The following is a 72089-nucleotide window of genomic DNA, read 5'->3' as shown; positions in this document are numbered from 1 at the left end:
GTCTCAAAGGTGTATTTTGATACACTAGGTCTGAATGAATTCTTAAATCACATTATTTTTGTATATTAAGTTATACTCCCGAAAGTATAGTTTGATATGCTCTCATATGGGATATTGTACAAAAACCAACATATATTTTGTTAATCATTAAAACATAGTTTGATATGTTATCTTCATAATCCAAAACATAGTTGTAATATGTTATTTTAAAACCAAAACATAGTTTAATATGTTATTTATAAATCCAAATTATACTTTTGATATACTACTGAAAACTTATTTATGTTACCAACTAAAGTATGGTTAATATACTATTTACATAATGACTGGTTTTTGGTTAGTGTTTAGATAACGGGACGGGTGTAATATGATGAAAACATAGTAGATACGCCGCTGGTACTTCTTATATATAAGTGTTTTCATCGCATTACATACCGTGGCGTTATTTAGTACACTTGGGTTAATGGTTTTGGAACTAAAATATATTTTAATATATAACTTATTCAACTTTCTTAAAAACCGAAGTATATTTTTATATATACTATGAAACTTTTTATCAAAATATTGTTTTTCAAAACAATATATTTTTATACAAACTTATTCTATTTACTCATTTAATTTCCTATGTATTATTATTCTATATCATCTGATTTCTTATAAATGATTTATAAAAGAAAACCTTTTTCAAGGATTATGACTATTTTTATTAAAACCTTTTCTTTAAACTTATAAGTCATGAATCCTAAATCAATAAAACCTATGTATCTCACAGGCATTTTTATGCTGACGTACCTATTTTTACACATATTTCAGGTGCTGCTTTGTGATGACTGATGATATATGCTACACTTAGGATGGACTCGTGCCTTAGCGACTTTAAACTTGAAAGATAATAGTTGTACTTATTTGATTGTATTTAAACAATGAGTTCATTTATTCAATAAAACAAAATTATTTATTCCATGGTTGTGAAACAATGATTCTGTTACAACACTCCCCGACGTTTCCGCCACGTTTTGTTGTTTTACGTGGTCGGGGTGTGACAGGAATGTCTTTTAATTCTTTTCCTTTAGTGTTAGTGATTATAGAAATCAAATACACTATAGATCCTTTTCTTATATGACTTGCAGTTTTCATCACAGAGATGAATTTAGTGGATCTAGATGGCTTATCTCCTTTAATTGTGATCTGTTCACCCCTTGGTGAATTTACTTGAATTGACTTTTGATCACATAAAATACTGGCTTTATTGGCTATTAACCAATCCATTCCTAACACAACATTGAATCCTGCCAGATTTATTGGGTAAGGTTTGCAATAAATTTTTGATTAAAAATTTCTATTCTCGCTCCCTGCAAGATTTCAGAAATCCTAATGGTTTCTCCATTTGCTGTCTCTACTAGACATTCTTGTGGTAATTTAGTTAATGATTGGTTTAGAAGTTTGCAAAACGAAGTATTAATAAAACTTTGGTTTGCACCAGAGTCAAATAATACTTTAGCAAAAATATCATTAACTAAAAACGTACCAGCTATGACGTCCGGGATCATTTTAGCTTCATCTGCAGTTAGAGCAAATGCTCTAGCATTTCTAGTGTTCTTGTTGTTTGCAGGTGGAGCTAACTTCGGACAGTTCGGCTTGATGTGACCTTTTTCTCCATAATTGAAGCACAATCCATTGGTTGGTTTCCTTCTGCAGGTTTCTTCCTTGTGTCCTGGTACTTTGCAGAAATTGCAGTAAGTGGAGCATCTTCCAAAATGCTTCTTTCTGCAGGTTTTGCAATACGGTGCAGAGGTAGAACCTATATTCCTACGGTTGGAATTCACAGAACGGAATTCTTGAGTAAGCCTTTGGGTTAGGTTGCTCCTCTGGTCTTCTTCTCTAGTACGGATTAACTCATCTGTCAAGGTATTGGCTAGTTCTATAGCTCTTCTATGGTTTGAGGTCTAGCTGCCTTGACTACATGCCTAATCTCCCCAATTAATCCCCAGATGTATCGAGAGATTAATACCGGTTCAGGTGATGCAAGGGTTGGCACTATCCTAGTATATTCAAAGAATGTAGTAGTATAACCCTTACTATCTACTCCGGTCATTCTAAGGTTCAGAAACTTATTAGCTATCTGTTCCTTTTCATTGGGAGGGCAGAATTTCCTTTCTACCATTTTTTTGAACTCCTCCCATTCCATGTTGTATATTCTATCACTTCCTCTTGATTGGAGGATAGTGTTCCACCATTCTAGGGCTGAGTTCTTAAACAGATTAGAAGCAAACATTATCTTATCTTCTTCAACACACTTGCTTATTTTTAGTACAGCCTCAGTCTTTTCTATCCAGCGTAGAGCTGCAATGGGTCCTTCATTGCCCGAGTATTCTATTGGTTTGCAAGACCAGAATTCTTTATAAGAACAACCATATGGCATGGTTCTTCTTCTTTTGGGAATGGGCGCTTGAAGTACGGGTCCATTGTTCACGCTGTGTTCAGGTTCAGTAGGTCGCTTACTGCTATGCGTACTTTTATTTTCAGCTTCTTTAACAGTTTGGATAATAAATGGCATTGCATCTATGATTCCTTATGCCACTATGTGTTGGATGGCACTATTATCCACTTGGTTTCCATTGTTATTGTTGTTTGGATTCTCGTTGTTCAGATTATCATTATTCGAGTGGTTGTCGTTCTGAATATTATCATTCTGGTTTTCTTGATTCACTTCGTTGTCCATCTGAATTTTAATCATTTATCACGTATTAATATCACAATAATATTTGAATATAGCCAATCACATGACACGCACTTTGGTCAAAAACGTCGAGCATTGCGACTTTTACTCTATTCATATACTATGCGTTTATTACACACCAGTACTGAAATTAAAATTACAATACCAACTGAAATTTAAAAACTACACTATTAGTAATAGGCATCCGTAGTTTTTTTTTTCTAACACATACACACATATATTATTATATTATTATTATTTCTACTGTTTCCACCATCGATTCAAGGATATGGATTTATCCAAAAATCCATATTGCATTCATCGTATTTCCATACGAGACGCTCTCCCACCTGTCTCATTCGTTCACTACTTTCCAAAATTTCCTCACCGAATGTCCTAAGTTCTTGTATGTTTTCTACATTCATTGGGGGTGCAGGTTCGAGGACTAGGTTCGGAATCTGTGGTGCGGGTTCCTAGTATGGGGGTAGAGGGGCCTGGTATAGGTAAGGATTCTCTAAAATATCCCTAATGTATGCATCATTATTGAAATAGGGATCTAGAGGATCTAACCCTGGGTAAGCTCCTAGATTAGACATTGGCAAATCTTCGTGTATCGGGTAGCGTTGCACATAATCCCTAATGTCATCCCACCATGGGTCATAATTTGGGTCTAGGGGATTTGGTGTTGGCACCCTAGGTATTTCCTCCGGGTTAAAATCATGCATTTCTATTTGGTTTTCAGGGTTTTCTATCTCCATCGGTTGGTCAGGAATTGGTGGTTATGGTTTGGGTTCTAACAGTTGTTCCAGGTTAGGGTCAGCTGCACTGGTTGCTAAGATATGAAAATTAGCTAGGCTTCTATTAAGTATATCTTGAGCATGAGCATCGGTTTCTCTTTTGGTTGCGGCTAACACTCGCTAATCCTGTAACTTTTTCATACGCTTTCTGCGCTCGTGTGCTCCCCTACTGAACCATCCCCTCTTTTTCTGAGGAAATGGCTCTTCAGATTGAGCCTTAAACACGAATATTCCTTCTTCCGTATCAGCGGAGTACCCTGAGAGGGCAGGCTGAGAAGAGGCACCTTCGCTTCTAGAACCAGACAATTGACGGTACGCGTCAGATGGTCCTTGGTCGCTCATACTGTAAACTAACAAATAGTCAGATAACACATAACAAGAATATAAAATTATGCACGTATTTCCGTAATTGATTTCCTAACACTTTGAATTTTGATGTCAACAGAACTCTTCTGTGGCTGAATCAGTGGCATAGCTCTGATACCACCTTCTGTCACAGCCCTTGATCCCAAATCCCCGGGAGCGGGCGGTCGTGAGCCAATTTCGGTGGTATCACGTTATTGTCTAATTTGGCAGTGGAAATTACATCAGGACCGTAGCTAGGAAATATTTTATCAGAGTGAAGTACCACATTTTCATAACATTAAACACATGGGTGAAACCCAAGTTTTCAGTACACATATCTTCATAGGGATACACCCTATTTTATTTAAGAAAAACATCTATTTCTTTTTAGGTAACTTTATTGCCACTTTTCCAAGCCTTCGGTGCTGTCTAGCTGGCTTCTATTTAGCTTTCACATTTTGTTACCTGAAACGCGTTTTAAAAACATTTTGTCAGTGGAAAATACTGGTGAGTGAATCCCAGTTTAATCAAGTTTAAATAAAAAGTCACACTGTACAGTATTGAGGGCGCATCCACAATTACATTTGTTTCCAAGTTATATCAATTACAACCACATGGTAATGTCGTTCCGACTTATGGTCATGTTACTCCTTTACCAGATGGTAACAAATTTTGTATACAAAACCCCAAATTTACCGACTGTAATTGTATTCTTACAAATACTCAATAACTGCTATTTGCATGGAAAGATATTTAAAGTTTTGTAAAAACAATTCACAAAATAGGTTTATAAAAAAAGGATTACTCACATTGCTGTTTTAGGTTTTTCAGTAAGGATTTCCTGGGAATAATATATAAATTACACAAATGCACGTGTGTTAGTATAATAACCCATTTTAACATTAGTAATACCCTCCCCGAGACGGCATTCCAACGACTACGTTGGGCAGAACCACGACAGCCGTTACGGAACCCTAGATCAATCGGGCAGAGTATCTAATACGTCTCCAGGGGTTATGATACTTACATCGTAGCAGAACCTCGCTATTTAGGGGGGGTATAATACCCGCGTATTATCTCTACTATTCAGAAATTTGAGATTTGAGAACGATTGTGAGCGAATTCGACTGAGATCCGATGCGTTCTATTTATAGTTGCTGAACCTGGGTCTCTCACGGCCCGCGTAACATAAGCCGAGGGCTTACGCGGCCCGCGTCAAAGCTAGTCAACGGACTAGCTTGTCCGGGTCATCAGGTAGGCCCGCCACGATGAGGACAGATGTCGGCCCGGGGTGTTGTCGTGTTCTTGGTCTCACGCGGCCCGCATAAGTGTAAGATAAGGCTTACGCGGCCTGCCTAAACTTAAGAAATCAACGAAATCAGGTTCTAACCCTTATACCGCCCGTGTTAGGATTGAGGTGGGTTCTACGCGGCCCGCCTCAGCTTAATTAAACTTGTTTTTAATTTATTTTTAATGCTATATTGTATTTCGGGCTCGGTTTTCACATACGGGGTGTATTTAAAGACATATTGAGACATTTTAAAATATAATAGGGTGTCAGAAATATTCAAGAGTGTCGGTTTACGTTGGGGTTGTTATAAAACTCACTATAAATAGCCAAGAGTTTGGCCATTTTCACTTGTTCATTTCGTTTTTTCTTTCTCCCGTCTCCTTGGAGCTTGTTTCCAATCATTTGGAAGCCTCCGACTGAGCTCTTATAGTGTTCTTCAACACAAGTAAGTGCTCTCTCCTAGTCTCTTTCATTTATTTTGGAATTTTGAGCCAAAATTCAAACAGTTTGACTTTATGTTTGACTTTCAGTTCTAACCATTTCTTGTCAAGTCAATGTTCAATTGAACTTTGCAACTTGATCGTAATCACGAAGGTATTAGTCCCTTGCGATTACAGCTTCTGCTTACCACGTTTAGTAGGCAAAGTGACGAGTCAAAGTTTTATGAATTAAAAGTCAAAAATTGCCAAAAGTGCATTTTATGACGAAATTGTTATTGGGTTTTAAAACTTAAAGTTTTGATAGCAAATCAGTTTTATGTGTGCTCAAGTAGTCGGGACAGAAGTTGAATGTCACACCCCAACCGATGGCGGAATCATCGGGGCGCGGCATTAAGCGAATCAGATTGTTCAAGAGAATCCATAACAACTATTCAGTGACAATATTTAACAAGTTTATTATCCCATACTAATAAACAAATATTTCAACAAACAGTCATAACGGATAACAAGTCTCTCAAACAAATCAAAATCCGATAACTTAGATTTAATTAGGTGGGTTTCTAGCATTCCTATCCTGTTTGCAACAAACAATCCATCAACCTGTCACATACGTTAAAATATAGTCAATACAATAATGTAAAGATGAGTACACAAGTTTGCATAAATATAGTATAAAAACGTTTACGCATAGCCAGCATGTAACACGTAATAGGCGAATCAAGTAACTATCAACAATGATACAAGCTAACCACATGACTGCGAGTAGAGTATGTGCGACACATGTTTACCAAAGCGAACAAGTGAAGTAAAGTATGTGATCCTTAACTACCCCTGAATAAACAGGTGCTGAGTCCAAACTATAGTACTACCGTTGCTAAGGGCGGTAGGGCAATTCATCGCTGTGTAACATAGCAACAATTATTCATCTAAACACGTATATCATGCGAGTGCGGTTAGCGTTTATAAAGCATTTAAGTGTTTTGTATTTGATAGAGAACGTATGTAACACCCAAAAGTGTGTTAAGCGTAAAAGGGTTCAAGTATACTCACAGTGGGTGTCTAGTAAGTAAACACGATCTGAAATGGATTGAAGGGAGCGCTGGATCAGCCTGCGTACGGGAACAGAAGCGTAAGTCCTCCAAAGTGCTGAAACGGTCGAAATCGGAGTGTCGAGTGGGAAACAGAGGCTCCGTACGAAGCTAGTGCCTTCGTACGAAGGCGTACCTTCATGCGAAGGTGGGGTCTTCATACATGTGTAGCTTCCATTGTCCAAAATCGAGTGTTCTTCACGTCTTGCTTAGAGAAATCGAGTGTTCATCCCTCCAACCTTAAGCTACTGATTAAACTTAGAGCCGGAGAGGTCTTGGTTCAAGTCACGGGTGAGAATTGGGTTGTGTTGTGCGAAGTTAGTGCCTTTGTACGAAGGCAGTGCCTTCAAACGAAGCCATGAGTGCCTTCGTACTAAGGCAGTGCCTTCGTACGAAGCCGGGCTTCACACAGAACAGTCCAGCTCGCATTCGTGGTTGTTCTTGGCGTTTGGAGCTGTGTTTTCGTCTAAATCAGATGTATTTTCGAGTCCTTTTCATGACGGTTCGACACCACCTCGTCCCACTATCCAGTGAACGAAATATGTGTCGGTTTTAGTCTGTTTTTGTGTAAAAATCGAATTTTAAAGGGTTTTAAAGGGTTTTTATCAAGATCTAACACCTTGTGAGTGTGAAATCTGTAGATTTCTAACTTGGGAAGCCGAAACTAGGCCCAACACACTTGGTTAAGTGTAGATCCGTTTTAAAATGAGAAGATTTAATGAAAAAGATGAAGGTTTTCATGAAAAAGATGAAGTTTAGATGGAAAAGATGAAGATCTACATAAAAGATGTAAGTTTTTGTAAAAAGAAAGAAGTTTGGATGAAATCGGAGTGAATCTTGTGGAAAATCAAAGTGGAAATCGTTGTGTAACACGTAAAATCAGTAAATCTAACTTGAAAACAGTTGGACAGTAATTCGGCAGCGTTTTGGAGTGAATGGTAGCAAGTTAGAATGGATGAGGAGGGCTAGGTATTTATAGGAGAGGGCTGGAAGTCTGGTTCGAACCAGCTACCTTCGTACGAAGCTGTTGGCTTCGCATGAAAGGTGTTGTTTTGTATAATTAACTCTCGTTTCGCGTGTAGGGTGCTCGTTTGGTGCGCTTTGTTGTGTTAGTTGGTATGAGTACCTTAAGTATTTTAACGAGATATTAAGTGTCGTGTTGCGTGTCGTTTTAGCGAGTGAAATCGAGTTGTGCGAGTAAGCGTTTGAGCGTTTTAAGCAAATGCGTTGATAATCACATAACATACTTAACAAGTAAACACACAAATAACACAAATAATATAAATAAATCCGCGTTTCGAGTTTGCGTTGAGTCTGCGTTGCGATAAGCATTCAAGTAATAAGTGTTTAACTGTGATAACTGCAATAAATAAGTGATATAATGTGTTTGAAATATAGATAAACCCATTAGCATTAATCGAATCTCAAAGAACAAGCGTTTACGAGTAAAATAACGGTAACAAAAGAACAATCGCAAGTTCGGGTTGTTACAGTCTCCCCTACTTTAGGGAATTTCATCCCGAAATTAAGTAGTAGACGTAACAAAGAGTTGCGGATATTTGGCTTTCATATAACTTTCGAGTTCCCAAGTGAATTCGGCGCCGCGTTTGCCTTCACATCTAACCTTGACTATGGGAATGCGAGAGCGTCGAAGTTTCTTGGTTTCTCGATCCATGATCTCTACTGGCTTTTCCACAAAGTGAAGAGTCTCTTTTATTTGCAAATCTTCAAGAGGTACATGGAGATTTTCTTCAGCTAAACACTTCTTGAGGTTTGAGACGTGGAAAGTCAAGTGTACGTTGCTGAGTTCAACTGGTAATTCGAGTCGGTAGGCCACCTTGCCAATTCTTTCCTAAATCATAAATGGGCCCACGTAATGTGACACCTCGGATCTTTCCGGATAACCTTTCGATGTAACAAACGTGTACGTAATCGACTAACAGTAAAAATATATGAAAAACTATTTGTTATTATGTGTTATGTGCCGATTTACTTATGTGTACGTATATATATATATAAGTGTTATATATATGTGAACCAAACCCGAGACCCGACTCGAGACCACGGTCTCGAGTGAACAGTGAAGCACTTGGGCCGGTTAAGGCCTTGTAACCGAGAAACCCAACCCGGAAACCCCCTAGCCCAACTCGGTGCACTATATAAACCCAACCCCACCTCCCTTAATCATTTTACACACTCTCTTCTCACACTCTCCTCTCATCTTCTTCACTAAACCCTAAAACCCTAAATTTCTAGCAACCAAAATCATCTCCCCATTCCTTCATATCTCTCGGATCAAGTGAGCTATCAACAAGGAAGATCGGACAAACCAAGAGACCACCCGAACACCCCTTTTCTCTCAACCCCGAGTAACCGGTTAGTGTTTTTATGTTCATGGTTATTGATGATTGCTATGGTTTTATGCTTGTTGATGTGATTAGAGGTTTTAGTATGAATATTAGGCTTGTATGTTCATAATTATGCTAAGGAAGGTGATGTTTTGTTGATCATAGTTTTGGGTTATCCAATATATGTTAAGGGGTTGGTTAGAATTGCATGTTCTTAGGATTTGATTGTTAACAAGTATGATTTCTATGTTAGGATAGGTGTTATAATCCTTGTCAAGAAATGATACACGGTTTTATAAGCTTCCTGTTTGGATTCGGGTTTATTTATAGTTCATGATTTCTTGATTAAAGGTTTGGAGTTTTATTGAATGAATGAAGAACAGTTTGAATGTGTATAATAGTTTGAAAATGCTGATTTTGATCCAAATTGGTGCACAAATCGACCAACAAACATGTTTTAGTGGAAATAGTACAACATTTACATAGAAATGCAATTTCATTGGATAGTACAAGTCTGCAGGTTCTAGAAGGGATTGCCATGCACGTTATCACGGTTGCGAGTCGCAACCTTTGGTTGCTACTCGAAACCACGCATAACCAGTCGAAACCTCCCAGTTGCGAGTCGCAATCAGCCCGCATCAAACCTGGTTGCGAGTCGCAACCACACCTGCTAAGTCGCAATCTCCAGTTACGAGTCGTAACCAAAGCGTGACGGACCGAGACCGCAGTTGCGAGTCGCAACCTCGGTTGCGAGTCGCAACCACCTTAGTTTCGACTGGGCCGTTTTATGTTATTGGGCCTTGACTGTTTGTCTTGTTGTTTTGGGCTTCGACTGTTGGGCCTCCTGTTGACTGGATTTCATGTATACATGTTACTGTTTGTATTGCTGCCTGTTAACTGCTTGTATACGTGTATGCTAAACGTGTTTACTTGTACCCGACTTGACCCATACTTGGTAACCATGCTAGGACGTGGTGACCAACATACTTAACCAAGTAACGTATCATTCCGAGCAACCCAAGGTGAGTTCACAACTTAAAAGCATGCGTCCCGGTGGTTTGGGACACGAGACTAAAACAACCCTATCCCCTTGTAAAGGGGATACCGTCTACACTCCTTCCCTAGTTATTGGGAAACAACTTACTTTATCTTCCCTTGTATTGGGAAACCTTTTTAGTTAATTACTGTTTATACGGATTGCAACTAACGGCACTAAACGCAACTCTATCACTCAAGTCCCTACTACATAATACCGATTAGTCGCCGGTGCCAGGCGAACGGGTTATTAGTTGATAGCGCTATTTAGGTCTTACCAGCCTCACACCGTGCCATGGTATGGGATCGGTCGTGAACTAATGTACTCAGGCATCCGTCAATGATGATAGAACATTGACATCGGGGCATCCTGCGGAAACGCATTCGGTTACCTAGTGTTCGGTATTGGAAAAACAGTTTAGTCGCTAACTTTTGGGGTAGCTCCCCGTGGCATGTATAAACGGATAAATTAACTGGTGAAACAAGTTTTTGGTAATTAAAACTGGACAACTAGTGAACTCACTCAGCATTATTGTTGACCCTTTACTGCATGCTTTGCAGGTGGCCAGTGACTGGAGCAGCTACTTGGGATGTGTAGTGGTCGTCTGCCCGTGTGTTGGGCATTTATTACGCTTACCTTATGAACACTGTTAAAAACTATCTAATTATGCTTCCGCTACTTGTTACTGTTTTAAACTTGAAATCTTAAACTCTGAACTTGACATTTGCTAATCTTATGGTTTGTAAGTATTACTTTAATATTAACCAATGCTTAGTATAATTGGTGGCTGGATCCTGGTCAGTCACGCCCTCGAAGCGGGTGTTATCCGCAGGTGGATTTTGGGGGTGTGACAGATTGGTATCAGAGCCATTGGTTATAGTGAACTTGGTTTTAAAAAGGGGAAAATCTTTTTGAGAAAAACCAGACTATAACCCGTGACTCGCGACGACACTACACTCCAAGTGCAAGGCTCAACACTTTCGACCTCATAGCTCAGACCAGTGTTTACTTATTTGCTTACCTTATGTTTCCTGATATGCTATACATACTAGTGTGCCTAATTAGATAGATACACCTCTCTCTTCTATCTCATTCTCGCTACATTACGACATCACACTCATACTGTGTTTTCTGTGAAATTATCGTTTTGATAACCTCTGTTTGGCACTCGAGTTTGGGGAACCATTTGACACGAGTTAGGAGGAACTGAGATGAGCATGCAAATCACAATATTATTGTGGGTGCACACATAATAATGAAGTGGGGTGCATGCGAGTCCCAGTGAGGCTTAACAAGTGAAAAAGGGGTTCCGTTTCGTTATTTGTACGATGAGAGACACAACAGTCCATAGGAGTCGTAGCAATGATTGTCTCCTACTCGAACACGATCTTTTCACTTCTCACTGCACCCTTTCGAAGCTCGAGGCTATCGAGTATCACCTGAATACCCATATGCACGCCTAGCGAACTGTGTAGAACATTAGGTGCTTGTACGAACATCCTCGGGTTGGATGTTGAAACGACAATGATTGGTCCATATCCTTCTCACCTTTCTTCGTTTGCTGGAACTTAACATGTTGACGTCTTAAATCCCGAAGTGCGATCACTTCTGCAACACTATCTCAACATACCATGTATTACTCAGTCAACTTGCAAGAACGGTGGACAAGAGGGTAAACGTAGTACCTTACTGGCTTCAGCATTTGAACGACCCTAGTCACCGACAACGAACATCAGCGAATTGACTCCAATCAAATCCTTGACCCTAGTCAGCGGCTCATGGGAGCCAGCCCTTACGAATCAATCGGGACATAAGCGATGACAATTGATCATGGTGCGGAAATGCGTAACGGCCAGCTCAATAAGTACACCTTGGGACGAAACGACGCGGGGAACGGCTACTCGATATACTTACTTAAGAGAGGCCTGCTACGAAACACATAGAGAAGTTACCAGAACGAATCGACAGAGGGGAGCCACCCCTACATCATGGGATGTTAGAACGGGAAACAGCGTCATTCGCATCCCTTTTACTTGCTTATTTCTTTTCCCGCCTTAAGTAGTGGGACTTGTCCTCTCACCCGACTGCTCACTTGGATTCTTGAAACTTGCTAGTAAGTCTGCACCTTTCGAGTTCATGTTTACACGTCTCCAACACGTAAAACCTGGGTGGTGCGTGCTTCTCATTGTGGTGCCAGCAATCGCATTACCTCTCCATCGACCACGAAGTTATTTCCTCCTAATTCCTCGTTACATGGTTAATCCTTGCTCATATCTTAGCACGCCCCAAGACCCAGCAAGTTGATATCCTTCTTACGAACCGGTGTATTTGTAGACGTGGCTAGACAAGGATACGAGCCAGTCAACCCACCGACGAGTACGGTGACCTTGATGCTTACCTTATCCTTCATTTGCCATAACCATTATTCTTTGACGACTTTTCTAATCCTACGAATCCCTTCACTAGCTTCCGTACGAATCAATGTTTATTGCCTAAGACGGTATCCTCACTTCCATCGTTTCTTAATCACGGCATCCACGTTTCTTCATATGGAAACCTTGACCTGATTTCCCTCCAGATTTATGAATTCAGCAAGATAGACCGTTAGTCGACAAACCTCATAAACTCTGAAATATGGCAACATCTACCTCAATCATGCCTTTTCGAAGGTCTGTTTCCGCAGTCTCACATCAACCCCCCCCCCCCCCGACTATGCAAGCACTACTTCAGGCTCAATTGCATGACTTAGACTAATCCGCTCGAACTTGATTCCCTACCGATCTGAGAAATCATATCCTGCTAGACGTCTTTGTAGACGTTAAAACCTACAGACCCGCGTGATGGTCATTCCTCTCTAGCCGCTTCATATTGTGCTAATCACATCGACGTAACGCCCCATATCGGCAAGCGACATTCTCTAACTATATACAACTTGTATACGACCAGCTACCTCATTGACGTTAGATAAATCCCTATTGCCGATCCCAAAGCCTTCATGTTTTGTCTCAAGTTGAAAGCAGCAGTTATGACTACCCCTCTTGCATTATCTCCCTACTCGTGTTATTATTCCCAGATTCCATGATCCTTATCCTACTCTCCTCTGCACAAATCCTCGTTTGGACGAACTATTTCCCACGAATGTTACTCGTTGGAGAGACAAGCCAAGGATACCCCGGGGGTAACGGGTATCGCAAGCACTGTTCTTTGAACTCGATACGATCAACACCTAGTTACGACGCTCGAATTTATTCCATCCTACGATTGTTCCTTTCGGCGACGACTGAACCTATTCCGAAAACTAGTGGGAATCCGGATGACTCCTACGCTCTACCCTGGGATTCTACGACAAAAACCGTATGTGTTAAGTTTTCAACGCGCAACGTTTTAACGTCACAAAAGCCCGCTTTTCTCGACCATACGCGAAACCCCTCACGATTTTGACCCGAAAGGGTATCACCTAACATTAGGAAGGCGCACAATGATCCACAACTCCAGCAATTGAAAGATGTTCTATGAGGTGCTTCTATCTTACCTTATCCTATCCAAGGCATTGGTGAAATGTCTGCTTGTATCGTCGCGCAACCAAAGAAACCGATAATTTTTCGAACCTACAACCACCTACTTAATAGAAGTAGCTGTGGGGGCATGGAGTGCCAACTTCTCTCACTTTTGATTGAAACCTACGTTCTATATCCGATTCGTCTCAGACTGAATACAAAAACCTTTGGCTTACAGTTAGGCATGAGCACCGTGTATCGCCCACAAACTGATGGTCGGGCCGAACGCCCCGTCCAAACATTCAAAAGCATGTTGAGAACATGTGTATTGACCATGGATACGAGTGACACCTCCTTTATGTGGAAATCTCTTCCAACAACTGTTACGGCACTAGCATTCAGGCAAAACGATTTGAGGCATTGCACGGACGCAGATGCCGGTCACCCCTACGTTGGGCGGAAGCCGAATTACCGGCCCAGAGCTTGCACTTGACACAACGTGTAGGATTGTCCAGAATAGACAACGCATGGCGGCAGCTCTAGACCGTCAGAAAAGCTACGCGGATGAGCGTAGGAAACCTCTAGAACTTCGAGTCGGAGACTGAGTTCTACTTAAAGTTTCACCCTGGAAGGGTGTGGTACGTTTTGACGAGCAGGGCAAACTTAATCCGCGATATGTTGGACCGTTTGAAATTACCGAGAGGATCGGTAAGGTTGTGATAGACTAAAACCTGCCTGAAGAGCCGAGTGCGGTACACAACGTCTTTCACGTGTCTAATCTGAAGTAGTGTCTGTCAGATGAAACATTCGTTATTCTTTAGGAACTCGTGATCAGCAACAAACTACGCTGAAATCAGGGGTTCAAGAAATCGAAACCCTCGAGCGTAGTGTAACCAACAGACCGAGTTCGTTGGATCTCGTGCAGTAGCCTAGAGTGTACCTGGGGATGGGAAAACCAGCTGATGCGCATGTATCCCCAGTTGTTTACAAACATAACTTCCAGCACTGAAGCTACAACTGAATTTCGAGAAGAAATTTCAAGCCAACATGGGGATGATGTGACACCCCACGAAAACGTTTAATCACACTAGCTTGTCAGTGGCTGCACGCTAAATTTCGGGACGAAATTTCTTGAACTGGGGGATAATGTGACACTTCGGGTCTTCCTGTACATTACTTGGATGTTACAATTAAATTGAGAGATTCTATGCTATGTGAAATAAGTACGAACTCTGTAAATACTATGCTACGTAATGTGGTCTTATGTGCTATGTGACTTCCATGTTCGCTTAGTAGACTTTCGTGAAACTGCTTGTAAATTGCGTGTGGAAATGGAGTTTAGGTATTCGTATAGAGCGAATAGTATGGCTTTTGTTTAAATTTCAAGGACGAAATTCCTGTAACATGGGGAGAATGTGACAACCCGTACTCTCGTTGCGGTTTATTATTTTGCAATTAATAATATTAATTATACTAATATCCACAAATTACAAATATGATGTGACACCCCGTTGAAACGTTTTCACTTACACTAGCTTGACAGTGGCTGCCTTAACTTTCGGGACGAAAGTTCCTAAAACGTGGGGATAATGTGACACCTCGGATCTTTCCGGATAACCTTTCGATGTAACAAACGTGTACGTAATCGACTAACAGTAAAAATATATGAAAAACTATTTGTTATTATGTGTTATGTGCCGATTTACTTATGTGTACGTATATATATATATAAGTGTTATATATATGTGAACCAAACCCGAGACCCGACTCGAGACCACGGTCTCGAGTGAACAGTGAAGCACTTGGGCCGGTTAAGGCCTTGTAACCGAGAAACCCAACCCGGAAACCCCCTAGCCCAACTCGGTGCACTATATAAACCCAACCCCACCTCCCTTAATCATTTTACACACTCTCTTCTCACACTCTCCTCTCATCTTCTTCACTAAACCCTAAAACCCTAAATTTCTAGCAACCAAAATCATCTCCCCATTCCTTCATATCTCTCGGATCAAGTGAGCTATCAACAAGGAAGATCGGACAAACCAAGAGACCACCCGAACACCCCTTTTCTCTCAACCCCGAGTAACCGGTTAGTGTTTTTATGTTCATGGTTATTGATGATTGCTATGGTTTTATGCTTGTTGATGTGATTAGAGGTTTTAGTATGAATATTAGGCTTGTATGTTCATAATTATGCTAAGGAAGGTGATGTTTTGTTGATCATAGTTTTGGGTTATCCAATATATGTTAAGGGGTTGGTTAGAATTGCATGTTCTTAGGATTTGATTGTTAACAAGTATGATTTCTATGTTAGGATAGGTGTTATAATCCTTGTCAAGAAATGATACACGGTTTTATAAGCTTCCTGTTTGGATTCGGGTTTATTTATAGTTCATGATTTCTTGATTAAAGGTTTGGAGTTTTATTGAATGAATGAAGAACAGTTTGAATGTGTATAATAGTTTGAAAATGCTGATTTTGATCCAAATTGGTGCACAAATCGACCAACAAACATGTTTTAGTGGAAATAGTACAACATTTACATAGAAATGCAATTTCATTGGATAGTACAAGTCTGCAGGTTCTAGAAGGGATTGCCATGCACGTTATCACGGTTGCGAGTCGCAACCTTTGGTTGCTACTCGAAACCACGCATAACCAGTCGAAACCTCCCAGTTGCGAGTCGCAATCAGCCCGCATCAAACCTGGTTGCGAGTCGCAACCACACCTGCTAAGTCGCAATCTCCAGTTACGAGTCGTAACCAAAGCGTGACGGACCGAGACCGCAGTTGCGAGTCGCAACCTCGGTTGCGAGTCGCAACCACCTTAGTTTCGACTGGGCCGTTTTATGTTATTGGGCCTTGACTGTTTGTCTTGTTGTTTTGGGCTTCGACTGTTGGGCCTCCTGTTGACTGGATTTCATGTATACATGTTACTGTTTGTATTGCTGCCTGTTAACTGCTTGTATACGTGTATGCTAAACGTGTTTACTTGTACCCGACTTGACCCATACTTGGTAACCATGCTAGGACGTGGTGACCAACATACTTAACCAAGTAACGTATCATTCCGAGCAACCCAAGGTGAGTTCACAACTTAAAAGCATGCGTCCCGGTGGTTTGGGACACGAGACTAAAACAACCCTATCCCCTTGTAAAGGGGATACCGTCTACACTCCTTCCCTAGTTATTGGGAAACAACTTACTTTATCTTCCCTTGTATTGGGAAACCTTTTTAGTTAATTACTGTTTATACGGATTGCAACTAACGGCACTAAACGCAACTCTATCACTCAAGTCCCTACTACATAATACCGATTAGTCGCCGGTGCCAGGCGAACGGGTTATTAGTTGATAGCGCTATTTAGGTCTTACCAGCCTCACACCGTGCCATGGTATGGGATCGGTCGTGAACTAATGTACTCAGGCATCCGTCAATGATGATAGAACATTGACATCGGGGCATCCTGCGGAAACGCATTCGGTTACCTAGTGTTCGGTATTGGAAAAACAGTTTAGTCGCTAACTTTTGGGGTAGCTCCCCGTGGCATGTATAAACGGATAAATTAACTGGTGAAACAAGTTTTTGGTAATTAAAACTGGACAACTAGTGAACTCACTCAGCATTATTGTTGACCCTTTACTGCATGCTTTGCAGGTGGCCAGTGACTGGAGCAGCTACTTGGGATGTGTAGTGGTCGTCTGCCCGTGTGTTGGGCATTTATTACGCTTACCTTATGAACACTGTTAAAAACTATCTAATTATGCTTCCGCTACTTGTTACTGTTTTAAACTTGAAATCTTAAACTCTGAACTTGACATTTGCTAATCTTATGGTTTGTAAGTATTACTTTAATATTAACCAATGCTTAGTATAATTGGTGGCTGGATCCTGGTCAGTCACGCCCTCGAAGCGGGTGTTATCCGCAGGTGGATTTTGGGGGTGTGACACGTAACGTGGCGCTAGTTTCCCTTTCTTGCCGAATCGGATCACCCCTTTCCAAGGTGAAACCTTTAAGAGGACGTGATCTCCAACTTCGAACTCTAAGGGCTTGCGGCATTTATCAGCGTAGCTCTTTTGACAACTCCGAGCTTTCATGAGATTGTCTCCTAATTGGAGAATCTTTTCTGACGTTTCTTGTATTAACTCGGGACCGGTGATTTGTGTGTCTCCGATCTCGTGCCATACAATAGGCGATCGACATTTTCTACCATACAATGCCTCAAAGGGTGCCATTTGAATACTAGCATGATAACTGTTGTTGTACGAAAATTCTACTAAAGGTAAATGTGAATCCCAATTACCACCAAAATCTATAACGCACGAATGAAGCATGTCTTCGAGGGTGCGGATCGTGCGCTCAATCTGACCGTCGGTCTGGGGATGGAATGCGGTATAGATATTGAGAGTCATACCGAGAGCGGGTCGGAATGTCTCCCAGAGACGTGAGGTGAAACGACCATCATGGTCAAAGATGATGTCACGAGGCGTCCCGTGTCGACAAATGACTTCGTGGGTATAGATTCGTGCTAATCGTTCAACCTTAAAGTCTTCTCGTATCGGAATGAAATGAGCAGATTTCGTAAGATGATCAATGATAACCCAAATGCTATCGTGATCAGAGGGTGTGCGGGGGAGTTTTGTAATAAAATCCATGGTTATACTCTCCCATTTCCACACCGGGATTTCGAGTTGTTCGAGTAAACCAGAGGGTCGTTGATGTTTGGCCTTAACTTTCGAGCAAGTTAGGCATTTCGAAACATACAGAGCGATATCCTTTTTCATGCCCGGTCACCAATATCTAGAACGAAGGTCCTGGTACATCTTGTCGGCACCGGGGTGAATGGAGTATCGAGATTTGTAGGCTTTAGTCAGCAATTTCTCCCGGAGGTTATTGCGACTAGGAATCCAAATACGGTCGAGATAGTGATAAATACCGTTCGATTTAGTCACTAAGTGAGTTTCGGCACCACACTTCATTTCCTCTTTCAAGGTATTCTCAATGAAGCATGCGTGTTAGGCGTCGCAAATTAGGGTTCCGAGGTCATTCTGGGCTTGAACGTTACGAATACTATACACATAGCTTCGTCGACTGAGGGCATCGGCTACGATGTTTGCTGTGACACCTGTGTCACTTCAACCATCAAAAAAATACCAAGCCAATGAAATATTGTATTTCATACTTGGGATCTGTATAAATATGTGTATCTTTTGCACGTATCAATTCTTGTTCGATTTCGGGCTTTAAATCGCTTTCTGGAAGGTTATACGCGATCTGATGCGTAAATATAACCAGTTTAATGCAACAAACACTCCGGAACAGTGAAATAGGCTTAACATACCTTAAATAACCATTACATAACTTAGAAATAAGTTTTGGATGGTTTGGTATGCCGAAATCAAGTTTATTCGCTTACAGGGACTAAATTCGACAAACTGCGAAAGTATGTCAATTTGTACTGTAACAGACCTTCCGGAACTTGATCATAAGTTAAGTATGCCCTAAATATTCTTTACATAGCTTAGAAATAGGCTTTGAGGTGTTTGGTGCGCAAAAATAAACTTTATGCTCATTCAGGGACTAAAAGCGTCAAAAAGTGCATAAGTTTGCATTTCCGCGCATATTTTACGTTCTGAATACTTCCGGACTTCCAAAAATTTATGTAAGCATTAAAATATTTTATTTTAGTGTTCGGTATGATAAATTCCATTCGTCACTTAATTTGGATCGTTTTTGCGTTCATTACGACTCCCGTCGTAATTAAGCGAATAACGCAACCGTACGACCAAACGAACCAACATCCGTGATGTCTTTGAGCATATTTTAAGTTCCCTATACTTTAATATCATTTTAGAGCCTTGAAATGAGGTTAAAGGGGTTTAAAAGTGCCAAAAAAAATCAAGTTTTACAAGTGTAGGGACCATTTTTGAAATTTCTGGCAGATTCAATGAACCTAGTCCATTTTGAAGTGTTAATGGTTTTCACCCATGGTTTTGCAAAACCATGGGATGGTATTCAATGAACATAGTCCACATTATGGGCTCCCATGGTTTTTGAAAACCATGTGCCCACATGTAAGGTCTAGATCAAATCACGTTTTTCGACGAACGATCTTAACGGTTCAAGGAAATCTATAAATACCCCTCACCCATTTCATTCTTCCTCACAATTGAATCTGATTCTACACTCTCTAAGTGGAAGTATATGCTTCCTACCTGAGAGTGAATCGGGTTCGAATCTTGCGGGGACCTTCTGTAAGTATTCTTTCGCGTTTTTCATTCGTTTTAGCGTTAAAGTCAAACTGCGTTTGACTTTCTGCATTAACCAGTTTATGGTCAATGCGAAGTTCGTTTGAACTTCATAACGTGAGCATAATCACTATGGTTATAGTCCCTAGTAACTATACCTACTGATTACCACGTAATCTAGGCTCAGTGACGAGTCGTAGTTTCGGCCAAAATACGTTTTCTCGCGTATTTTGTAACCAAACTACTCTAGGGTATTAAAACCGTTTGTTTTAATACCAAACCTGTTTTCTAACTTTACTAAACATGTTCTAGCATGTTTAGCTCGTCGCTTTTAGATTTGTGCTTGTTTAGGGTCGTAAAGGTAAGCGATCTAATCAATCGCTTATGCTTACGAACCCGACCCATTGGTCGATCTTTAGGATCCGACCAAACACATTAGGTGACCATAGTTGTATAGGGAATAACCTTCCGAGGTTATACCTTATGGTCACGACGTTTAGTTAGTTATATGATAGGTAGTTTATATGCCTTAGGTAAATTACCAAAATGCCCTTTTTACGCATAAATTCATTTTAAGTCTATGTAACGAAATTTTTGACATCTAAACTGATTTAACAACAATATTAAACATGTTAAGACATATCTTGCTTCTCATAGGACTAGGTAGGCATTCCAAACGCGTTTTACGCAAACGATGCGTTAAAGTGGCGTAAGGTACCTAAACGGGTCGTAATGGGTCAAAAGCACTTAGGATAGGTTTCGTTTTAGTACGTAGGCTTTGTTAAACCATATTACATAAGTTCCCATACTTATTTGGTTTACGAACCCTTGTACTACCCGATCCTCCGATAGGTCCATTTATTAATGTAGATACCTATATAGGTGCCGTTTGATTCCGTGATCTTCTAGCTTTGCTTGGTGGTTATCCTAAGACTTCTAAGCACCCTCAAGTGAGTACATAGACCCCTCTTTTACTGTTTTTCAAACATTTTGGGGTGAAACACATGTGCCTACTTGTTACTTTCATGATTTCATGCATTTATATCATATACTTGCTATGTTCATTAGTACACTATTAGTACATGATTTCATTATGTTTTTGCTATGTATGCCCATTGTGTGCATACTTAGTACATCGTTTTACATAACATTTCATGCTATGTATGTTCATCATACTTAGTACATTTTACATCACATGCTATGTATGCCCATTGTGTGCATACTTAGTACATCGTTTTACATAACATTTCATGCTATGTATGTTCATCATACTTAGTACATCGTTTTACAAGACATCTTATACTGGGTATCATGCTATGTATGTCCATCCGTCGCATACTTAGTACATTGTTTGTGCATTCTTACTTATGGTTTGGTTATTACATATTTCACTTGCCATACATGACATTTTGTTTACACAATACTTGATTGACATTTGACAACGGTTTAGACATGGGCAATTTACATTGGTGGTTTATGTGGGTAAGTGATTTGAGTAACGAGACGTGTGTAATGTGATACAAGCATGGTGGATACGCCGCTGGTACTTCCTATATATAAGTGCTTGTATTATATTACATGACGTAGCGTTATTTAAATCATTCATTTGGATTTATACATTTTTACACAAATAACATATTTTTCACAAGACATTGTTTTACAAAACAGTTTGTTTTATACAAACTCATTTTTACTTGGTTATTCATTTAACCTTACATCATTCTTTTAACTATACATATCTATCATCGATTTTCAAACGTTTTATAAAAGCAAACACTTAAACTGGATTCATGACAAGTTTTTGGTTAAACATTTTCTTAAACCTAAGTCATGGATCCTATTTTTCATAAAACCTATGTACTCGCCGGCATTTTTATGCTGACGTATTTTCACATGTGTTTCAGGTACAATAGTTGATGATATTTGATGATGATATTGATGCATGCTCGCATAGGATTGGACGAGACCTTAGTGACATTAAAAGACGCAAGACTAGTTAATTTTGTTATGTTTCTTTATTGTTAAGACATTGTAACTCATTTAATTCAATAAAACGAAATTTGTTAAATCCATGGTTGTGAAACAATGATTCTGTTACAACACTCCCCGACGTTTCCGCCACGTTTTGTTGTTTTACGTGGTCGGGGTGTGACATTTGCCTTGCCAGGATGGTAGCGTATCTCTCAATCATAGTCGTTGAGGAGTTCAACCCATCTGCGTTGGCGCATGTTCAGTTCTCTCTGGTTCAAGATATGTTGTAAACTCTTATGGTCGGTGAAGATCGTACGTACCATAAAGGTAGTGTCGCCATATCTTTAACGCAAAAACAACTGCACCGAGCTCGAGATCATGGGTAGTGTAGTTCTTCTCGTGGAATTTGAGTTGTCGAGATGCATATGTGATAACCTTGTCTCGATGCATAAGAACACAGCCAAGACCCAGGTTAGAGGCATCGCAATAAACTACGAAATCGTCGTTTCCGTCGGGAAGTACGAGAATTGGAGCATTGCAAAGCATATGCTTGAGAGTTTGAAAGGCATCCTCTTGGTCAGAGCCCCAAATAAAAGGTTTGTCCTTATGAGTTAGGGCGGTAAGAGGTACAACGATTTTAGAAAAGTCGGCGATGAATCGACGGTAATAACCCACCAATCCGAGGAATGAACGGATTTCGGATGGAGTTTTCGACGTAATCCAACTCTTTACAGCTTCGATCTTCGGGGGTCGACGTGAATTCCTTGACTGTTAATGATGTGACCAAGAAATTGAACTTCCTCGAGCCAAAATTCACACTTGGAGAACTTGGCGTAGAGGCGATTTCCTTGAAGAAGTTCGAGAAATAAACGAAGATGTTGCGTGTGTTTGGCTCTCGACTTCGAGTAGATAAGGATATCATCGATAAACACAATGATGAAACGATACAAAACGGGTTTGCACATATGGTTCATCAAATCCATGAAGACCACAGGTGCGTTTGTGAGACCAAAAGGCATGACCACGAATTCGTAATGGCCATAACGAATACGAAAAGTGATAGCCAGAACGTAAATGAATCTTCGAGAAACATGTAGCGCCTTGAAGTTGATCAAATAAATCGTCGATTCGGGGTAGCGGGTAGTGGTTCTTAATGGTAAGCGTGTTAAGTTCCCTATAATCGATGCGCATTCAAAACGATCCATCCTTCTTTTTCACAAAAAGGACAGGTACGCCCCATGGGGATGTGCTCGGGCGTACAAATCCTTTATCAAGCAATTCCTGAAGTTAGCTAGGAGACTCGCACATTTCGGATGGTGCAAGGCGATAGGGAGCCTTTGCAACAGAAGTAGCACCGGGAATAAGATCAATACGAAAGTCAATATCACGAGTAGAGGGTAAGCCAGGTAAGTCGTCAGGAAAAACGGTAGGGAAATCACAAACAAAGGGAACGTCTTTCACAGTCTTCTTCTCGTTCTTCGCCTCCACAATATGAGCTAAGAAAGCGAAGTATTCCTTGCGTAAATACTTGCTTGCTTGGATACACGACACAAGCTTCAACTCCTTTGAGAGTACTTCACTGTAGACACATAACTGATCAACGTTTAAAAGGAAAAACGAATCATCTTCTCGAAACAAACAACTTCGGCATGATTCTCACGAAGAAAATCCATGCCTACTATGACATCAAAACTACCTAACTGCATAGGTATAAGATCGATCAGGAAAACATGATTGTTGAGTTCAAGAGTACAATCATGCAGAATGGAGCTGACGGTAACGGTTCTTCCGGTGGCAACTTCTATGTCGAAGGTGGTTGGGAGGTTGGCGCGTTTACATTTTAGAAGCTTTTCGAATTCAAACGATACAAAGCAGTTATCGGCTTTAGTATCAAATAAGCATGAAGCATAATTACCATTTACATGAAACGTACCATTGACAACATTGTTGTCAGTCTGAGCCTGGCGGATATTGATGTTGAAAGTTTTTCCGTGGGCTGCTTGAGGTTGCTGTTGCTGCTGCTGTGGTTGTTGTTATTGTGGCTACTGTTGTGGTGGCGGTTGCTGTTGCGGCTCTTGTTTCACAACACTCTGTGGGCAGACATTTGCAAAGTGGTTCGGGTCACCGCACGTGCATGAACAGTGGGTGCAGGAACTGCTGGGTTAACCTGAGGAGCGAGTGGTTGAGCGGGCAGTGCTGTGAGAGCTTGAGGGGCTTGCTGACGAGGGCATGAGCGGCAGTGAGCTGTGTAGTGCCCATAGAGGTTGTAGTTAACACAGAAACAGCAGTTTGTTCCCACTGGATGATGATAAGTGCAAGTAGGGCACAGTGGGTGATTACTAGTATACGCACGCTTAACAGGCGGTGTGTTGGGAGTAGTAACCTAACGAGACTGGGTGTTGGGCGGAGCGACTACCACGTAGTTCTTGTTACAGTTCCTTCGCTTGCGACTAGACTTGGGGGCTTGAGATGGAGCAGAGTCGGTGCTTGGTGATGCAGTAGCTTGGTTGAGACTCTTGGTCGAGGTTTTGAAAACTCCGGCCAAGACTCGCTTGTCGTGATCTCTGCTGCGAGCTGATAAGTTTCCTCAATAGTGGTTAGATTTGCTGCCTGAACAAAATCAGCGACACAGTCGGGGAGAGCACGGATGTACTTCTTGATAGCTTTCTCAGGAGTATCCACTTAACTTGGACAGATGATGCTCAAGTACTTGAATCGGGTGATGAGACAAGAGTTATCACCTCCATCATGCTAGATGTTCCAAAATTCATTCTCCAGCTTCTGGACTTCGTGGGGAGGACAGAATTCTTTCACCATGAGCTCTTTCAGCTCCTCCATGTGAGACCATAGGCTGCATCATTCCCGCGCCTGTTGCGCTCAGCGGTCCACCAATCAAGTGCCCTTAAATGAAAGACTCTAGTAGCGTTCACAGTACGGAGACTCTCAGGACATCCGCTTTGTCGAAAGGTAACTTCGATTGCATCAAACCATTGAAACATCATACTGGGTCCATCTTCACCAGTAAAGTTCATAGGACCACATGCTTTGAATTGTTTGAAACTGAATGGTGCTTTCGGCGCGTCATTCTTGGAATCAACCAAAGAAGTGCTGCTGAGAGCGTGGATTTCGCTGACAATTTGAGGGATCACCTTGGCCATGAGAGAGGCGATGTGTTTGTCAACATTGTTCCTCTAAACAGTTCGGCGAGTGTAGGATCCAAAAGAAGACATCTGTGAACAGATTCGGATGAGATTCGATTATGTTGGGTTTTGTTGAAAAGTTTAGCATTTCATACCACATATTTTATTATTATTATTATTATTATTATTATTATTATTATTATTATTATTATTATTCACATAAAGCTCAGGAACACGTAAGCACATAAGCACATAATCACAAAGGCACGTATTCACCTTCTCCTAAATGGCATAAAGAATTCGAGAGTTGCGAGAGATGGCATAACATAAGCGAGGAGTTTAGCGTATGAGGCTCCTTAGTTTGTTCGTGATTAGTTAGCATTTTAGATTGCGAGAGCTGCGTTATCCTGTGCCTTATATTACAAGCGGGAAGCGAAAAGCGATAAAACGAATCCATAAAAGCATAAAGTTAAAACACATAAACACAATAAATTCGATGACGCGTAAAATCGGCGATTGCAGGCTAGAAAATAAATAGAGTGCCTTGGGTGTTAAACATCGACTACCCAAAGTGATTTAACTATTCCCAATGAGTTCGAGCACACGCTTTGGCCTAATAGACTATGCTCTCACCATGATACGTCTACCGACATTCATCCTTCCAGTTACTACATGACTCAAGTCATTAAGATGCGGGTTTCACCACCTAACTTAACAACTTTGATCCTTACGGTGGTTATAATAACCATGAGATAGAAAGGGAGATTCTCGTTGAGGTATGGATATCACTCCTAAATCAACGGAAGATTCTTGTGCTGAGAGTAAAATACGCGGAGGGAGTGATTTTATCGAGAGTTCTTGGTTTTCACACCTAATCCCAACACAGTCGCTCGTTTGAGTTATACGAGCGTTTTTAAACGTGTACATTGTGTTAGCCTTAGGAAAGGCAAAAATAAAATTTTCATCCCTAGGAAAGGTTGCCTGAGTACGAAGCTGGTGAATTCGTACGAAGGTGTAACACATGGGTTCGTTCGAAGGTATGTCAAGTGGGTTCGTATGAAGCCCCAAGTGGGTTCGTACGAAGGGTCTGTTTTGGTACATAGACTATAGACTAGGTCTATTTTGTATTACTCGACCTAATTCCCTATAGTTATGGCTCTGATACCAATCTGTCAAACCCCAACCGATGGCGGAATCATCGGGGCGCGGCACTAAGCGAATCAGATTGTTCAAGAGAATCCATAAAAACTATTTAGTCACAATATTTAACAAGTTCATTATCCTAAACTAATAAACAAATATTTCAACAAACAGTCATAACGGATAACAAGTCTCTCAAAAAAATCAAAATCCGACAACTTAGATTTAATTAGGTGGATTTCTAGCATTCCTATCTTGTTTGCAGCAAACAATCCATCAACCTGTCACACACGCTAAAATAAAGTTAATACAATAATGTAAAGGTGAGTACACAAGTTTGCATAAATAAAGTATAAAAACATTTACGCATAGCCAGCATGTAACACGTAATAGGCGAATCAAGTAACTGTAACACCTCGAAAATTTATGTCCAATAAATAAGCGACACGTGTCACTTACGACAAAAGTATGGTAAACCCGGATTTAATTAAAGATGTACGGTAGGATTTTTGAACATGTCGACATGTTAATTTAAACCTCTGAACGACTTCATTATAAATCCCAAGACCCTAACATGATTAATAAACATCTAATATACCTTAATCCGGTGATTACTAAAAGTGATGGATGCCAAATTTGTAAGTATGGGTCCTATGGAAATAATGTACATTAAATCTTCATTCATGAATCTTTACCATTATTCAAACAAATGATACATGATGGAGTAGACATAACTGGTACAAGCATGGGTTAAAGGCATTGTGCTGAAAATTAAACCAGAAATCATGCGTTGCAAGTTGTCCATTCAAATCATGAAAGGTTTTTTTTTTTTTTTTGCCTCTGACAAGGGCTTACGGACCGCAAGGGTCCTGCCTTACGGTCCGTAAGGTGCGAAAGGGTAAAACATTTTTCTGTCAAAGGCTTACGGACCGCAAGGGTCCTGCCTTACGGTCCGTAAGGGGTGCCCAGCGACAGCAGCTTGGCAGTTGGCTGTTACAAACGTTAAACCGACTTACCAAGATATTTTCAGCAACATGGGCGACCCCTAACAGTTAGTAGGCACTAGTAAACACTTGTAAATGATCTGGACACAATCATAGACCTAGTTGTCATGATCTAATTCATCCAAGAGTGCTATAAAAGGCCATTCATGTTGTAAAAATTGTCCACACCTCATTTCTTCACTCCTGGAGCTTTCTGGATCACAAAAGCCCTCTCTAAGCATCCCTGGTCATTCACTAATACTTCAGTAAGTGTGCTTGATCTTTCTTGGTTAAGTTTTGCTTAGTTTTAGCTTAAAAGTCAATCCGTCGTAATTAACGATTGACTTTACGATATATCACGAATGGTCCAGTGGTTTGTCGAATCAAAAGTAGTTATATGTTGGTAATCATGTGGGCTTTAAACCCCTAAAAGGGCACCCTCTGATTCCCAGTCTAACTAGTCCGAATGTCGAGTTAAACTTGCTTAGAAAAAGTCAACAGAATGCTATTTTGCGATTTTATGCATGATCAGAAATGTAGATAGCGTGTAACCTGTTTTAACACTTATATAACATGATAATAAGTATATTAACTAGTCTAAGCTTGTTTGATCCGACCGTTTTCTGTTTTGACCCGGTTCGGAACCGAAAGTCGCAAAACTTTGACTTTTGCTTTGACTTCAGTTCTGACCCGTTATGGCATGATTTAGATATGCCTTAGGACTCTCTTAGGACCAGGTTACATGATGGTATAACCCTCTGTGACCGGTTCGTTGTTTGCCCAAGTCTTTAGCACATTTCCGTTAAATGCTTAAAAGTTGACCGTAACGCCCTTGTTACTTTAAAACGAGAATTTTGAATATGTGAAAGGACAATAACCTTAGTTACTGATTTCTAAGCATGTCCCTAAAAATTCACGTCAATCCGAGGTCTAGAATAGGAGTTATACTAAATAGCGCAATTACGAAAACTTTAGTAATTAAACGGCGCATTTAGCATAAAGCCTATCTAAACCCAAATTTCGGCACCAAACCTTTTACACACTGATGTAAAATAATATTTTGGAATTTTTAAAGATTTTTAATTATTTTTAACCTGCTCATAACCTACGGTTATGGCATCAGTTCAGTAAATACCGAATATACCCTTTTCGAGCATAACTTGAGTTCTACATGGTATTTTTACCCGATTCCAGTTGCTACTGATTTTAAATAATAAATAGAGTATTTTGGACTTTATAAACTGTTCGGAAAACTCAGATTTCCTGTAGAACTCAGAAACCTCTTTTATAATCTTTAAAATGACCGAAATACCCCTACGGGGCATATAATGGATTTAAACTCGTTACGGGCATCATGGAAGGTATCCTACTGATACCACAACCTCTTTAAAGCATATTGACTTAGGAAACTTGTGTAGGACTCTTACGGTTACCCGTTACGCCTTTTGCGCGCACGGTCCGGTTTATGTAACTAGTTTACATAAACTAGCCGAAACGGGTCAAACCTTATTGTTTTGACCTCAAAATCCAGAGTGTGGTTATATTACCCATATAAAACAAGTCTTCAAACTTGTTGGGTCCGAATCACATTCCATTCTCAGTTTTCGCCTTTCACGCGATTAAACCGTAAATATCCTTTGAAACGGACCGGTCTAAGTTAAGGCTACATTAAAGACCCGCTAGGATTCTAATAGGTTGTTTAAACCTTCGTTCCAGAATAGGAGACCAGTAAAAGAAACTTGCATTTGTTTATTAAGGATATTACTTGCTCAGGTAAATACTTTTAACTTATTTTCCGCTATGCGGGCTTGGGTTACGGTATTTAAAACACCGCTTGGTCGGGAAATTGACCCCAACTCATTAGTAGTCGGGTGATTTCAATGCGACCCGTTTAAAAATTGGTTTTGTTGGCTTTACGCCTTTGGGAGCTTAATGACCATGTCCCGGATATCCTTGGCATCATTTTACGAAATGGCCACGACCCCGACACGCGGGTGTAGGCGTACACCCGCAATGTATCTATATTAATTAAAGGTGTAACCATTGGTTTTCCCGCCACTGCTTTATGCTTTTTGGCGTGTCTATTAATCTTAAACCCGGCACGACCCGGGCGACCAAACGCATAGTAAACATGTAATTCTTTTACAAGATTTGATTGTAAATTATCCCATGTTATAAAGAGTTTGTGCCATGTGCATTCAAATCAATTTTATTAAACATTTTACAAAAGTGTCGGTTGAATGTATTTACCAGTGTAAACTGACGTATTTTCCCCAAAAAGATTAATGCAGGTTCTACTCGTAATAGGCTGGCCACTCCTTAGCATCGTTAAAGTTTCGCAAGCTCGGGATGCCAATATCTGTTGAACAATTATTTTTCTATCTTATTTTGATCCCCTGTGGATTATATTTCGACGATTGTGATACTTGGATATTACATTCAATAGTTGAAATATATTTATCTTTATGCTTCCGCTGTGCATTTATATATTGTGTGGTTTGACTATATTGTTGCCAACTACGTCACGGTAATCCCCCACCGGGCCCACCGGTGATACACGTGGAAATCGGGGTGTGACAGGTTGGTATTAGAGCCAACGTTGAGTGAATTAAACACTATCCTTATGTGTTTAATCTCAATGACACAATTGCACATACTTGAGTCTAGACAAGAACATAGGACAAATTCGAATTGTTATTCCAGTTTGTCTTTTATCGATTATTATGATTTAAAGAATTGTTAAGCAGGAATTATGCCACCAGCAATTAGAAGAGGAGGAAGAGGCAAAGGGCTGATCACTACTCACAATGATCACGAGGCCGGACCTTCAAACATGCGAGCTCCTTCCAGCACGAGGAGCGAAGAACCTCAGAGACGTAGAAGAAACCTCTTTGAGCCAGCAAGACGGTCTACCTCACACAGTTCGACACCTTCATACCGTCACTCTTTTGGAACAGATTCGAAGAACAATCCCAGTAACCCTCAACCTTCGTTTATACCCCTCCAACGATCTGCTTCGCACCGTTCCTATGGCGATCCTACTCCTTTCTTTCAAGGCTGATTTAACCCGGCTGATTATGTCCAAGAACCAATAGGTTATAACCCTTTAGGACCTGAAGACCATTTCTCCGAAGATAATGCGGTAGATATGGATGAAGACACGGATCCCATAGAACCTGCAAGGGGTACTCCCAACCATCCTATCGAGATCTCTGATGGGTCATCCTTTCATGGAACACCCTATCAAGGTCCCGACAGTTACCAGGCGAGGTTTAACCAGTGTGATTGGTACTTCACACCTTCTCACCACTTCTCGCCTCATGAGCAGCAGCAGCAGCAACAGGATCCTTCTGAGGATTCGCGTTTCGTGGCAGTTACGCCACCGCCTCCTCCGCCACCAGTTCAGCAAGCACCTCCTGATCCGCCAAGGCATAGGAGATCAGGCGCGCGGATGTCCACCCGAGGAGGGGAATTCCACTTTAGCACCCCTCGCCACTCGAGTGCAAGTCACTTTCCGCCAGTGCCTGAAGAACCACAGTTAGGGGAACCTTCTGGTCACCCTGCAGAGGTGAATTCTGCACCAGTTGCACCACCTCCGCCACCATTCGGATATGACAATCCTATACCAGCGTACGCCGGTTCCACCACGTACAACCCGTTTGAACAGCCGACTCACACGCACTACAACTATAATTATGATGCCGACCCATACGTGGTAGCAGCTAATTACAATGCCCTCCATCCCGACAGACCTCATGCAAACCTTTGGGGACCAGATTACTCAGCTCATGGATATCCAGTACCTCCTAGACCTCCGGTTCAACAACCGTCGCAGCAGCCACGTTTTTCTCCACCGGAGCAGGAAGAAATCCTCCACCGTCTAAACCGAGTGGAACGAGACTTTGAGCAAGAACGTAAAAGTAATCGTGGATTCCTCAAAGGCCTAGCAAACCTACTAAAAGGGAGGAAGAAACGAGAACATTAGTCTCTTTATGTACCATAGTATTTACTATTACAATCAAGTCCCTGCGAGGACATTTGTTTTGAGTATTTTGTCCCTGTGTGGACATTTATCGTGTTTAGTCCCTGCGTGGACAATTGCATTTCAGTCCCTGCGTGGACTTATCTTTTAGTCCCTGTGAGGACATCTATCTATGTATTTGGTCCCTGCGTGGACTTGTTTTCTGTAAACCTCTGCGTAGGTATTTATTTATTTAAAAGTCCCGTTTAGGGCAGTGTGTAATCATTATTATGATTAGTGGAATGTTAAACTTATAAATTTCATTTTTTTATTATATACAAGAAATCAAAAATCATTCCTTTTTAAATTAATCTGCCTACCAAAGAATCTTAATTGCGAAACCTAGCCTAGTGTCATTATAAGACCCGGCCAAGATGGTAAGACCTGATTAAAAGATTCAGATTTCTGTTAACCACTGTAAACATGTTAACATCCTTGGCAGATGTGATTCGTTAAAATCACACGCGCCATTCTTATATACGAATCCATTAAGGGATTCCAAAACCCAAATTAATGATTTATAAATCATGGGCTAAATCGTCAATAAAGATGATCATTTATCAAACATCCATTGGTGATGTAGTGCCCACGGGCCATACTTATTGTCATATAAGACAAAAGGCAGTTGTAGTCTATGACTCCCTATCAGAAAAGGTAAAAGGACTACGGTTCAAACCTCCATGCCTTGATTCTCTGTAATCCCGGCTTATATTATAAAAAAAACGTCCTTGTGACTAGGCTTTTGTGCCACTAACTACCTTAATTTGTAAATAGGATAAGTTATATTCAATCCTAAATAACAGTGAGTAACAAATTAACCAAATATGGTCTATGTTTACCATGGTTAATGAATTGCCGTAACAGACAATTCCATAATAAACTCCTAAATAAAACTTTGTCATTATCTTCTGTAGCAGATTCGAGTTACAATGGCTAAACCAAGTGGAGTTAATAGTCATTCGAAGGAGGATGACAATGATAATGCTCAGATTCATTTAACGGGCGCTGAATTGAAAGCTCTAGTAAACGGCGCTGTTAAGGCAGCCTTGGATCGGCAGTATGAAGAATACACCGAGTCCCGAAGCAGAACCCTATCTACACCACACTCAAAGCCAAAAACCCACTCTAAATCTCACAGCAAACCACCCTCGACTCCGTCTAAGCCTAAGAAGGACGACGATAGACACTCATCCAATGAGAATAGCGTCCACCCTAAGAAGAAAGTGGTCGATGATACACCTCGCGCCAGGGGTTGCACATATAAGTATTTCGTTTCCTACAAACCCCAAGATTTTACTGGGGAAAAGGGTGCGGTGGATTGTATGACCTGGCAAGACGAGATGGACACTGTTGTGGACATCAGTGGTTGTGCTGAGAGAGACTTGGTGAAGTTTGTTTCACAGTCGTTCAAGGGTGAAGCCCTAGCGTGGTGGAGATCTCTGGTTCAAGCCTTTGGGAAGGCTGCTTTGTATAGCATGACATGGGAGGAATTTATGGCTCTCATCAAGGAAAATTACTGCCCTCAGCACGAGGTTGAGAAGATAGAGTTTGACTTCCTATCGTTGGTCATGAAGAACTTGGATTGCCAGGCATATCTCACGACTTTCAACACTCTGTCGAGATTGGTTCCGTACCTTGTTACACCGGAACCCAAACGGATTGCGTACTTCATTGGGGGTTTGGCCCCAGAAATAAAAGCTAGTGTAAAGGCTTCTAGGTCTGCGACCTTCAGGTCCGTGGCAGATATATCTCTGTCTCTCACGCTAGATGCAGTGAGGCAGAGATCGTTGAGAAATGCCGATAGCGAAACGAGGAAACGTGAGGATGATGATTCACGTAGATCTAGCAAGAAGCATCGGGGCAATCGTGACCACAAGAGGGGGTCAGAGAACAAGAAAAATGACCGACAGTCGGGCGACAAGCCCTTGTGCAAGGTTTGTCAGAAGCACCACTTTGGAAGGTGCATGTTCGAAAAGAAATCCCCACCGAAGGCGTGTGGGATATGTAAGTCCTCTGAGCATAGGACTCTTGAGTGCAAGAAACTCAAGGATGCAACTTGTTACACTTGCAATGAGAAGGGGCATATCAAGACGAACTACCCAAAGATAGCAAAGAAGGCTGAAGAAGGTAAAAAGACCAATGTGAGGGTCTTTCAGATGGATGTTAAAGAGGCTATCCAGAACGACAACGTCATAACCGGTACGTTTCTCATCAATGATGTATTCGCAAGAGTATTGTTTGATTCTGGAGCAGATAAATCCTTTGTGGATGATAAGTTCTACGAGTTGTTAAAATTGCCTGTTAAAACCTTGAATGTAAAATATGAAGTAGAACTAGCTGATGGGACTATGGGGACAGTTTCAACTGTTTTAGATGGATGTGTTATATCCATTAGGAATCACTTATTTCCTTTATCTCTATTACCCTTTAAATTAGCTGGTTTCGACGTAGTATTGGGTATGGATTGGTTATCGCATAACCAAGCCCAAATCGTGTGCAACTAGAAACAAGTGGTAATCAAGACTCCGTCTGGAGAACCACTTACCATCCAAGGAGATACTCGACATGGATTGCCTGCACATGTATCTATGCTAAAGGCATCCATATGTTTGAAGAAAGGATGTGTCATATATATGGCATAGGTAACCATCGGTGAGGAGAAACCCAGAATTGAAGACATTTCAGTCATCTCCGACTATCCTGAAGTTTTCCCAGAAGAACTGCCTGGTTTGCCACCAGGCAGACAAGTGGAATTCAGTATAGACATCATCCCAGGAGCCGCGCCTATCGCAAGAGCACCTTATAGATTAGCACCCACGGAAATGAAAGAATTGAGGACGCAGCTAGACGATCTACTAGCCAAAGGTTTTTTTAGACCGAGTTCATCTCCTTGGGGAGCGCCAATCCTGTTCGTCAAGAAGAAAGATGGTTCGATGCGTCTATGCATCGATTACCATGAGCTGAATAAAGTTACAATCAAGAATAGGTATCCTTTGCCCAGGATCGACGATCTGTTCGATCAGTTGCAAGGAGCAAGCTATTTTTCCAAGATTGACCTGAGGTCAGGGTACCATCAATTGAAGGTCAAGGACGAAGACGTGCATAAAACTGCATTTAGGACTCGATATGGTCATTTCGAGTTCCTAGTGATGCCTTTTGGGCTCACAAATGCACCTGCCGCATTCATGGATCTCATGAATCTCGTATGTAAACCTTATTTGGATAAATTTGTCATTGTCTTCATCGATGACATCCTTATCTACTCGAAGAGTCAAGCTGACCACGAAAAGCATCTTCGATGTATTCTTAAACTGCTTCATCAAGAGAAGCTTTATGCCAAGTTCTCTAAATGTGACTTTTGGCTACGAGAAGTCCAGTTCCTTAGGCATGTAGTCAGCGAACGTGGTATCCAGGTGGATCCCGCTAAAGTTGAAGCCGTCATGAACTGGCAGGAGCCGAAGACACCTACGGAAATTCGCAGTTTCCTAGGTCTAGCAGGATACTACAGACGCTTCATCGAAAACTTTTCAAGAATTGCTGCACCCCTAACTTCTTTAACTAGAAAGAAAATAAAGTTCAATTGGGGCCCTAAGCAGCAAGAAGCTTTTGATATCCTCAAACAAAAGCTGAGCAATGCTCCAGTGTTGACATTGCCAGACGGAATGGAAGAATTTGTCGTATATTGTGATGCATCGCACACCGGTATGGGTTGTGTGCTTATGCAGAGGGGCAAGGTGATTGCCTATGCTTCGCGACAATTGAAAGTGCATGAAAAGAACGACACCACCCATGACTTGGAGTTGGGTGCCGTTGTATTTGCACTAAAACTTTGGAGGCATTACCTTTATGGCATAAAATTTGTGATCTATTCTGATCACAAAAGCCTTCAGCATCTGTTCAATCAGAAAGATCTGAATATGAGGCAACGACGTTGGATGGAAACTCTGAACGACTATGACTGTGAAATAAGATACCATCCAGGCAAGGCCAGTGTAGTCACAGATGCCTTCAGCAGGAAAGAAAGAGTGAAGCCGATAAGGATCAATGCCAAGAACATTGAAATCAAGAACAGTCTGAATGAACGATTGTTAGCTGCACAGAAAGAAGCTGTGTTAGAAGCTAACTATCCAAACGAAAAGCTAGGGGTAACTGAGGAGCAGTTATCCTATGGCAAAGACGGAATTCTAAGATTGAATGGGAGGATATGGGTTCCTGTTTATGGAGGTCTTCGTGATGTTATCCTTCAGGAAGCCCATAGTTCCTGATATTCTGTTCATCCTGGTGCTGATAAGATGTACCAGGACTTGAAGGCAAATTTTTGGTGGATAGGCTTGAAGAAATCTATAGCCACCTACGTAGCAAAGTGTTTGACTTGTGCACAAGTGAAAGCTGAACACCAAAAGCCGTTGGGCTTGCTACAACAGCCTGAACTTCCCGAGTGGAAATGGGAAATGGTGACGATGGATTTCATCACCAAATTACCGAAGACAAAGGAGGGAAACGATACAATATGGGTAATAGTTGATAGACTGACTAAGTCAGCACATTTCCTACCCATAAAGGAGACTCATAGCTCCGATATATTAGCCCAGTTGTTTGTAGACAAGATTGTAGCCCTTCATGGAGTGCCTGTGTCTATCATCTCTGATAGAGATACCAGATACACATCACACTTCTGGAGAAGCTTCCAACAATCTTTGGGTTCACGTTTGAATTTCAGTACGGCTTACCACCCTCAGACAGATGGACAGAGTGAGCGTACAATCCAAACGTTAGAAGACATGCTTCGTGCATGTGCAATCGACTTAGGTGGTAGTTGGGATAACCACCTACCATTGGTCGAATTCTCCTATAACAACAGCTACCATATGGTAGAAAGTGTAGAACGCCCGTTTGTTGGGCAGAAGTTGGAGATGTCCAGATGACAGGACTTGATATAATATTTGAAACAACGGACAAGATTGTCCAAATTCGCGATCGATTGAAAGCTGCCCGGGACAGGCAGAAGAGCTACGCGGATTTGAAGCGTAAGCCTTTCAATTTCGAAGTAGGCGACAAGGTTTTGCTTAAGGTATCACCCTGGAAGGGGGTGATGCGATTCGGTAAGAAAGGCAAGTTAAGCCCGAGATATATTGGACCTTTCGAGGTAATCGAACGTGTCGGATCGGTTGCCTACAAATTAAACTTACCGGAGGAGCTTAGTGGTATCCACAATGTGTTTCACATCTGTAACTTAAAGAAGTGTTTCGCAGATGAATCACTTGTTATACCGCATACAGATGTACACATCGACGAGAGCTTAAAGTTCATTGAAAAACCTGTGTCGATCGAGGATCGACAAGTTAAGAAACTTCGCAGGAAGTATATATCTATAGTGAAGGTAAAATGGGATGCCCGTAGAGGTCCCGAGTACACGTGGGAGGTAGAGTCCACGATGAAAGAAAAGTACCCTTATTTATTTCAATGAATCTCGAGGTCGAGATTTCTTTTAAGGGGGTGAGGATGTAACACCTCGAAAATTTATGTCCAATAAATAAGCGACACGTGTCACTTACGACAAAAGTATGGTAAACCCGGATTTAATTAAAGATGTACGGTAGGATTTTTGAACATGTCGACATGTTAATTTAAACCTCTGAACGACTTCATTATAAATCCCAAGACCCTAACATGATTAATAAACATCTAATATACCTTAATCCGGTGATTACTAAAAGTGATGGATGCCAAATTTGTAAGTATGGGTCCTATGAAAATAATGTACATTAAATCTTCATTCATGAATCTTTACCATTATTCAAACAAATGATACATGATGGAGTAGACATAACTGGTACAAGCATGGGCTACTGATTTTAAATAATAAATAGAGTATTTTGGACTTTATAAACTGTTCGGAAAACTCAGATTTCCTGTAGAACTCAGAAACCTCTTTTATAATCTTTAAAATGACCGAAATACCCCTACGGGGCATATAATGGATTTAAACTCGTTACGGGCATCATGGAAGGTATCCTACTGATACCACAACCTCTTTAAAGCATATTGACTTAGGAAACTTGTGTAGGACTCTTACGGTTACCCGTTAGCCTTTTGCGCGCACGGTCCGGTTTATGTAACTAGTTTACATAAACTAGCCGAAACGGGTCAAACCTTATTGTTTTGACCTCAAAATCCAGAGTGTGGTTATATTACCCATATAAAACAAGTCTTCAAACTTGTTGGGCCCGAATCACATTCCATTCCCGGTTTTCGCCTTTCACGTGATTAAACCGTAAATATCCTTTGAAACGGACCGGTCTAAGCTAAGGCTACATTAAAGACCCGTTAGGATTCTAATAGGTTGTTTAAACCTTCGTTCCAGAATAGGAGACCAGTAAAAGAAACTTGCATTTGTTTATTAAGGATATTACTTGCTCAGGTAAATACTTTTAACTTATTTTCCGCTATACGGGCTTGGGTTACGGTATTTAAAACACCGCTTGGTCGGGCAATTGACCCCAACTCATTAGTAGTCGGGTGATTTCAATGTGACCCGTTTAAAAATTGGTTTTGTTGGCTTTACGCCTTTGGGAGCTTAATGACCATGTCCCGGATATCCTTGGCATCATTTTACGAAATGGCCACGACCCCGACACGCGGGTGTAGGCGTACACCTGCAATGTGTCTATATTAATTAAAGGTGTAACCGTTGGTTTTCCCGCCACGGCTTTATGCTTTGTGGCCTGTCTATTAATCTTAAACCCGGCATGACCCGGGCGACTGAACGCATAGTAAACATGTAATTCTTTTACAAGATTTGATTGTAAATTATCCCAAGTTATAATGAGTTTGTGCCACGTGCATTCAAATCAATTTTATTAAACATTTTACAAAAGTGTCGGTTGAATGTATTTACTAGTGTAAACTGACGTATTTTCCCCAAAAAGATTAATGCAGGTTCTACTCATAATAGGTTGGCCACTCCTTAGCATCGTTAGAGTCTCGCAAGCTCGGGATGCCAATATCTGTTGAACAATTATTTTTCTATCTTATTTTGATCCCCTGTGGATTATATTTCGACGATTGTGATACTTGGATATTACATTCAATAGTTGAAATATATTTATCTTTATGCTTCCGCTGTGCATTTATATGTTGTGTGGTTTGACTATATTGTTGCCAACTACGTCACGGTAATCCCCACCGGGCCCACCGGTGATACACTTGGAAATCGGGGTGTGACAGTAACTATCAACAATGATACAAGCTAACCACATGACTGCAAGTAGAGTATACGCGACACATGTTCACCGAAGCGAACAAGTGAAGTAAAGTATGCGATCCTTAACAACCCTTGAATAAACAGGTGCTGAGTCCAAACTATAGTACTATCATTGCTAAGGGTGGTAGGGCAAGTCATAACTGTGTAACATAGCAACAAGTATTCATCTAATCACGTATATCATGCGACTGCGGTTAGCGTTTATAAAGCGTTTAAGTGTTGTGGATTTGATAGAGAACGTATGTAACACCCAAAAGTGCGTTAAGCGAAAAGGGTTCAAGTATACTCACAGTGCATGTCTAGTAAGTAAACACGATCTGAAATGGATTGGAGGGAGCGCCGGATCAGCCTGCGTACGGGAACAGAAGCGTAAGTCCTCCAAAGTGCCGAAACGGTCGAAATCGGAGTGTCGGATGAGAAACAGAGGCTTCGTACGAAGCCAGTGCCTTCGTACGAAGGCGTACCTTCGTGCGAGGGTGGGGTCTTCGTACATGTTTGGCTTCCGTTGTCCAAAATCGAGTGTTCTTCGCGTCTTGCTTCGCACAGAACAGTCCAGCTCGCATTTGTGGCTATTCTTGGCGTTCGGAGCTGTGTTTTCATCTGAATCGGATGTGTTTTCGAGTCCTTTTCATGACAGTTCGACACCACCTCGTCCTAGTATCCAGTGAACAAAATATGTGTCGGTTTTGGTCCGTTTTTGTGTAAAAATCAAGTTTAAAATGGTTTTAAAGGGTTTTTATCTAGATCTAACACTTGGTGAGTGTGAAATCTGTAGATTTCTAACTTGGGAAGCCGAATCTAGGCCCAATACACTCGGTTAATTGTAGATTCGTTGTAAAACAAGAAGAGTTGATGAAAAAGATGAAGGTTTTCATGAAAAAGATGAAATTTAGATGAAAAGATGAAGATCTACATAAAAGATGGAAGTTTCTGTAAAAAGAAAGAAGTTTGGATGAAATCGGAGTGAATCTTGTGGATAATCGAAGTGGAAATCGTTGTGTAACACGTAAAATCAATAAATCTTACTTGAAAACAGTTGGACAGCAATTCGGCAGCGTTTTAGAGTGAATGGCAGCAAGTTAGAATGGATGAGCAGGACTAGGTAAATATAGGAGAGGGCTGGAAGTCTGGTTCGAACCGGCTGCCTTCGTACGAAGCTGCTGGCTTCACATGAAAGGTGTTGTTTTGTGTAATTAACTCTCGTTTCGCGTGTAGGGTGCTCGTTTGGTGCGCTTTGTTGCGTTAGTTGGTATGAGTACCTTAAGTATTTTAACGAGATATTAAGTGTCGTGTTGCTTGGCGTTTTAGCAAGTGAAATCGAGTTGTGCGAGTAAGCGTTTGAGCGTTTTAAGCGAATGCGTTGATAATTACATAACATACAAACAAGTAAACACACAAATAACACAAATAATATAAATAAATCTGCGTTTTGAGTTTGCGTTGAGTCTGCGTTGCGATAAGCGTTCACGTAATAAGCGTTTAACTGTGATAACTGCGATAAATAAGCGATATAAAATGTGTTAAAAATATAGTTCAACTCATTAGCATTAACCGAATCTCGGAGTACAAGCGTTTACGAGTAAAATAATGGTAACAAAAGAACAATCGAAAGTTCGGGTTGTTACATTGAAAAGGAGCAAATGAGCCAGATACCTTACGCATCAGTAGTCGGGAGCCTGATGTATGCTCAAGTCTGTACTCGCCCAGATATCGTTTATATTGTTGGAATGCTAGGCCGTTATCAGACTAATCCTGGCCTAAATCACTGGAAAACAGCTAAGAAGGTACTTTGATATCTGCAAGGGACGAAAGACTATAAACTGACTTATAGAAGAACTGATCATTTAGAATTGGTAGGCTATTCTGATTCTGACTTTGCCAAATGCAAAGATAACAAGAAATCTACTTCGGGCTATATCTTTGTGTTAGCAGGCAGACCCATTTCATGGAAGAGTCGTAAACAACAGTTGACCACAACTTCCACAATGATGGCAGAATACATTGTTGTTTGTAACGCAACCTGTCATGGAATGTTGCTTACGAATCTGATCACTGGACTCAAAATCGTTAATTCCATTTCTAGACCATTGAAGCTTTACTGCGATAACTCAGCTGCCATCAGTTTCTCGAACAGTAACAGTTCGATTGGAGCTGGTTTATATCTCGATACAAAGTATTTGTTCATACGTGAATGAGTTGAGGAAAGTAATCTTTGTATTGAGTATACTAGCACTAAAGATATGCTTGCGGATCTAGGGCTGAGCAAAAGGTAAAACCCGACCCGACCCGACCATTACCCGACCCGACCCGAGAACCGATCAAACATAAAATACAGAACCGATTCACTACCCTAAATATAGGGTCGGTTCCGGTAATAGGTCCAAGTCGGGTTTCACCATGAAAAGAACCGACCCGACCCGACCCTATTTTATATGAAAAATTGGAACCGATCTAAATACCTAGGTACTTGGGTTCGGGTTGGGTTAGGTATATTTTCGGTTCGGTTCTCGGTTATTTTCGGGCCGGACCTAAACTTGCTCACCCCTATGCGGATCCGATGACTAAAGGTCTCCCACCAAAAGTTTTCGAAGAACATGTTTCGAATATGGATTTACTAAAGAACTTATTTAATAGCATATTGTACTAGCTTATGTCTTAATTAATAAAATTTCCTCAGTTTGATTTTGTATGTCTCTAACATATGTTCTGCCGGTATAATGACATATAGACAAATATAAATACATAGCGAACACTAAAGGGCTTATGTATATTTTTATCATAATTGTTAGGTTTTAAATTGAGGATGTAGTATGACTAATGGGGGTCCTGAGTCGCATAATGATTCAACTATTGTATTTCTCTACTACGGTTCTTAGTAGGGGTGTTCATGAGCCAAATCGAACCGAACAGAGGTCTGCTCGTGCTCGGTTCGGTTTGAAACCGAGCTGCTCGGTTCAGTTCAGATTTAGGAAATCGTGCGGAAATCTTATGCTCGTGCTCGGTTCGGTTTAGAACCGAGCCGCTCGGTTCGGTTCGCTTTTGCTCAGTTTTATTTAGCATTCCTACATAGCCATTCATTCACCAAAATTTACCAACTTGTATGTCTCACACACACTTAACAATTTAACAAGATACAAACATAAAAAGTCCCACAAAAAGAAACATAAAATGTCATCCAAATGTTTAATGTATAAGAACATCTAAAATGCCTAATAACTTCAAAGACCTCCAATTTTGTACCCGCATCTAACAACCCTCCAAAATTATTTCTGACACCCCTAATATGTTTAGAGTGCCCATATGCGTCTTAACATACACCCGTATATGAAAACCGAGCCCAAAATACCTTTAATCAGGTATTTTCGTCGCTCCTATAAATTGGGAGCTTCGACAGTCATTTTCGTCGCTCATTCTCTCGATCTCTCTCTCAATTTCTGCATAGTATACACTATAATCAGGTATTATACCCACTAAAATAGCGAAGCCCTGCCTCGTTGTAAGTATTTTAACCCCCGGTTACGTATTAGATACACTACCCGATTGATCTAGGGTTCCGTAACGGCTGTCGAGGCTCTCCCCGACGTAGTCGTTGGAATTCTGTCTCGGGGAGGGTATTACTAATGTAAATATTGGGTTATCATACTAACGCGTGTGCATTGTGTAATTAATAGATTATAACCAGGAAAATCACAGGAAGAAAACCCTAAAGTTGCAATGTGAGTAATCTCCTTTTTGTAAACCTTTTTACAAACTATTTTTACAAAACCTTAAATATTTTACAATGTAATTAGCAGTGATTGAGTCTTTGTAATTCTTCAATTACTGCCGGTATGTTGGGGTTTTGTATACAAAATGTGGAACACGTTACAATTGGACAAAGAGTTAGCCAATGTGTAATATGACCCACCAGTCAGGATTGACAGTACTGAATGAGTAATTGTGTAGATGTAAACATTGTAATCGCTCTCAATACTGTGAAATGATAAAACTCTTCTTGATTAAACTGGGATTCACTCACCAGTATTTCCCACTGACAAAATGTTTTTAAACGCGTTTCAGGTAACAAAATGTGAAAGACAAATAGAAGCCAGCTGGACAACACTGAAGGCTTGGAAAAGTGGCTATAAAGGTTACCTAATTAAAGAAGATGTTTTATTTAAATAAAATAGGGTTTATCCCTATAAATCAGTTTGTAATGAAAACTTGGGTTTTATCCCAATATCCTTATTTATATAAAATGTGGTGTTTTACTCTCATAAAATATTTCCTAACTACGGTCCTGATGAAATTTTCGCTACCAAAATGATAAACACCAATACCACTAAATATGATCTTGCGGCCGCCTGTTCCCGGGTAGACAGGGGATGGGGGTTGCGACACCGCAACAGCTGCAAAACCAAACATAAAGAGAGCACACGAATTAATTATTAGAAATTAATCTGTTGGATGTATTTCATAATTTTGTTTCTAACGGATCAAAGCTCAAATATGTATTCAAGAGAACAAATGGCAAAACAAAAAATAATACCTTCCATTATTAATTAGTGAGAAGACTTATCGGGAATCAAGACAACAATATCCAAGTTTTCTTCGTCTTTTGCAGATTGCTACACATTAAAAAGTATAAAGGTTAATTTGTTGGATGTATTTCATAATTTTGTTTCTAACGGCTGTGTGTTTTGATTGACCGGCGGACGGTTGATGGCCGGTGGACGGTGAATGGTCGGTGGAACTGGATGGCTGGCGGACAGTGATGCTTGCGGACGAGGGATCTGGATGGATGTCGGCTGATGACTTGAGAGTTGAGAGAGATTATGGTTTTTTTTTTGTGAACTAAAGATATGAGGATTCTAGGGGCTAGATATGTTACATGTTTATTATATTTAATAAATATAATAACCCTATATGTAGGGTGTATATATATATATATATAATGATTGTTTATTAGGAGTTCTGAAAGTTCTGTAATTATTTAGAGTTCTGAAATGAACCTAACCCTATATGTATATATATATATATATATATATATATATATATATATGTGTGTGTGTGTGTGTGTATGTATGTATATAGGGAGCCGCTAAAATGAAAACCACCTCCAGTTGTAAGAACCGCGAGAACCAGTCTCAACCAATCAGGTGATGCCAACATAAAGGGTATGTTGGTCATTTACCCCAAATGTCAAATTTTCCTTCTCTCCTCAATTAAAGCCCCTGGCTCTTTATATACTCTCTCCTCTAACCTCTCTCCTCTCTCATTTACCACCATTTTCATCTACCTCAACAAATCCTCTTCACACTAATATACTTAAGAAACCCAAATCATAACTCAAACCAAACCAAATCAAAGGGTACTGTAAAAGAAACAATCTTCCAAAGGCCTCGGATCTTCACGATGACATGAATTCAAATGGTGTTCTTCAACGGTTGCCCCCACCACTGTCGTGAATCTTGATTCTCCGTCACCGTGAGCTTAGCACCGTCGATCTGAAACGACGACGTGTTGAGGCTGGTCAACAGGGTTTGACGGTTGGCGACCCAGACGTAGGTGGGTGTGGGGACTGTAGCGTACCAAATCCCTAAATATCATTTCGATTCGTCGTTTGTGTGGAAGAAACCGAGAACAAATGTTTTGTTTTCGCTGAGGATAGTGGAGTTGCCGGAGATTGTGGGTTTTGAAGAGGTGGGGGTTTGTGCAGGATTTGGATTGGGTTGAGGCTAATAAGTGTATTGATGTTGAAATTAGAAGGAATATGATGAATTTTGTAAGAAATGGGGTGTGAAGAAGAAGAAAAATCCATGATTTAAGTGTGAATAACATCTACATTAATGGAAGCTTAGAGGTGCAAAAATGGCAGAATGAGAATATGAGATGGTCTGTGTTTGTGTGCTGGAGAAAGAGGGAGGGTGAGGGGTTGTTTGGGGAATGGATGTTTTTAAAGGGTGTGTTGGTAATTAAGCAAAATGTTTGGTTTTTTTATTTTCATATTGGTCCCTTAGCTTACGAGAGTGTTTATTTTGCTAGAATGAAGTTAAAAGTTACAACTCCATATAATTCATGAGTTGAGTAAATGAAGGTTCAGTTATAATTCATGAGTTGAGTAAATCAAGGTTCAGTTTCATATTGGTTCCTTTTTCATATTGGTCCCACTTTGCAGCCTTTTGATTATCGAAAAATCTAAGCCAAGCCTCGTTTTTTTCGAGATACACTTTGTTTTGATGTTGTTGGTTTTTTATTTTTTTCCCAGTCGATCATGATAACAATCTATCTGAGACACCTACCGAGTTTGTGATTTCTGGGTGGGTTCATTTTGCACAAAAAAGTTTTTGTAAAAAAAAAAGTTAAACCGTAAACTTTTTAACGTAAAACGTAAACTTTTTAATGTAAAATGTAAAAAGTTAACGTAAAACGTAAAAAGTTTTACGTAAAATGTTAAAAGGTTTACGTAACACGTAAAAAGTTATACGTAAGACGGTGTTTGCAGCGGTGGTGTTGAAGGTGGTGGCTGTGTAAGTGGTGGTGTCGTCGGTGTCGGAGGTGGTGGCTGTGTGAGGATTGACGGTGGTGGTGGGTTTTGACGGCAATTATGTGGGTTTGGGGTTGTTTGATATTTGATAATTGTGATTGGTTTATTGTTGTATTTTAAAAAATGTTTATTTTTTACAACCGTAAAACGTTTTACGTAAACTTTAGACGTAAAACGTACAACTTCTATGTAAAACGTAAAACTTTTGTGTCAATTGTAAAACGTAAACTTTTTTATGTAAATTGTAAAACGTAAAACATTGTGTTATATAAATTGTAAAACGTAAAACGTCAAAAAAGTTTTCGTAAAAAAAAATTTACGGCGCGTAAATAAGGGGCGTGAATAAGGGGCGTAAAAACGGCGCGTAAAAACGGGACGTAAAAAATGGCGCGGTATAAAACGGTGCGTAAAACCGGGCATAAAAACAGCGCGTAAAAACATGGTCGCAAAAACGGCGTGAAAAAACGGGGCGTAAAACGGGTCGTAAAAAAACGCACGTAAAAAACGGCGTGTAAAACGGGTCGTAAAAACGGCGCGTAAAAACAGGACGTAAAAAACGGGGCAAAAACAAGGCGCGTAAAAACAGGACGTAAAACACGGCGCGCTAAAAAACGGTGCGTAAAACCGGGAATAAAAAAGCGCACGTAAAAACCCGATCGCAAAAACGGCGTGAAAAAAACGGGGCGTAAAAACCGGCACGTAAGACGGGCCGTATAAACGGCGCGTAAAAACGGGACATAAAACCGGGACGATAAAACGGCGCGTAAAAACGGGACTTAAAAAATGGAGCGTAAAAACGGCTTGTAAAAACGTGACGTAAAAAATGGCGCGGCAAAAAACGGTGCGTAAAACCGGGTATAAAAACGGCACTTAAAAACCCGGTCGCAAAAACAGGGGGGGCGTAAAAAACGGCGCGAAAAAACTAGACTTAAAAAACGAGGAATAAAAACGGCGCGTAAAAACGGGACGTAAAACACGGCGCGCTAAAAAACGGTGCGTAAAACCGGGAATAAAAAACCGCACGTAATAACCCGGTCACAAAAACGGCGTGAAAAAAACGGGGTGTAAAAACGGGACGTAAAAAATGGTGCGTAAAAACGGCTTGTAAAAACGTGACGTAAAAAACGGCGCGGCCAAAAACGGTGCGTAAAAAACGAGGAATAAAAACGGCGCGTAAAAAGGGACATAAAACACGGCGCGCTAAAAAACGGTGCGTAAAACCGGGAATAAAAAACCGCACGTAATAACCCGGTCGCAAAAACTGCGTGAAGAAAACCGGGCGTAAAAACGGCTTGTAAAAACGTGACGTAAAAACGGCGCGGCAAAAAACGGTGCGTAAAACCGGGCATAAAAAACGGCACTTAAAAACCCGGTCGCAAAAACGACGTGAAAAAACGGAGCGTAAAACTGGTTGTAAAAAACGCGCGTAAAAAACGGGTCGTAAAAAAACGCGCGAAATTTTTTTTTATCAAAAAATCCGATTTTAAAAATGTTTTTTAATAAAAAAATCTGATTTAGAAAAAAAAATTAATGCAATAGGACAAAAAATGTAATAAAAAAACAATAAACTTAATAAGATAAAAAAACCAAAATTATTTAAATACTCTTTTAGATTAAAATATTGAAGACATAATAAGACAAAAAGACTTAAATATTACGTTTAGCTAGTTTTAATCTAATCCATCCATTTTGAAGATTTAATGGCCAGAAAGTGGTTCTCGCGGTTCTTAAAACTGGAAGTGGTTTTCATTTTAGCGGTCCCCTATATATATATATATATATATATATATATATATATATATATATATATATATATATATATATATAGGGAGCCGCTAAAATGAAAACCACCCCCAGTTGTAAGAACCATGAGAACCAGTCTCCACCAATCAGGTTTTGCCAACAATAAGGGTATATCAGTCATTTACCCCAAATGTCATATCCTCCTCTCTCATCTCTCCTCTCTCTTTCTTTGCCATTTATTAGTTGCAGATCATCATTTTTAAAATATCTCTTCTCTCTCTCTTTTGAAAAAGCCAACCCCCACACCCATTTCTTGAAACTTGAAGATTGAAACCCACCCATGTTTCTCTCTCTTTCAACACCATTACCGCTGCCATCGCCGGTGTCGGTTCGTCGCCGGCTGTCCCACGGCGCTGCTGCCGCCGCCCAAACCCTCCGCCACCCCTCTCTCTCTCTCTCTCTCTCTCTCTCTCTCATCGAGTTTCTCTCTCCCCCGCCCCTTCTCTCTGTCTGGTCGCTGCAGGCCGCCTCTTACCACCACCGGATGGTGGTGGTCGTTCTTTTAGCCGACGAAGGGTGGGTGTGTGGTGTGGTGTGTGTGAGTGGTGTTTGGCAGTTCAAAAGACGGTGGTGGGGTACAAACCCCACCTGCAACTTCGACGCGACTGTGGCAGTGGTAGAGAGAAAGGGGGCGGCGACGGTGGTGGTATGGAGGATTGACGGAGACGGTGGTGGGTTTTTGACGGTTCGAGGGCTGGGTGGTGGTCGGTGGTGGTTGGTCGGCGGCGGTGGTTCTACGGTTACGGTGGTGGTTGGTCGGCAGCGGTGGTTCTAAAACTTGGTTAGTGGGTTAGTGGTTGGGTGATTCTTGGCCTGTGTTCTTTGATATGTGTTCTTGAATGATGATGATGATGATACCGATGGTGGTTTTGGTATGTGTTCTTGATTTTTCTGGGTTTACTTGATTTTTCTGGGTTTTCTTGATTTTTCTTGTGATTCTCGGCCTGTGTTCTTGATATGCATTCTTGAATGATGATGATTATACCGATGGTATTTTGGTATGTTGGTATTTTGATATCTGTTTTGATTTGTTTGGAATTTGTATGTTGGGGATTTTGATCTGTGGTTTTGATACGGTCATTTTTTGGGTGGCGATGATGATAAAAAAAATAATGTAGATTTAGATGACGATGGCACGGCAAGGACGGCGGAGGGTAGGTTTTTTGAACCTGCAACCCCATTTTTGCAGCCTTTTGATTATCGGATAATCTGAGCCAAACCCCGTTTTATTTTCGAGATACACTTTGTTTTGATGTTGTTTTTTTATTTTTTTCACCAGAGTCGATGATGATAACATATCTGAGACTCCTCCCCGAGTGTATAAAAGTTTTTGTAAAAAATAAAAGTTAAACCGTAAACTTTTTAACGTAAAACGTAAAAAGTTTTATGTAAAACGTAAAAAGTTTTACGTAAAACGTAAAAAGTTTTAGGTAAAACGTTAAACGTAAATTTTTTTACGTATAACGTAAAACGTAAAAACGACGATTGAATTTAAAACCGGCGCGTAAAACGTAAAAAACGCTAACGTAAAAAACCTGAATTTAAAATTGTTTACGTAAAGAACGTTAACGTAAAAAAACGGCGCGTAAAACGTAAAAAACCGTCGCGTAAAACGTAAAAAAACGTTAACGTAAAAAACCGGCGCGTAAAACGTAAAAAACGTTAACGTAAAAACGGCGCGTTGAAAAAACGAGGCGTGAAAATGTAAAAAACGTTAACGTAAAAAACCGGCGCGTAAAACGTAAAAAAACGTTAACGTAAAAAACCGGGGCGTTAAACGCAAAAAACCGGCGCGTAAAACGTAAAAAAACGGTAACGTAAAAAACCGGGGCGTTAAACGCAAAAAACCGGCGCGTAAAACGTAAATAACGTTAACGTAAGAAACCGGCGCGTAAAACGTAAGAAAACGTTAACGTAAAAAACCGGCGCGTACAACGTAAAAAAACGTTGACGTAAAAAACCGGGACGTAAAACGCAAAAAACCGGCGCGTAAAACGTAAATAACGTTAACGTAAAAAACCGGCGCGTAAAACGTAAATAACGTTAACGTTAAAAAAAATTGTTTTACAAAAAAATCTGTTTATAAATAAAAAATAATTAAGTCAAAAAACTAATTAATGAATAGGACAAAAAAGGTATTTTAAAATTAATATATATAAAAAGACAAAATAGAGTGATTTTACTTAAATACCCTTTTGGATTATAATATTAAAGAAATAATAAGACAAAAAGCTTTTAATATTAATATTTACTACTTTTAATCACATCCATCCATCTAGTTGATCTAAGGGCCAGAAAGTGGTTCTCATGGTTCTTACAACTAGAGGTGGTTTTCATTTTAGCGATCCCCTATATATATATATATATATATATATATATATATATATATATATATATATATATGATTAGGTTCAAGAGTGAACACTAGTGTATTTTACGATTTGATGATAAGATCTTGGCCATACTTGTATGTAGATCAATGGTCAGGATTTGTTCACTCAGTTCGTAAATATCTCACCCTATATATATATATATATATATATATATATATATAGAAACGAGATCGGGAGAAAACGATCAAAAATGTGAGAACGGTGAGAACGCTTCCTGACCCAACACCTATCACGCCGCCTAGAAAAGGGCGGAGAGGCTTTTTTGTCCTTTCGTCTTCTTCTTTTCCTGTTCCGCTTTTTCCCAATGTTGTTTTAATTTTTGGTTTTTGAGATTTTTGGCGTTAACCAAATTCAATAATTAATGGCGTTTTAATGGTTCCATTGTATCACAACTTTGGCGTTTATGGCGCTATTCACATCGTATGCCATTCGTCTTCTTCTATGGCGTGTGAGTGGGTTTTTCGCTTTTTCTTTATCTGGATCTTCATCTTTATAGTGAACCCACTCTTCAGTGTCATTGACCTATTCTCCTCATCCAAGCCTTCTTCAAGAACAAAAAATACAAAATGCCATATGGCTGGCAACAGTTTTTTTTTCCTGAAATTTGATCCATCTCATGCAGCAAAATCTTTCTGGGGTACTCCCCTCTGATAACAATTCATTCAGTTTATTTGTTGGCGTTTTAGAGTGGGTGGTATTTAGTAGTATTGGCATTTGTTTTTTTGGTTTGATCAAATGGAAGTTGCTGAGATGTATCATTTTATAGGATGTGTTTTTGGCGCCTAAATTAGGCGACGATTTATTATAATAAAGTATTTGTCTTTTCAGTTACTGTTTTGTAATTAATGTTTTTTATGAGCTTTATCTCTAAAGTCTGTAACACGTCCCATCTTTCAAGTTTGGCGTTTTAGATTCTTCAGTATTTACTGATTTTGTATTTACTGTTTCTAGTTACATTTTCAAGTTTGCTTTTTATTTTTATTTTTTAATTTTTTTTTTTTTTTTGGGTTTTTTATAATAATTTTTCAATGTAATTTTATTATAGTTTGGCAGTTTTTTGGTGGCGTTCAACTGGATGATATCGTTTAAACAAACATTTTGCCTGTTTTGGCGTTTTTATTATATATGGCGTTTTTATTATATAACAATTAACTGAATAGAAAAAAAAAAGAATACATAAACAATTGATCTTCCAAATCTTCTCTGTCTCCAGTCTCTTTCTTCTCTTTTTTGAATCATGTTAACTGGCTGGTTCGACTTTCGTATGATTCATTTTGTTTTTTTTTTTTTTTTCAAGTAGTTTTTTTGTGTTGCTGTTTGGAAGCACACAGTCTGACATCAGCATCTTTTTCTTGAATATTTGTCCATCTCATGTAGCAAAATGTTATTGAGTTTATATCCTTCAGCCAACAATCTTGAATTTTTACAATTAACGATGTTTGATTTTTTAACTTTTTTGGCGTTTTACCGATAAAAAGAACGCCACGAAATAAGATCACCTTAAACCTCAAATTTTGATCATGCTAAAATCAATAATGTTTTGTTGTATGAGATGGACAACATTGTTAATCCTCGGTTAAGAAAGATAACTGACAATGTTGTCTACCCCATACAGCTAAACTTTATTGACAACAAACCTCAATAATGTTTTTGTATGTTTTGGCGTTATAAATTTGATGGAAGTTTAGGATAAGTCAATGAGATTTTACTCAATGAAATGGACTATATCCTCACTTGAGGATTTTGTATATTTCATTGAGTGAAATCTTACTGACAGCCAAACTGAATTTCAAAAAAACGTTTTTGGGGTTGAAGATATTTGATGTTTGGGTTTTCTGGCGTTTCTAAGGCGAATGGGTTATATGAAATATGGCGTTTAGGTTTTTGTGTGTGTTTTTAACTGAAGGTCTGATACGTTGTATATATAGGATTTTTTTGGCCATTTTTAGGCGGGATTTTACTATAATTAAGTTTGGCGTTTTATATTTAATGGAGTTTTACTTAGAATGATCTGTGATTTTTGTTTTTGGCGTTTTATTTCATGATTTGGCGTTTTGTGTGGAGTAGTAAAAGACCCTTTTACCCTTAATGAAGCGCGTCCACGTAATAAAATTGATGTTATTTACGAAAACGCCACCGCGCCAATCTAGTCCATAGATTGTTTTGATCGGACGATCGTTAAACGTTCTCACCATTCTCACACTTTCTATCGTTTTCTCTAAATCCCGACCCTATATATATATATATATATATATATATAATAAAAATAAATTCGACTGAAACTGTACGAGCGACGAGCGAGCATACCTATGCTCATGCTCGGATTGTTTTTAAACCGAACCGAGCTGCTCAGCTCGGTTTTAACCGAGCAAGGAATCGAACGAGCAAATTTCCGAGCTTTTTCGAATGATCTTCGAGCGCCGAGCAGTTTGGACACCCCTAGTTCTTGGTTTACGGCTAAAATGAGTGTTAACTCCTGATCAGACTCAGACTTATCTAATACTCATGATAAATGATTAATCGGCTAAGTGGGAGAATGTAAGATTAAATATATTATTGTTTTAATATTTAATCTTATAGCCATAATATAATAATTTATCATTTATATTATATAGATCAAAATATATTAAACTTATTATATAATTAGTTAGTAATTATTGATGGACCATATTATCCTTATTAACTAATTGGGTTTCCTCTTTGGTGTATATATAAGGAGATAACTAGAGAGCTAAACGATTAGACAATTATCATAACATCATTATCATCAAAATCGTCCCTACCATCTCTCTCCACAACCGAATTCAAACACCTAGAGTTCGGTTTTCACCATCATAATCATACACCCTAAGGAGGAACCTGATCATCCTGACAAGTATGTCAAACTTACAAGTTTACTAAAGAAACGCCTAGTTTCGTTTTTCACAATATTACAGTTAACCAGAAAATTTCCGTTTAAATAAAAATTTTTGGATCCGTCATCTTAAAGAAAATTGTATACGATATGGGGTTAAATCTTGGAAAGCAAAATACTTGAAATGTTTGCTATTTTTATTTTGCCTAATATATGTATATTATTAACATAGAAGTTAGAACCAATATTTGCTTATACATACCATTCATAATCTTAGCAAAATTATAGGAATGTTGACCGAAAATTCATGTATGGGAAGAATTAGAAACCAACAATTACCTTTATTTTAGCTTGGTCCTATCTGGGTCAGGTCGGCTTACATAGTTACATGAAACTTTGAATTAAAAGACATGACACCATTTACCCTCTATTTTCCTACATCCCAATCTCTCTCTTTCCAATATATACACATATACAAAGCTGTAACTATTATCAAAATTGTGATCAAAATAATATAAATTTCTCATCATTTGGATCTCCATTTTCCTGCATGTCCTCCATCATCTCCATGAACCAAGTTGGAATCTATATGTAACACTAGGAGAGAAAGATATGGGGGGCTATGGCGGAGACGATGACTACGATTACTTGTTCAAGGTGGTATTGATCGGGGACTCAGGCGTCGGTAAAACCAATCTTTTGTCACGGTTCTCAAAAAACGAATTCAGCCTCGAATCTAAATCCACCATCGGGGTCGAATTCGCCACCCGTAGCATCAATGTTGATGACAAGATTATTAAAGCCCAAATTTGGGACACCGCGGGTCAAGAAAGGTATAATAAATAAATATTTAATAAAATTGTAAAATCAGAAAAGGAATATCATCTAATAAATATGACCGTCTGTGATACTCATTTATTTTGTAGTGTTTTTCTATCAACTTTTTAACAATGTCACATGCATGATATGTGACAGGTATCGCGCTATAACTAGTGCATACTATCGTGGAGCCGTAGGTGCATTGATCGTATACGATATCACACGTAACGTAACGTTTGAAAACGTTGAAAGATGGCTAAAAGAGCTTCGAGATCACACGGATCAAAACATCGTGATCATGCTTGTGGGGAACAAAGCCGATCTACGGCACTTACGAGCGGTTCAAGTTGAGGATGCAAAGACATTTGCCGAGAGAGAGAACAACTTCTTCATGGAAACATCGGCTCTCGAATCGTTAAACGTCGAGAACGCTTTCACAGAAGTATTGACTCAGATTTATCATGTCGTAAGCAAGAAGGCGCTCGATATCGGTAATGATCCGATGGTTCCACTTAGAGGACAAACCATTAATGTTGGAGGTAAAGATGAAGTATCGGAAGTTAAGAAATCAGGGTGTTGCTCTAGCTAAGGTTTTAAGTTGAAAAAATATAGATAGATAAATGTTTTGTGTTAACTATTTCTTGGTGAAGAATTTGTAAGGTATTCAAGGCTTAATTCCTTTTATGATTTTTTTTTTTTTTTGATATATGCCTTCTCTGATTCTTGTTTACATCTTCATTTCTCATCATATGTCCTAAAATGGCCAATATAATGTCTACTAGAGTTAGGCGAAAAGCTTGGTAAAAGAAGCCGATTAGGTATTTGCTTGTGTCGACCGGTATATTAACAAATGCATGGTCACACGCGTATATATAGGCCTGAAGCTACAATGGATCTTCCGGACTAGGATATCCCACAGCTCTCTATGACCAAGCTCGGGTGTGAGAGTAAGACAGTATTTCTTTTCTTTTTTTGTGATTAATGCTCCGTGAGTGGATCGTGTTAGCTTGAGATCATTAAATAGTAAGGTGGCGCTAGGGGGTGGTTGTCACATCCAAGTTAAGGTTAGCCGAGAATCCAATGGTCAAAGCCTTTATCCTTCGGCCTTTGGCCGACCTTGCTATAGTTCCCATGCATTGACTTGACGGTCTTTTAATGCATGTCGATTCACTAGATTGTCATAGCCTAAATTGTGCCCGGACTCAGTACACAACTTTCCATGCCAAGTACCTCCGTCTTTCTGTTAACCTAGACTTTGTCCGGGCTTGGATTTTTCCATAGCCCGGACTTTTGTAGCTTAGCTTGGCATGACCCGATTGGCCATGTTGATGGTTTTCTTTTTCTAAGCAGCTGCCAGTCTTGTTGCGTCCCATCATGACACCGGTATGGTTATTAAGCGTGACACATGGTGCGATCCTAAGTTAGTTCTGATGTTTTTTTGTCTTATAACTAACTTTTTATGTGGCTTGTTTGTTATGCAGATACATATACAGATACAGATACAGATACAGATACAGACACGGATATAGATCCTGACGATGCCTTGCAAGAAAAAGACCATGCTGACTCGACATTTGTTGAAGTTCCCTTACAGGTCAAGGAGAAATCGATATCTGAATCGTTGGTTGCCATTACTCCTAATCCGACCCTCGAGACAAGTCCATCTAAAAGGAAAAACACGGATGTCGAAAACATGGAGAAAACTGTTCATAACACTCCTACTCATGACTTCTTTGACATTGATCCATTTACCAAGGCTATTGCCGAATCGTCCTCCAATATATCGGGCAATGATTCTACAAACTTTGATTTTGCAAATTTCGACTTTCTAATTCAAAGAGAACCAAACTCTCATAAAGCCGAGATTGATGGTCCTAATACGCGACGTCCTGGGAAAGAAGTTTTGTCAACTACGCCTTGTACCAATGAATTTTGCTCTACTGGTCTTGGTTCCGAACATGCAGCCCAAAACTTTACGCCCACATGGGCGTTAAAGAATGGTACATTGCTTAAAACCGGAGCCGTTTGCCAGGAGTTCCTGTATCAATCTGTTCCACCCGCAGAGATGTTTGCCAACCGACGCTTGTCTGGAACACAATTCTCGGATTCATACACCACTAACTTGGTTGGAGCAATGTCTAAAGGGGCGGAAATGCATCATCGTTGGGTTCACACCCGTGCTAGGAAAGATTATTATAAACATCGCCTTCGCGAGATGGAGTCATCCTTTGTGTCACTAGCTTCGGCTAAACTTAACATGGAGCGTGAACTTTGCGAGCTTCGGGAAAAAAAGGTGCCGGTCTGTGAAAAGGAGAAAGTCTGCGAAAAGGTGCATGTAGATTCATGTGAGCAGCTTGTTGCAAAGGTGAAACTGCTGGAGACCGAGCTTCAAAGGTCCAGGACATACCATGAGAAAGCGCTCGCTGAACGCGAACAGTCGAAGACTAGAGATATCAAGATTATGAATGACCAGTTAACGCACACGCGTGTTGAGTTAAGAGCTTTAAGCCGTCGCTTGGAGGGTCATGAGATAGAGAGGAGTTGGTTGATAACTAACGGTTTTCGTTTGTTGTTCGACAAAGTGAAGAAGAGTGACGAGTTTCTTTCTTTAATTTCAAATGTGAGTCGAGCTTCGGCTTGTCTTGGTTTTCAGAAAGGTCTTGAAGCAGGATATGTGCAAGCGTCTGCAGGTGGCAAGATTGAAGGTGTTCCGGGGTATGACAATGATGCGGCCACACGCATGAAGATAGCGGCTCACAAGCTTCGAGATGCACAACATTCCCTGATTACTATCATCTCCAGTAACCCGAATCGTAGTTTTGATGAATTGAAAAGCATGCTCCTTCCGTCTTCGGGTGAAACGTCTGGTGCTACTAGCTCTGCTCCTTCTACTCATTAAAATTGCTTTGAATTGAATTTGTTGGTATGTAACCTTAAAACAATTTCTTTTACTGTTGGACATGTTGCATCAAAACGCATGTGGCTGCTTCACGTGTTCCATGTTTTGGTTTTCTATTGAAAACAAATTGGTATGCAAATGTATGTGAAATCACAGGAAAACAAATTCAACATTAAGATTTAAGACATGTCTTGTTTTACCTCGTCATTGCTAAAAATGTGTGGTGTGCTATAGTAAAAAGAGCGCCTTGTCCCTGCAGCAATATACAAGTTATTAAGAGACGGTAGCTTTAACAAACTAAATTCTATGGAACTTTTTAAGTTGAGTACAAACTACAAAGTACGATTTAAACAAAATCTTAAATAGATGTTAAGAACTAAACAAAGTAGCGTGTGTTACTCGTGTTACTATTTAGCAGTACATTCTTACCATAAGCTGTAAACAAGCATTCGTGACAACTTATCATTAGCTGAACGGTAAACACATATAATCTTTTCAAGCACAATATCATCATAAAAATAATATTTAGATTTGAGTTATTTTACGGATTTCTGTAAACATGAAAACAAGTTCCAAATTATTGTTGCAAATCTTAACTGGAGCAATAATGGGAAGCTTGGTCATATATAAATTTTCAAAAACAGTGAGACATCCATAGCTATTCATTTTGAATGAAGCATCATTTTCGGGTAGAAAAGACAGTCAAGATTTAGTTGTAATTTGAAAAGGCAGTCAGCTAGAATAAAAGGAGCATAAATGGTAACAAATTCGCCATAAGTGGGGATCAAACCTGCGCTTAGTGAACGATAGGGATGTCAAAAAAAAAAAAAAAAAAAAAAAAAAAACAACCCACCCCTGAAACCGAAACATGCAGGATTGGTATGATGAGCAGGATGATTCAATCGAACATAGCATGGCCTGTCTAGCCCTAAAGCCTGGTCTTAGACCATTGTGGGGTGTTACCCCTTCATAGTCATTCAAAGGTCGATCCAAGCCACAAAACTGGCATCCCGAATCGGAGCCTACTTGATCATGCACTTTGTGATATTGTCTTAGTTTAAGAGATAAGCAATGATTGGTACTTTTCTGGTCTAGCCAGCGAGATGGTGGTTCTTTTGTTCCCTTGAAGAGAGGATGATTCGACCAGGGAATGAAGTTAGTCAACTTTGCGTCTTCTGCCAAAAACTTAAGAAAATCGTTTGAATACAAGTGTCGTTCGACAACTTGAGTAGGCAAGTACTTCGAATAGTAACACCAATCAAATGATCACCATATGTCGTTGCTAAAAAGCTTTTCTATTTGCGGTTCATATGCATAAGTTATGTTTGACAGATTCAAAGCCATAAATGACAACTTAAAAGTGAGATTTTAAATACAATATACAAACATTTAGGGTGCGTTTGGTTTTCAAAACCAACAGAATTGAAGTGTAGATTCCATTTTATCATGTTTTAGTTCACCGAATTTGTTAGAACTAGAATCTGAATTTTAAGGATGGCATGTATGATTGTAGATGGAATTGAAACTGGAATTGGGATAAAATCACCCAAATTGAAAAGATATTCAATAAAAGAAATTTGAATCTCTCAACTCTCACGTCATCATCGCTAACGCCACCATCAGAGCTACCCTCGTCTCATCGCGCCTTGCCACTCTAACCCTCCCCCGACAACGGGTCGAAACAACTGCCACCAATGTTTCCACCACCATCACCCCACCGCTGTTAGGCGGTGTCGGAACATGAGGGACTGGCTATACATGTGGCGCTGACGATGTCATTGACGGCACTATAGGTGGCAGCATCCACAATGATCGTGACAGTGGTGCGATGGGTAGTGGGGTTGGTGGCCGCAACACTTTATCCGATACATGGCGGCAGAAACGTTGGTGTAAATAGCGGTTGATCCGATTGCCAAAAAGAAACGTTATTTTTGTTTAGGTAAACACTATAAAGATACAACCAGCCTAGGTTGTTAAGCATCACGATATTACAATAATAATTCAAATATTTAGTAATGTACTATGACAACTTTTAACTATTTGACTTGTTTTACTTTTATGATAGTTATTATTTGTTCAAAAATAACTACTTTTTATTTTCAAATAGTTATTAACAATCTTATTTTAAGGTAAAACAAGTCAACTTAGACCGATTAACTAGTAGATTGGTTGAAATTGACCCATTAACAAGTAGCTTGATCGAAATTGACCAATTTCAAGCATATAGCAGAGTGCAATTTATCAAGAAAATTGAGCCAATCCCATCAAAATTGCCTAGTGCTAAGTATCAAAATGACCTTAAAGTAAGATTGTTGAAATGGTGAAAGAAAGATCCCCTCAATCACCATATATAAATGTTGACTTAAAACCAACTAAACCAAACATATGCAAAACTACCATTTTCAGACCATTGCTTCCCGGTTACCAAACGGGCTCACTTTCGTGCTTCAGCCTTCTTTTGGTCTTTGGCTGAAAACACAAGAGCAAGTATAAGAGACATGCATATTTATCGTGTTTTCAGGTTCATATGAACAGTATACTTTATCCATAAGAACTCAAATGGGTAAGATCATAAAAAACTAGCAAAAAAAAAAAAAAAAAAAAATTAAACCAACCCGGCCCCTTTTGACCTAAACAAAAAGAAATTACAATTTTGACGCGAAAAACGAGAAGATCTAGAACATTACCAGCCTTCTCTTCTTCACGTTTCTTAGCAGCATCTGCCCTTTGTTGTCTTATAAGAGCCAAGCGCTCTGCAATGCACAAATGAAAGTTCGGGTTCAAAAGTATATATGAAGGAAAAAAGACAGCAAAAAGACAAATTGAAAAAAGAGAACACAGCTGCTTGTACGTATTATAGAAACTAAAATCGGGATGCTCACCTAAATCCTTCCTTGCTTGTTCCGTCTTCCCCTGCTCTTGCAACTTCATATACCTTTCATGAGCCCTCTCTTTCTCAATTTCTTCTCTGCAATGAGAACAAAAAAAACACATAATTAAATATTTAAAATACACAATGTGTGCATCCTCGTCTTGCAGGAACATCAGGGTGATATTAGATGAGTTGACAAACCTTTCGCGTCTTGAAAGTTCAGTAGTTTTCTCCATCTGAATAGCAAGAGCAATCAACACTAGATTAAATTAATTACCAATACACACACACACACATACTATGCTATATAATAAAGTAAACCTATAAGTGACGCGTGTCATTCATTAGAGCTATTTATTTTTTGGTTTTCCCGCCAACCAATATATTAATATTAGTTAGTGATAAAGATATTGTTAAATGAAGATAAAGATAATGTATTACTACTATAAGATTGTCATTGTATTTAAACTTAATCTTAATCAATTAAAATTAAGAGTAAATTACTTTTTGAGTCCTTGTGTTATAGTGGTTTTAACCACTTGAATCCAAAATCAAAAAGTTTAACACCCTGAGTTCCTAACCGCTCATTTTATAACGTTTTGTGTCCAATACTCCGATTTTTAACATTTGTACTTTTGATTTTGGACTCAAGTGGTTAAAACCACTAAAACACAGGGACTCAAAACGTTATAAAATGAGCGGTTAGGGACTCGGAGTGTTAAACTTTTTTATTTTGGACTCAAGTGGTTAAAACCACTAAAACACAAGGACTCAAAAAGTAATTTACTCTAAAATTAATATACTATATATTGTTATATTGAGATATTTGTCAAAATTAATATTACTTATTTATTCAAGTTGTCGTTATTAAAATTTAAATATTGTTTATCTAATCCTAAACAGACCACAAGTAAATTTTCTATTAAAAAACTTATAACGTTACAGTTGTTAATTGTCATTATAATTTTTAGACAGTAGGTAATCTTTTCTATGCGTATATTTATATCTACTTTGTGCTATATAATAAAAGAAACCTATCAAGGGCACGTGTTATTCATTAGAGTTCTTACAGTATAATAATTTAATTAATGATAAAGATATTATTAATGAAGATAAAGATAATATCAGTATAGATTAATACTATATGTCTGTCATTGAATTTAAACTTAATCTTAATCTATTAAATTATGATACTAATATCATGGAGACAAAAATGAACATGGATAAGTTCTTAATATTTGACATCATTTGGATCACTTTACGTATTTTTCTTTTATTATGTGTTTCCTTTGAAAATACACTGCATTGTTTTTATTACGAACTATATTTGAGCTACTTTTACTATGTTAGTTGCTTCAAAGATCATTTCATAGAATAATAACAAGTTTGGAATAATCATCTTTAAACCAATTATTAAAAAAAATAAGTTCAAAGTTAACTTTAAACTAATCTATCTCTATCTATAATATATTGTTTACTATAAGGGGTTATTTATTGATACTAATTTCAATGATTATTGATTTATAATTATTTTATTTTATTTTTCGCTTACATCTTATTTATTAATCTTTCTTTTCTTTAACTATTTCTTTTGTTTTTCTTCTTATTACTAACTATTTCATATTTCAGTGATTCAACCATGTGTAACATACAAGTTTCTAACCTTTTAATAAATAAATAAATAAAACAAAGTAAAATGTTATAACTTATGTAAAGTTTCTAACCTAATAATAAACATAAAAAAAAAGTAGAATGTTATAAAAAGTACTTAGTACATCAAAGTTCTTTTTTTTTCAAAAACATATATTGACGATTGTGTGTTAACCGGTTACATTATAAGTATTCAAGCCGCGTAATACACATGTTTATTCAATCCGTGCATTGCACGGGTTTTCAAAGATTTAACTTTTGTATTAGTTAGTAACTTAGTATATAAAAGTTATATTTATTTAACCCGTGTAATACACGGGGTTGTAATCTAGTATATGTATATAACTTACATCAACGTCTCTTGCTTTCAAGGTCTTGGGCCTAGCCATATTAGGGTTCTCAATCTCAATAACACCTTCGGTTCCTTTCTTCCTCTGTGCACAGCAAAAGTGCAACGAAATAAGCATACATAACACTGTATCCGAAAAAAAAAAAAGTCAAAGTTGACTGACATCAGATTCTTCCTCAGATGACTCTTCAGATTCTTCCTCAGATCTGTCCTCCTCGACTTCAGCTTCTTCCTGGTATATTACAGAATAAAATACTAATTAGCACTACCTAGTTATTCTATTTCTCATAAAACAGCCCGTGATTTTCTAACTAATTAAAATAGATCGACTGTGCATGACTATAATGTATGGGCCTTTATTGATTATTTTTTGGTCAAACTCATTTTCAGCCAAACTCATTAATTTTTCACGTGTTACCCAACCCGTCTGACCAGCCCATTTTGCCACCTCTACTCTATATCAATAACAACTCATCAATAAAAATGGCTGGTTACCTACCATCTGGATACAACATAATAAGGGCATCAAGAAATATTCCAAATAATATACAACAATTATGTGATGACAACTGACAAGTATAAGAAAACTGACCCAACTAGGAAAACAATAAAATTTTATATATCAATATTGAACGCAATTACTTTTATCAAGAAGATGACATCTTAACATGTAGAAATACCTTTTTGAACGTACGTGGACGAGACGAAGTGCCAGCAACTGCAATCATCACAAAGAAACAAAATCATATCAGCTATTGTGTTATTATCCATCTTCAAAATAAGCTAATGTCACAAAAATCATAAGTTAAATCAAGTTAAAAACACAGAATCCACTCTGAAAACGTTACACATATGAATCATGCAAATGCCATTAATATTAACATCAAATTCAAACCCTATACTGATCATTTAAACCCTAACTAATCAAACAAGCAGATTCAAATTCGCAAATTCAAACCCTAGAAACTAATTGTAACAATAATAATCAAATGATCAAGATAATAGGCCACTTGGTATACTCTAACATTCATAGGTGTTAATCCAAGTTGGCATCCGTTAACACTTGTTATACCGCTCCTGAAGGGTGTTAAGAGGCATTAAAAGCTTCACATGTTAAGAAGTTAACTAGGAGAGAGTGAGGGAATCAAGCATTGCAAAATTTATACGCACACAACCAGTGGCGGACCCAGGATTTTTGGACAATGGGGTCCCATTTTTCCGGTGTTCAAATTTTTTGGATCGGTCGTTGTTCGGGTCGGGTCGAGAAACATAATAGAAACAATATCATAACTAAATTACAAGTTTCATTTACTACACTTTCAGCTAAATATAGGTGAGAAAAAATTGAAATAGAAAAAAAAAAAAAAAAAAAAAAAAAAGAGTGATTAATTCAAAATCAGGTTTAAAAAAAATACACAAAAAAAACGAAACAAACGGGTATCGAACCTGGGACCTTTTGTGTGTAAACAAGTGGTTTTACCACTGCACCAGGCTCACTCTCATTGTTATGGGGTCCAACTAAATTATTTTATGGGGTCCATAGAAAATTTTATATACTGCTTCTACTACTTTTGAAAAAAAGATTGGGGTCCGGGGACCCCGTTCCGCTTAACGTGGGTCCGCCCTTGCACACAACATGCTATATATACATATATATGTATTCTAATTAATTTAAGGGGCGTTAATGGGGGGTTAAACCATTTCCTTGTTGTGAGGTGAAGTGAAAAGGGATCAAGTAGGTGATGTGACGCCTACGTGTAGTCAAGGGGCGTGAAAGTATACCCCATAGCCTAATATTGAATTCACTCCGAATTACAAAAACGTTACACATACGAGTCAAACAACATGCAATTAACATTAATCTCAAACTCAAAACCCTAAACTGATTTTTAAACCCTAATTAACCAAACAAAAGGATTTAGATTCACCAATTCAAACCCTAGCAACTAATTGTCACAACAATCATCAAATAATCAAGTTATAAACGCCTAATTCACAAAAACGTTACACATATGAATCAAACAACATGCAATTAACATTATTATCAAATTCAAAACCCTAATTAATGAAATAAGCATATTCAGATTCGCCAATTTGAACCCTAGAAACTAATCGTAACAATTATTATCAAGTAAAAAACGCTGAATACACTCCGCATTACAAAAAAGTTACATATATGAATCGAACAACATGCAAATATATACATACAAATAGGAGTGAATGAACATACGCATCTCTTCGGGAGTAGAGAATTGACGACGACCAGTTGGCTTGCCCTTGAACTTTCCTCTCCCCATATTTGATTTGATTAATTGGAGCAAATTGAGTTGATATTGAGAGGAAGAACGAAGCAAAATGGAGTGTAATTTGAAGATGATTCAGTTGCGTGTTGCGCAAGAAAGAAAATGGGCAAATGGTAGCGTTAACGGTACGAAGTAAGTGGGTCTGGTTAACCAATAAAGTGATGTGCATCAAAATGGTTCCCAAGAACGTGAAGAGTAGGTGCGGTTAAGATAACATAGTCTGGTCGAAATGGATAACGGGGCTCTTCAATTTAAGGAGTGACGTAGTCTGACACAAGAAATCGCCGTTTCAAAAAAAACTATTTGTCACACAAATTGACATAAACAATGTATTATTAACGTTAAATCAACATGATAAATTGGGAGGAATTTTTTTATTTGAGTTGTCTATAGATCAATCAAGCATTTTCAAGATAGAATTGTCATTACAGACTCACAGTTATAAACTCGTTTTAAAAGTCGTGATACATGGTTGAACAATTGAACCAAGAAGCACTCGTGTTTTATTAGTTTGATTACAAGTTAACGGACTCGACACAAATGAAATAATCAATTTTGATTGAGTTACACCGGTCTTATCTTCAAACTTTACCATCAAACGGTTGTTTTTCTTAACGGGTACACATAAATTAGTAATATTGGTTTATTTTATTTGTGAACTCCTTATAGGAGTGAACTTTGTTGGGATGATAATGAAGGCTTTTAAACCTTATTTGAGATAGAGTTGATGACTGAAAATGGTGGTTATGGATATATCTAATTCGAATATAATATTTTAATCATATAATATTCAATCTTTCAATTAATTAATATTATTATTAATTAAATAAATTTTGTATGAATTAATAGATTTAATAGATAAATTCATTACAAAACTATTTAGTTGAAATAATGACTTCACTTCACTATTTCTAATATATAAACTCAAATCTGAATGTTATTATTTTATATATTTTTTTTGTGGTGTTGATATGAAATATTAATACATATAATTAAAAAAATAACATTTTTAACAATATAACACCATGTTTCTTAGAGAATAGAAATATTTATTTTCAATGGTAAACATATCATTTAATTATATTTATACTTGATTTATGCAAAACAAATAAAATAAATGGTATTAATATTAACACGTGGTAAAATCTTGTTTTAACATGGTGTATACGGGTCGTATAACCTTATACGGCCCGTATACACCTTGTTAAAACAAACATTGGTCGTATACAACGTATACGATATCATTATACCGACTGTATAATTGTATACGACCCATATAGATAGGATTCTTTTATGAGTTAATATCAACACATTTGGATTTCGATCTGGCAGTCTATATAGTGTTCAGAACCATCAAATCGAACTGGCTTCTGCTATCAAGGAAAACGGGTTTCAGTTTTCTTCTTACTTTGAAACAAATCCTATTTCATTAAAGAGAAAGAAAACTCAGACAAACGACCATTTGATAAACATAAAGCAAGCATGGAAGACTTTTAACTATCAAGGCAAACGAGTTTCAATTTTCTTTTTACTTTGAAATAAATCTCATTTCATCAAAGAGAGAGAAACTGGTTTCAGTTTTCTTTTTACTTTGAAATAAATCCTATTTCACACATTCGTGTTCGTCAATTGGACATCAATTGATGTTGATGTCCTAGTTTGGTGGTTTGTTTGAGCTTCCTGTTCTCAAGTTTACAATGATTATCAAGAGTCTGCGTCAATAACTTCCGAGTATATCCTGAAGGTGCTTAATGTTTATTAATTGGTCGTTTGTCTGCGTCAATAACAACCATTCGATCTGGCGGTCTATGTAATGTTTAGAACCATCAAATCGAGCGGCTTCTGCTATCAAGGACAATTGGTTTCAGTTTTCTTTTTTACTTTCAAATAAATCTCATTTCACACATTCGTGTTCGTCAATTGGACATCAATGCATATGGTAACAACTACCAAGGGGATATGGATATGTTGCACAATTCATTTACTTTCTGTTTGGCACCTTCAATCTTCGTTGCTTCATTAAAATTAACAAAGCAGTCTCAGCTGCATGAAGCTTTGATATATGTTGCAAGTTAAATCCACAATCAATGTATGTTGGTTAATTGTAAGTATTGCATTTGCGTTAACACGCCTCATTTCATCTTTTTTACTCTTTTCTTTGAATTTCAACAAATCTTTTCAATATCACTAAGCAAATACACAACGGTTCTCCAATTCCAGATCAGTAATGTAAAGAGAAGCGTTGAGATAATGGACATCCATCAAGCTCAAAAAAGATAACTTGTTTTCAGAACCATCAAATCGAACTACTTCTGCTATCAAGGAAAACTGGTTTCAGTTTTCTTTTTACTTTTAAATAAATCCCATTTTCACACATTCGTGTTCGTCAATTGGACATTAATTGATGTTGATGTCCTAGTTTGGTGGTTTGTTTGAGTTTGGTGGTATGTTGATGACCATACGCGACAAGGTGGTGGTTTCGGAGGGAAAAGATTCACAGTTACGAGATTTGAGTTGGGTTACAAATGGGCTATATCGGTTATTCAGATCTCTATTCAGTCATCTTTCCAAATTGCAATACACGAATATGTTGTTCCCAATTTGTAACATATCATCACAAAGCCCATGTGTTTACACGCAGTGTACAGTGTTCTAATATCACCATATTGTTGCTATCAAGTTTAAGGATGCGTTCCATGGTAAACGATGGGCCTGATATGATGGCAATTATAATTATACCCTAATGAAATCTAGGGAATAATGGATAGATATGGTAACAACTACCAAGGGGATCTGGATATGTTGCAAGTTAAATCCACAATCAATGTACGTTGGTTAATTGTAGGTATTGCATTTGCGTTAATGAGATGTTAAATGTTTTACTTGCAAATATAAATGTTTTACTTCAAATTTTCAACCTTAGTTTCCAAATACATATCAGTAATGTAAGGAGAAGCGTTGAGATAATGGACATTCATCAAGCTCAAAAAGAAAACTTGTGTTCAAGGTTTCTTGTTATGTAAAATATGAGCTTTTACAGCAACTATATCGATATTCTAGTTCTCCTTTTCCTTCAATTTCCAGAACATTATCCCCAAACCATAACAAAGTCATTTTCCTTTCAATTTTTAGAACCTTCATTGTGAACTTGAGAACAGGAAGCTCAACAATCGTGGTTATTAACTAACTCAAACAAACCCTAACTTTCACATGGACAGTTGTTAGGAATTGTCTGAGAATAATTTGAAGGCTCACAAATTTCAATATCAGATCTGTATTCGGTCATCTTTTCAAACTGCAACACACGAATATGCGGTTCCCATCACAAAGCCACTGTGTTACATGTAGTGTACAGTGTTCTAATATCACCATATTCAAGCATTTTGAACCCTAGCTACAAATAACCCAACAAACCGTTATCTGCTCCATGTAGTGAATAGTTGATATGATTAGACCACGAAAGCACTCCATCTGGTAGTTAACAGACGATCATCGGCAGGGTTTTGGCGACAACCCACATGGACAGTTGTTAGGGTTCAGAAGACGATAACTCGTTATATGTATTTTTATGTATCAGTCTGCGATTTCTTCTGGAGGGTTCACCTATGGTAGTGTTTTTTCTTTTCTATTATCACCATATTCAAGCATTTTGAACCCTAGCTACGAACAACCCAACAAACTCCGGATACTGAAAACGCTATCTAAAGAATTACTAAAATTTATTAAACAACAACAAGCCCGTAAAGCCCATCAACGACTGCGTGTTGTGGGCATTGAGACAACAATAGACAATGAACGAATTGTTGGACTTCTTGTTCCAAATGCATCTATTGGTTGATCGAGAATACGAGTGTAAAAGACTAATGACCCTTCTGGACATTGATCAGCGGTCCTTTCCCCCGGAGCCTTGGCCCCAAGGGAAGGATCAATACCATGATCCACACAGAACTTATCAATCTCCGATTGGGTAAGTTTCAAAAATTGGATGAGCATATCATTCTTATTAGAACCAATTTGAAAAGTAAAGAAAGCAAGAGACAACTTACCAAGTTTATAAAGAGGAATCACCGGAAAAACTATTGGATTAAAGAGGGAATCCAACAAAAAAGAAAAGTAAATGAAAGAATGAAGGAGACGAGTGGTAAGAAGGTTACAAAATTCATACTTTCAAATTCGTAACAAAAAGGGCACAGGTGGAAGGTGGGGATGTAACTGCCAACAGCTGGCAGCCTAGGGTAATCAAGAGCTCCCCCGCGGCGCTGTCATATCAATCACCTGTGGGCCGCCTGGACATGTAAGTGGGCAAGTGGGCCTTAAATGAAAAACCAGCACATGTTGAAATCATAAAACCTTACAATAAATGGCCAATGGTAGATTGATAGCTTCCGACAGGGAAGCCCATAGCCACAAAAGAGATACCTGATGCTTCTAGTTCCCCTATTTGATGATTTGAAACTTTGTCTTTTTTAGAAAAAAAACTTACAAATATTAAACACCACAAAAAAGAAGCATGAGCAAGGCATTTAATGATTTTTTAACGAAAGCAAGGGAAGAGGATAAAAACCCCTAGACTTGGAGTCATAAGCACCGATATTTGCAACATCAATACTCATGACTAGGGGCTGATGATGTGGGTACTTGGAAATCCCATTCAGCAAAACCAAGAATAATAACAATCGCAAATAAGCAACAAAAAATAATAAACATAAACTGAAAATAAGAAGCTGAAAGTCGGAAGCTGGAAGCTCCCGACAAGAAGCTGATACACCAATAACTGGTGACAAGGAGCTAAAGTTACTGTACAACATTGGAACTTGAACTCAGCAGGTCAAAGTGATTACACTTTTCCCTAAAACACATAAAGGTGGCATCGAGATACACACACCTGAATTTTACCTAAAGAGGCAAGACTAACCCTGCAAGCAACGTCAATGTAGGATAAGCTTACCAAGACAAGAAGGTATGAGCTGGCACAAGGCTCTCTTGGGCAGAGCAATATGTCTATAAAAGGGGAGTCGTGTTCAGCCTAAATTAAGTTCACTTATCTCATTCTCACTCTTAGTTCTTATCCTACCATTTTCGCTAAGACTCTTAAGAACCACTAACTGATTCTCACGCTGGAGTCCAAACGTGGGAGGCCACCTCTCGCGTTAAGACTAATAGTGTTCTTTGATTGCAGATTCCGATTAAGGAGCTACCTTTTGGAGTTAATCCTGTACCTTCTTCCTGCTATACTCTTATTGCTTTAACAATTAGTTTTAGATTTTCAAAAAAGATAACCAACAAAATTGTTAGATGAAAAATTAATTTATATAATAATAAATGATGAAAGTTCTTAGGAACAGTTTAGGTTTCCAACTTTCTCATGACCGGCATCTGCCAGTTTGCACGACTTACTTACATCCCAATGCTGCCACGTATCAGAAAGAGTATATTTCTGATGGTCAAATTCGTATTAGAAAAAATGTATTGCCAGGTTTTAAAAAAACTTCAAACATAATTTGCTGACTTCCAGAGTATGAGGTTGCCGGAATTGTCAACATCGGAGGTTGTGACGCCATGGCCGGAGCTGTTGGACTGCCAGACGACGGCGTCGGAGGAGCCCAGGTTGCCATCGGGGAGGAAGGTAATGGAAGCGGTAGAGTCGGAGGTGGCGACAGAGTCAGATATGAAGCCGAAGAAGAAGGTGTTGTTAGGGGATTTTAGGTGACGGTGAATGATTGAACGGGGCGGATGTCGGTGGTGGTGACGATGTTAAATCAACCCCACCACCTGCAGAGTCCGTATGCCCCCCCCGGACTGCTCGGTTCTGCAATTGAAACGTTAGTCTCAACTCGATTACCACCCACCAGTCTACTGGGGAAGAAAACGTACAAGATTATCAAGGTTGTGAAATGTTGTTCATATATGATTTGGGTTCTAGGTTTCATAGAAAGATGGTTTAAACCATCAATGAAGATGAGAGAACACAATGAGAGATCTGAGAGGGATGTGTCATATGGCAGCATAAAAGTGTTTGGTTAACCTATTAGCTCACTGATAATATATTTTTTTGGCAGTAGAAATTCTAATTGTCGGAGTTCCTCATAGTTCTTCTTCATGTTCCTTGAGCTTTTTTTAGGCATTTTAAGCCATTTAGATTACCAAAGGTTCCCCGTTGTAGGTGAAGTGGTTTAGAAAGTTAGAATGGCTCTTTAAAGAAATGGTTAAATTTCAACTGGTTTTTTTGTCTTTTTGTGGGTTTTTGTGTTTTCCTTAAATTTCAACTGCTTTCGTAAACGTAACAAACCGGATCGGCGTCGACCAAACGTTAGTACTGCTGCCACGTAATACCGGTGTAACGTGTTTTTTTTAAGTTTCAACCGGTATTGTGCAGGTAACGAAAGGGTACCGTCGCCACGTGACGTAGTATGTAACTATTTATGTTTTTGTTGTTTTTATGGTGTTTTTTTGAGTTCATCAGGTATTGTACACGAAACAAACCGAACCCACACCGACCGAACGTCAGTACTGTTGTCGCGTAGCGCGCGGGTAACGTGTTTTTATTTAAGTTTCAACTGGTATTGTACAGGTCACGAAAGGAACACGACTTTACCACCGCCGCGTAGCGCGGATGTTATTCACTAGTTAACATTAAAAAATGAAATATTTTCCCTTTTCAAATTGTTTTGTTTGATTTTAAATATAAAAAAATTCAAATTTCATACTATCTTAAAAGAGAAAGTTGGTGGCATTGACCATCGACTATACAAGTAGTTTGCTTTTTACCCTCCAACTTAGGGGTAGTGTCATTTATACCCCCAACTTTATCATAGTATCCTTTTTACCCCCAATTTTGTCAAATCTCATTATTACCCCCTCTTAGCCCTTAAGTTTAGGAAATTTAATTTTTAATCCCATAACTTTTTATGAACTTTGTAAAATGTCACTTTGACCCCTCGAGAGTTTTTGACTTGTTGGTATAAATTCAAGTTAGTCGGGTCGCATATAATACACTATGATTGTACGGCATAAATTCGATTTACGTTATGTTTTGATCCAATTGCAACGCAGCTATATGTTACGTTGAGTTCAACCGGATACGTCGAAACGTATGTTTTCATAAAGTTAGCGCATCACATAATACTTGGACTAATCCGTTTGATGTTTGCGATCTACACTCGCCTTTGTTGCTAGTTTTAAATGAAAATGAAAATGAAAACTAAACGAATGATTAAAAAACCTTTATATTTCATACGGAACGGAATTTTCACCCATCAATAATAACGCTAGCCGACATAAATAGTACATATACGATTTCCCGTCCACTGATATCATAAATTTCGCGTTTCTAGGGCAAAATCGCAGCTCTCTAGTTGATTCAATCAGGTATAAATTACATTCGATAATCGCTATCTATTCATGATTCCTCTAAACCTACCGCTTAATTCGTCTTTGTAATCATTGAATTTGCTTTATTGTTGCAGATTGAAGATTCCTTGATCTGTGTTAGTAAGTTCAGTTGTTTCATTTATTCCTCTATTAGCTTCCTCCTACAAATCTTCTTATTTGATTGTTAAAATATAATAATTGTTCACTCGAAATATGTATAGAGTAATTTAGGTTTCCATCTTTGCTGTTCAAATGTTCTTGAGGTTCAGTACTGATAATTTGTTCGATAATTTCATTAATTGTCTTGTGAAACGATTTTCTGTAATCACTGGTGATAATAGTTGCTTATGTTTGGGTACTGAATCAAATAAAAAATAAAAATAAATTCATTAACAAGATGTATGATTGTGGGCAACGGATTAGGGCATGAAGTTAGCGTTTGGTCGCGTGTCTATTTTTAGTTGCGAAACGTTATATATTTTTCATTCTGTATGCGAATAATAGAACATACATGAATTGTTGGGATTTGTGGAGGTTTCAACCTTGTGCCTATGTAATTTCTTGAGCACTTGAGTAAGAATTATAATCACTAGTTGCAATCCGTAGGTTACACTGTTCGAACCATGTAAATCTTGTGTTTTGTTTCGTTGTTTGATTTCTTTTTTATTCGTGTGACTGTTTGGTGGTGATTTGCGATCCAAAGATACCTAACACGAATCTATATACAATATTACTAATACACACGTGTTTTCGCTTATCATAATTATTGATGAGAAAAAGTCTGATAAGCGAGTAAAAGTCTTGAAACCAAATGAGTGATTTGTTTCTGACATGACTATATAGGTATAACACACCTAAGAAAATGGTTATTTTTGTGATTTCTTCATTATTGAATGATGTTAGGTTGTTAGCCCCAACTTACAAAGTATATGAGTTATGAGGATTGTGACCCATTTATAGAATAATAAATCTTCCCTAACCTTATGTTTTATCAAGTAGTTGCAATTCTTATTTGGTAACATGGTTTTGGTCAAAGTTTAGAAAAACGGATACGAGTTTCGAGGCGTTTTCCCTTCGCCTCACGAGGAGTAAGCCTCAAGGCGTAAGCCCGAGGCAGAATTAAAAAATAAATATAAATATTATATATCCTATAAAAATAGTAATACTAACTAAATTCATCATCAAATTAATCAAAATAATAAAAAACACACATAAAAAAGACATAATTTGCTTGAAATTGACACAAAAACTAAAAAACTTCTGAAACAAATATCAAAAACCCCTGAGGCGCGTGCCTCAGAATCGTTTTTTGGCCGTTTCGCCTTGAGGCGCGCCTCGAGGCGCACGCCTCAACCGTTTTTTAAAACCATGGTTTTGGTTTCAGGGAAGTTACTTGCAGTATGGGTAAGAGGAAATCAAGAGCAAAGCCAGCTCCTAGGAAGCGGATGGACAAACTCGACACTGTATTCAGTTGCCCCTTTTGCAACCATGGAACTAGCGTTGAATGTCGCATGTAAGTATCTGTTCGTTGTCTGGTTCCTTTTGGGTGCCGATCTCTTATGATTAGCCAAAAGTAATACAGTGTTTGGATGTACATTTTGAAAGTCATCATTTGAAGTAATAATCAGATAATTGGAAGTAGAATTCATCTATTTTTGCCTTTTTGGTGCTTGTTTGATTTCAGTGATATGAAGAACTTGATTGGTGAGGCATCTTGCCGAATTTGCCAGGAAAACTTCAGCACTACTGTCACAGGTACTACTGTGTTCTCTAAATCTTGGTACATAAAAGCTTATTGTTTTGATCTGTGATAGCCATGAGTCATGACTAGGAGTGTTCATAAAACGTTGAAATCGACAGAATCGTCCAAACAAAAACAAGTATTCCAGTTTGGCCAGTTAGAGATTTATGCGGTTCGGTT

The 72089-nt window shown here is 38.8% G+C and overlaps 4 protein-coding genes across 5 annotated transcripts in view; 2 read left to right on the top strand and 2 right to left on the bottom strand.

Moving 5' to 3' along the window:
- Positions 1–23068: 23068 nt before the first annotated feature.
- LOC110924997 lies at positions 23069–23487 on the bottom strand. Its single transcript, XM_022168970.1, has 2 exons — positions 23422–23487; positions 23069–23374 (listed from the first exon to the last, which is right to left on the bottom strand). The coding sequence occupies exons 1-2, from the start codon at positions 23485–23487 to the stop codon at positions 23069–23071; spliced, it is 372 nt and encodes a 123-aa protein (XP_022024662.1).
- Positions 23488–52517: 29030 nt separating this feature from the next.
- On the top strand, positions 52518–55730 carry LOC110921025 (ras-related protein RABA1f). Its single transcript, XM_022165290.2, has 2 exons — positions 52518–52738; positions 52881–55730. The coding sequence occupies exons 1-2, from the start codon at positions 52518–52520 to the stop codon at positions 53311–53313; spliced, it is 654 nt and encodes a 217-aa protein (XP_022020982.1). The 3' UTR covers positions 53314–55730.
- Positions 55731–55758: 28 nt separating this feature from the next.
- LOC110921026 (28 kDa heat- and acid-stable phosphoprotein) lies at positions 55759–62949 on the bottom strand. 2 transcript variants are annotated; one of them, XM_035986549.1, is made up of 9 exons: positions 62725–62949; positions 61175–61212; positions 60658–60726; positions 60496–60579; positions 58697–58731; positions 58506–58591; positions 58311–58376; positions 58021–58092; positions 55759–55876 (listed from the first exon to the last, which is right to left on the bottom strand). In XM_035986549.1, exons 1-8 carry the CDS (start codon positions 62789–62791, stop codon positions 58058–58060), a joined length of 480 nt encoding a protein of 159 aa, XP_035842442.1. In that variant the 5' UTR covers positions 62792–62949; the 3' UTR covers positions 55759–55876; positions 58021–58057. The 2 variants fall into 2 exon arrangements, with proteins under 2 accessions (XP_035842442.1, XP_022020983.1); XM_022165291.2 differs by lacking the exon at positions 55759–55876 and having other exon boundaries at positions 57789–58092; positions 62725–62948.
- Positions 62950–70046: 7097 nt separating this feature from the next.
- Positions 70047–72089, top strand: part of LOC110921345 (transcription elongation factor 1 homolog) — a 2627-nt gene continuing 584 nt past the window's right edge. Inside the window, exons 1-4 of the mRNA XM_022165658.2 lie at positions 70047–70165; positions 70264–70288; positions 71553–71681; positions 71853–71923. Coding sequence (XP_022021350.1) covers positions 71569–71681; positions 71853–71923 — 184 coding nt within the window. The 5' untranslated portion in view covers positions 70047–70165; positions 70264–70288; positions 71553–71568. The remainder of the gene's footprint in view (positions 70166–70263; positions 70289–71552; positions 71682–71852; positions 71924–72089) is intronic.

This window comes from Helianthus annuus, chromosome 17 (genome assembly GCF_002127325.2).
Source record: "Helianthus annuus cultivar XRQ/B chromosome 17, HanXRQr2.0-SUNRISE, whole genome shotgun sequence".
Classification (NCBI taxonomy): Eukaryota; Viridiplantae; Streptophyta; class Magnoliopsida; order Asterales; family Asteraceae; genus Helianthus; species Helianthus annuus.
Note: the sequence above shows the minus strand (reverse complement) of the source record. Positions and strands in the feature narration are given on the sequence as shown.

Bases quoted from the DNA above. Each gene is read 5' to 3' on its own strand.
- LOC110924997 (XM_022168970.1), bottom strand. From the start codon at position 23,487: ATGCAGTTAGGTAGTTTTGATGTCATAGTAGGCATGGATTTTCTTCGT. The intron at 23,375-23,421 runs GTTTGTTTCGAG...AACGTTGATCAG, and splicing joins GTGAGAATCATGCCGAAGTT to TTATGTGTCTACAGTGAAGT.
- LOC110921025 (XM_022165290.2), top strand. From the start codon at position 52,518: ATGGGGGGCTATGGCGGAGACGATGACTACGATTACTTGTTCAAGGTG. The intron at 52,739-52,880 runs GTATAATAAATA...GATATGTGACAG, and splicing joins GACACCGCGGGTCAAGAAAG to GTATCGCGCTATAACTAGTG.
- LOC110921026 (XM_035986549.1), bottom strand. From the start codon at position 62,791: ATGGGGAGAGGAAAGTTCAAGGGCAAGCCAACTGGTCGTCGTCAATTC. The intron at 61,213-62,724 runs GTATGTTCATTC...TGATGATTGCAG, and splicing joins CTCTACTCCCGAAGAGATGC to TTGCTGGCACTTCGTCTCGT. The intron at 58,732-60,495 runs GTAAGTTATATA...CTTGCTATTCAG, and splicing joins TGAAAGCAAGAGACGTTGAT to ATGGAGAAAACTACTGAACT.